The sequence below is a fragment of the Nicotiana sylvestris genome, chromosome 3 (assembly GCF_000393655.2).
Source record: "Nicotiana sylvestris chromosome 3, ASM39365v2, whole genome shotgun sequence".
Lineage (NCBI taxonomy): Eukaryota > Viridiplantae > Streptophyta > Magnoliopsida > Solanales > Solanaceae > Nicotiana > Nicotiana sylvestris.
In genome coordinates this window covers 103498214-103569995 of record NC_091059.1, presented here as the reverse complement: position 1 = coordinate 103569995, position 71782 = coordinate 103498214, and the positions used below count along the sequence as shown (strand labels likewise).

Sequence of the window (71782 nt, the reverse complement as noted above, 5' to 3'; positions counted from 1 at the left end):
GACCAACTATGTGACTGCAAAGGCATATATAGACCAACTATGTGACGGTAAGAGCATATATGAGCTAAAGTATTAACGAAGGGCAAATGTGTTCAATTTCATATAAAACAAGGGCATATTTAATCCTTTTCCGTTCTTTAAATGCTTGTTCCTGCATCAGATTTAGTGTCCGTTTGGATTGGCTTATTTTAAGTGTTTTTAAGCCAAAATAACTTTTAAGCTATTTTGTAGTGTTTGGATAGAGTAAAAAGTGTCTTTAAACCCTTGTTTTTAAGCTAAAATGACGAAAACAAGCCAAAAGTTAGAACTCCTAACTTATGACTTAAAAACTATTTTGACTTAAAAGACACTTAAAATAAGCCCATCCAAACGGGCTCTTAGACATTTAGAGTATAATTTTCTAACTAAAAAGTTAAAACGGACCCTTTCACCTCCTAGCGCCGGTCCTATTCTTAAGTTCCTTCCTCCACCACTTATCGTCGACGGTGGTAAGATAAAAGTTTCGCTTTAATTCAAACACTGATCTTATAATTTTTCTTTTCTAATGAAAAGAAAAACTAACTATTTTACTAGAAAAGTTTGGTGCCTATATATTCTCAAATGGATCTCTTTCTTCTAACCTCTTTTTTTCTTTTCTGCCAAGGGTATTTTAGTCCACCCGTTCACAGTTGTGAATTGGCTCTAAAATCTGCTAGTAATATTGACTTTTCACTAAATTGTTCCTCCGATTTCCTTTTTTTTTTTTTTTTTTTTTTTGCATACTATCTGGAGAAAACTATGAACCCCATTCAGATCTCTTCCTCCTTAAGCAAATATTGACTAGAATGCATTTGAATAATCAACACAAGAGGACTTCAGTTACTGACCAGATTTTGCTGTTGAAAATCTGGAGGAATGTGACGTTAATAAAAAAAAAGATTTTTTCCTTCGAAACTAATTTACCAAAATTGTCCAAATATTGTATATTATCCGTCCTAAATAAGTTTTTATTACAAATCATATACAATCCATGATTAATGTCTTAAATTAGGGGATTCAGTTACACCATTTTACTTTTTTTCTCCTTCCTCTTTCCTTATTTTTCTGCTGCCTTAATTGCTTGTAAAACAATCCAATTTCTAGCTGATTCTCTATATTTTTTGTACCAAACACAAACTACACATAATTTCTCTCTGCTAAACATAAGAAATCTGAAAGCAGTCGTACCATTCATCAAGTTTATACTCTTCTTCTTGTTATTAATTACGAGTATTATATTATTATTGTAATCCATCAATTGGTTCTGATCAAATAGATACAATTTAAAATATTTGTATGCTTTTATTATCTGAGACCACAAACAATTCTTTCTTTGGCTTTAAAATTTTTGAAATATTTTTTTTAATAGTTTACTGTAATACTTTTTATAAATATATGTACATTTTACTGAAGGAAGATGGAGGAATTGACGTCTTATTTTTTTTTTTATACTAGAACATAATTGACCGGAAAGTTTCAGATGAAAAGAAAAGCTCATGGAACAAGAAAATTGATCGGAAAGTTCCTGATATTTATTTAGTAAAAATAGAATATTATTTTACTTTTATTCTACCACTTTCTAATGAAATAAAAAAAAATCACACGATAAATGATATTTTAAGTGACAACAGCAACATATAAATTTGTATGGTACAATAACATATAGAATAAAACTAAATTTCGTACAAATTTGATACATCGACATCAATACATAAACTAAAAACAAATTCCATATAACTAATTATATAATATACAACTTATCAACAACTTTTATACATTATTTCTATCTAGTTAAATATAACTACAATATCATACAACTTAAATACAATTTTCATACAAATTGTATACAATATGCCTTTTGTATATATTTTGTATATATTTTGTGAGTGGTGTGTTCTTCTTCCTCTCTAAAATTCCAATCAGAACTTCCTCTCTTAATACAATTTTGATACATATTAACAACTTTATGTAAAAAGATAGTATTGATAACTTAAATACAAATTTTATACAACGATTCATACATTATACAACTATTTTTCAACTTTCATACAACATTCAAATAAAAAAAAATATATAACTACAACATAATACAATTTACATACAATTATAATATAACTTTACTACAATTTCGTAAGTATATTGTATGTCATGTGTTCTTCTTCTTCCTTTTCGAGTTTCAATCTGAACGTCAGCCAAAATCAAGTCTAATATTCACCAAACACCCTCAAAATTGAGATATAAACTCCAAACAATATTTCCAATTGTTTGCAACAACACCCAATTCAAACAAATAATAATTTTTGAAAACCCAGATTCGATTTCAAAGCTTCAAAGTTTTTTAATGGCTACCAATGGTGGAGAGTCAACACCTTCAGAATTTATTGATTGACAATTTCAATTGAACATCAATTGTGCAACATGAAAGGAAATTGCTACGTTAAAGCGATTAAAATCCATTGATTAATTCCATTAAAACTCTATACAACAAGAAAGTATAAAAAACGGAGAACATCAAATAAAAAAAAACTAAGGGAAAAAACAGAAAAGGAGAGTAGGTAGGTATATATATATATATATATATATATATATATATATATATATATATATATATATATAGAGAGAGAGAGAGAGAGAGAGAGAGCAAGTATAAAGAGATAAGGAAATAACTGATATTACTTATTCAATTCCTAATATAAAGTAATACTCATTTAAAATTTATTTGTATATAATTAGTAAATTGTATATGTCCATGTAATTAAATTGAAACTTGAGTAGGGAGAGTAATAAGGTTTCAAATAGTGTATAGGAAGGTAAAATAAGAAGAAACAATTAGGCTTAATTGGCACCACTTTTTAAATTTTGTCCCCGTTAATTCTATGGGCGAAAAATTGGATCTCTTTTTTTTTAACGAACAAATTAACGGGGGATATAATTTAAAGATTGGCTTTAAAAAAGAGTTAATACCCTAAAATCCCCCTAAACTATCACGTTTTTGTCACTTTCCTGCTTAAACTATTTGGTGTATCCAAAATCCTCCTGAACTATATTGTCCTTCATACTACAAACCCCTCGTTGCATTCCTAGAGGTGCATCTAGTACACGCTCTTAATTTTCTAAAAAAGTATCACTTGGCACTACAAATGGCTATTTAACTGTAAAAATTTACCCGCACCAGGTGTTTACACCTAATGTAGTTAAGTTAACCATAGAACACAATATAAGGTCTATTAGGAATCTTATTTTAAATAATTAAAAAAATAGAATTAAGTCATACTAACATAAAATAAAAAGAATCAGGGTTACGGTCAGTTCTTAGTTCTTATTTCTTTTATTCCTGTCTTCTTATGGCGTTCTTTTATTTCTGATCTGATCTACTTCCAAAGTTTTGCATCACCAAGAGGAGCACATTTAATGGTACGAGAACTTTCACTATATCCTTCACCAAAATAAGTTGTCCGCTTTAATGAACAACTTGAAATAAAGGATAGATGAGTCAACTGAAAATTGTATCCTCCATTTAAACCCTGATATTCAAAACTGCAAGATCATATTAACCTATTATATTATGTAGATTACTCTTCTTATTATGTATGCTAAATTTTCGCCTTGTTAAGAAGATCCATCATTAGTGGGGTAAAACCAGATCAATTCTGAAATAATATAATTGTGCAAAGCAAAGTTCTATTTCGTAAAGTTTTTTCTTTTGTTAATTTTCATATGTGTTCCACTGAGAGTATGCTAAAGTAAATGCTTCTTTGTTAAGTTTAAAATGTTTAATATTTTTTTCAAAGTTAAAATGTATATATAAATAATAATAGTTACCCTAGTAGAAGGAAAATTAACTTTTGTATTTCTAGAGGCCAATGACGGCACAGAAAGTGAACAAGAAATTAATGTCGTCATTTATTAACGTTACAGACCGGAGCTTTGCAAGACTCTATTAAGTATTTTTAATATTATTGTTTAAGATGATAGGAAAAATACATGTTAATTAACTATGATTAAATACTAATATTTGTTGTTAAATAATGTGACATGTGTTATTTGTTTATTGGATGCGTATAAACACCTTGTGCGGGCAATTTTTACCGCTAGTTAACCTAGCCTAAAATATCCATAAACTATCACTTTTTTGTCAGTTACCTACTTAAACTATATAGTGCACCCAAAATCCCCTAAATTATATTCCCCTATATATTGAAATCATATGTTGAATTCTTAGAGGTATGTCTGTCTAACTATATTAACTTATAGTTTGTACTAAATTTTTTATATAGTTTACTCATAATTTATTACTCTCGGATGATTGATTAATTCTAGAAATTTAATTTGGCCAAAATAGGATCTAATGTAATGTATTAACTTTAGGTTTAACTGTGATTGTGCTTTATACCAGACTCCAATTGAATAATTCTTTATTTATATTCATTTTGCAGCACATTAAAAAAAAGGCATATAGTGTTGCATTTATGAAAAAATCATCTTATATTACATAAACAAGATTACACAAAATAAAAGTTTGCAAATAAGAAACAAATCTGCCAACAACTACATTCTCTAATTCTATAATACACAAACGAGGTTTAAGAGATTCAATTTTATTCTTTATAACAAGGTGTTGGTTTAATAAAAAGATTTAAATAGGCGTTCTTTCAACAATAATTTTAAAAGACGTGAAAGAAGTTATTTCAAAGGAAACAAGAGAGGGAAATTTTTTTCGAGAGGCAACCCATAGGGAGAACTGAAAAAAAGGTAAAAAAAATAATATAAAAAAACGTAAAAAAAATAAGGAAGGATGATGGATATAAAGGAAATAAGGAGAATATTTAAAACAAAAACAAAGTTGAAAGAGGGTTAGACTAATTAGCCATTACATTCTGTCAGATGGGCCATTTTGATGGCTTTTTTTCAGCCGCCACGTTTTCCCAAGCGAGTGTGTACACACGTTATGTCAGGTTAGCAACGAAGGAGTATAGATATGAAGGGCAATATAGTTTCAGGAGAATTTGGAGATACCAAATAGTTTAAGTAGGAAACTGACAAAAACATGATAGTTAGGGGTTTTAGGGTATTAACTCTTTAAAAAAGGGCCATTTGTGCAAGGCCCCGGCTCAATCAACGATTCATGTACCACGTTACATGTAGTCGTTGCCTTGTTTCGTGTCTGGAGAAATTTCTCTTGATTTTCTTGCTCTTTTCCTTTTGGTTTCCTTTGGGGGTGTCAATTGATATTTGAAAACCGACTAAATCGTACCGTATCGAACCGATTTTAAGTTTCTTCTAAAGAAACCGTTGATTTTTATATAAATCTATAAATGTACCGATAATTAGGTTAGGTTTTTTATATTATAAAAATAAATCGAAAAAATATCGAACCGTACCGAATAAATTTTACATGGGAAAAATATATTTATATAGTAAGTTTAAAACTAATAAAGCATTAAATTGTTCATTGGGCCTTGAAATTATGAAAATTGTTACAAGCTAATAAATAATTAAACTCAAAATACTAATTCTTAAAACCTATTATGCTACTTATACTTAAACTAAGTTATTTCAAGTATCTTTATTAGCAAGACACAAAATATTCTAGCGATTATGAGTAGCAAATTGCAATTTATTGAATATGTTTCCTCTCATATAATTTAGATTTATATTTTTGAATATTTAATATAGACGTTATTCTTGAGTCCAAGTTTGGTTAATATCTTTCCTCTCGTGTGATTTATATTTTCTTTGTTTTACTTGGTTTATTTTACATTGCTGTCAAATAGTTGTGTATCTATACTCTAGCAATTTTTCATGTTTTTTTTAATTCATCACCCTTTAAACAGTAAAATTGTCTAGAGAGTTTTGCTAAGTCCTATAAAAGAACGTATGTTATTGCATTCTACTTTTACTGGTGAATTTTACATGACATTTCAAAAAATACCGAAAATTAACCGAACCATATCAATACCGAAGTAAAACCGACATGATTGGGACGGTTTCGAAAAGTCTAATTTTGATTATACATAATAGAATAATCGAAAAATTAGTATAATACAAATTTTATAAAATAACTGGCCGAACCAAACCATTGACAGTTTCCTCATCATTTTGCAAGGTCCATGGACCATTTCGACCATAGCGTGAAATTCTAATTGAACTTTTTTTAGTTTTGGTAATGCGGAAAAAAAATGTTACTATAAAATTAGACAGAGTCATTACAGAAAATAGAAGTGCCATACATAGCACTGAAGTTTTCAAGACTAGCCAAAGTATTACATAAACTAGCCGAAATATTTCCAGCAAAATTTGTTCCTCCCTTGTCCACCAAAAAGTATAAATAGTTAAATCATTTTCTAACAAATGTATTAACTCCGCGCAGTGAGCTTCGAATTCTAATTGAATTCATATGAACACAATTAGTAAACTGATGTACTTCAAATTCTTAAAGAACATAAAGCTGTTGCTACTACAGGTTGCATTTGCTTCAATACTTTGAAGAAGATTATTTTTTTCCCCAATTTTCTTTTTGAAAATATTTGTAAAAACTTTTTTTTCAACTAGACACTAAATCTTTTTGCAAAACCAATAAAAGACTTTTTTCGGCTTAGATGGCTCTTTTTAGGCCAAATGTGAATGCTTTGACTTATATGCGCTAAAATAAGCAAAATTCGTAGGATGCTTAAATGAGTACAAATTGAAAGCTATATTCGTGCTGACATCCACCGTCAGACCGAATTTCTCGTGTTTCCATACATTTATTTGTTTAATTAATACTAAAGTAACAATGGTTTCTTTTTCTTTTTTTTTCTGTTTTTAAAGGAAAAACTCAACGGTCAATTTATAGGCAAACGAAAGTTTCTGTGATTGAGATATCATCCTCTTTCCGCAATACTTTTAAACGGGATTAACTTTCGGCAAAGCTCGTCAATTGTGAACCAAAATATAAATTTTCAAGTAGTAATTGTTTTACATGTTTAAACCAGAGATAAATTTTCAAGTTCCTCTGGTTCCCATTGTTGGGGATGATTTCTGCTTCCCTTACCTTGTGAACCTAAATGTGAAGAAGAAAATTCTTGGAATTTCACATATAAATATCGATGTATTGGATGATATTGGGATTTCTCTTCTTCAAGGTAATGGAAAAGTTTGGCATCTCAGAAAGAAGAAAAGGATCATTTGTGATCCAGCTGGTTTACCCATCCTTACTCTGCGCGAAAAGGTACAACGCCTTCTATCTTTTTATTTTCACTACTACAATATTATTTTTTCTATATGAGTGGTAAATATTTTACAATAGTCCTAACTTGCAAATACTAATCCGAGGTCGTTTACACAAAAGTCAAACTTTGGTCAACTCTTATAACCTAACCTTCCAACAATGGAGACAAGTGTTCCAATTCACTTCAAAACTTTTCCGAACCAAACCAATCCCCGTCATAAAACAACAATCAAGCATACGAGAAATATCAAATAGGAAACAACCGGTCGAGTCGTTACATTAGTGGATACTAGTTACTCTTATTGGATGCTTGTGATAACGTGACATCGAGTTTTGGGCATTGTTAGACTATTTTCCTAAGTACCTGTTATCTTCCACAAGCACATATAGATATAGGCAGACAGAGGCGGACCTAGGATTTGAGCACGACGGGGGCGCCACTGTATGCTAATAACTAGCGATAAAATTCGACGTACAACTCTTTGAAAATTTAAGGATTATAATGAGTATCTTCCAAGTATAAGCAAAATGAAGTTCTAAAGAAAGAGAAAACACCGAACATAGAGGGATATTTCTTCTCAAAATGGGTGATACGGGAAGGGAAGATGTTTGGTTTTAAGCATGTTTCGAAATTTAAAGTTTCTAATTTTTTTCTTAAATAAAAAGTGGCAAGTGATCAAAAGGGTATTCAAACTTCAAAAATTATTAAAAAAACTTACTAAGGAAATCAAGATTAAAGGTTTGTTAATAGTCAAAGAACTGAAGAATAAACTTTAACCCTTAGTTCCCATTATTGAGTCAGAGTTGACAGATATATGCTACTTTGTCAAAGTAATTGTCGAAGAAGATTGTGGAAGAAATATTAGTATTTTTCTGTTTGTGCACCGATAAGTTGTAACTTGAGGCTTTTAGTTTTAAGGGAGGAATTTAAAAAAGAACAAAAGGACCATTATGTATTAGTACTAAACTATAATTTTAAAAAAGAGAGAGACCAAAGTAAAAAATAAAGCATATTACTATTAAGTATAAATTATATTGAATATAAAGAAGTAGAGTATTAATTATGTTATTGAAAGAAGTAAAACAGAAAGGAGGCGAAAAAGTTAAGGGAAGGGTTTTGAACCCAGGTCCATGGGATAAAGAAAGAATTTAAAGTGACCCATACAACCAGCTCTTCCATCCACCTTTTACCATTAGGGGGCACAAATAATATTTTTAAGGGTCACAGTAGTGTATATAGAGATATAAAAGATATATATATATATAGGGTTTTGCCGAGGTTAACGGGGTCCGTGACCCCTCAACCCACAATGTGGGTCCGCCTCTGTAGGCGGATGAGATGAAATCCTATGGCATTTTTACTCTAGTCGTACCTAGGTTTTCCATGATTTTTATTTGCTTCATTAACCATTAGGTCACACTTTATTAGGCCACACCTTGGAGTGAGGAGGGAGGAGCGGGTATATTCTTGTATTTATGATTTGTAAACATGATTTAGTATCAAATTAACTCAAGGAATGCATATTATGAACTGAAAATGAGGTGGTTCTTGAATATTTGACAGTCACTTTCATGGCATAATACTTGGATAGTTTATCGTGCCGGGAGTTCAGATAGGAATGATCTGCTCTACACTGTTAAAAGATCAAGCCCAATTCAAATGAAAATGCAACTTGATGTGTTCTTGGCTAGCAATATCAGTGGAGAGATGTGTGATTTCCATGTAAAGGGCGCTTACACCAATCAGTCTTTCAAAGTTTACAAAGGGGACACACTGATAGCTGAGGTACTTTTCTAAAATTTTAAGCTTCATTTCCCTGTTTGAGATTTTTTCTTTAGATTAAAGGGCAGCCCGGCTATGTGCGGGATCCGGGGAAAGGCCGGACCACAAGGGTCTGTTATACGCAACCTTACCCCTGCATTTATGCAAGAGGTTGTTTCCACTGCTCGAATCCATGACCTCTTGATCACATGACAACAACTTTACCAGTTATGCAAGGCTCTCTTGAGTAAAGAAGCTTATTCTTTACTTTAAATGTGCAGGTGAAAGAGAAATTCAAACTTGGAAGCTTCTTCAAAGGAAGAGAAAATTTTGACCTAAGAGTATATCCTGGTGTTGATTATGCGTTTATTGTCTCAATATTGATAATATATAATGAAATATACGGGGAATCATAGGAGTTTATGTCCCTAGACTTAGCAATTTGGCTGCTTCCTTGCTCCCTTTCTCTTAATGTACATATGTGTCAAAGAGACCCACTGGAATTTAGCCTTTTTTGATGACTATAAATATATAGATCAGTTTTTCCCTACATAATTTGGTTGAACTGGAAGTGTATCCAGTTGTAAGTTTCTTCTTTCTTCCTGATCATAAATTAGACTAGCTAGTCATTTTCATCTTCAAGCTCTCTTTCTTGGTAGAGTTAAGAAATAATGTAAATATTTGTATAAAAAAATCTGAGAATTTGGCTATATATTGTATTCACAACGATACAACAATGGAAACTAGCTAATATTGCACAACAATACACAGAAATTTGTCGCAGCAGAGTGAAAATATAAAAAGTCCAATCGAGAAGATAAAACATTTATGAACTATTTCCTATCAGATCGTAGATGTTTGCAGCAATAGCAATAATACTCGTCACAGCAGCTAGAACAATCATGACCACTGCGATTATCTTGTCTTTCCTTGAAGATAAACCATGAACATCTCTGCCGAACAGGAAATAAAATGTTCATGTTCAGCCTAAAACATACTAATAAAGAAAATCATTCAGATTTCTAAAGTTTGGGGGAAAAGAAAGATAAAGAAAGACCTTAGAGCAATTGCACCTGGGAATATGAAGGCAAGGCAAGCATTTGAAGTTGATCCCATAAACTGGTAAATGTACCATATTGACGGTATAGCAATGGCTACTAAATATGACAAGGCTAACAAGATCAATGTAAGGTACATGAATCGTTTCGTGTCAGTTGACAAATGCTCTTTCTTAGGGAATATGAGTTCGTCGATATTGGCCCTCAGAGAGAAGTTTAAGAGAGGAAACACCAGCATTAGGTGAAGCGCATAGCTCAAGCGAACCACATCATTTAGAATAGGACTGATTGCAACACTGCCAGAGGACATTCCAAAATTTACAAGTATATCTGCATTTATTGAATCTCCAAACAAAAGATATCCAAAAATGCCAATCGAAAAATATATGGCTGCACAAATTACTAGTGAAATTTTGACAGCAGTGGTCATAGCTCCAGGTTTCCCTAGCTCAATTCCAATAGGATGAACTGCATTCAAGTTTTTATTTCAGAAGTTTGTAAATTTAACATCTAGAGTATGATCAAGTATCTAATTAATGTTACCATTGAAGTGAAATGCAAAAGCTGTTACAATTACTGGGATGGCGGTGAAAAGATTAAAGAAGGATTTAGTACTATTCAACTCCGGTAGCATTCTTGGCCTTACTATTTGCCCTTTTGCGATTGCAATGAATGCCATGACAGTACATATACCGACAAATACAATCGCTAGGATAATCGCTACTGCTGAACTGAACCATAATGATTCTGCAATCACAAGCCATAGAAAAGCAAGCTACTAGTGAATCTTTTTACTTGTTTTAATAAAAAGCAAGTAAAATCTGATAGAAATTCAACAACAGAGGACAGGATCTACTAACCTACACGACGGTATAGGACTAGAGGAAGCACAACAAACAAGACAGTGAATAGGATCGATAGATAGCGAGAATTCCACCAGTGAATCCCAAACCATTCTTGAAGAATACCAAGATGTTCTCCTTTTCCAGAGAACACATCTCCTGATCATAGAAATTACAACAAAAAAGAAATATTAGGGCTTTGTAAAATCAATCACTATTCAGCTTTCAAGCATATCTACTGTCGTCATTGCATAAGATAATTATCATATGGTGACCACAAACAAAGGTTTGTTAAATGGACTTTGTGTTAAACTAAAATTGATACTTCTACTTTGCTAATGAGAAGCATTAACAAGAAAATTAAACTATGACTTGCTCTGTTCTGAAATCTAGACATTGCAAATGAGAAGCATTAACAAGAAAATTAAAGTAAACTTACCAATAATAATAAGGTACATGATCAAGCAACCAAGAGTAGTGATCATTACACAAATTTGTACTGCCAAAGAACCTGTCTTTCCAAAATTCTCTTTCATCAATCCAGCGTACGTCGTCGACTGGCCAGCATACGTGGCCCTCAACATGAAATTTACCGTTATCTCTACTAATATAGCAACCAGAACAATCAGCATAAATGCAGGAATAACACCTAAGACCTTCAGAGTTGCTGGGATTGACATAATTCCTGCTCCAATAATAGTTGTCGACACGTTGAACACTGCCCTCCAAATCATCCATTGGTTGTTCTCCCTTGTTGGAGAGTTTTGTTGCGAAAGCAATGGGACATCGGCGCTGGTACCTGTCCTGGACGGATCCATCCCGGAGATAAAATCTTGGTCGACGGAATATGCAATCAAAGAGAAGTGTTAAATGCCTCGGGAGACTTCAGTTCCGGACCTATGATGATTTGCTGTTAAAACAATTAGTAAAAAATATGACGGATTTGACAAATAAGCTAGTCTATGGCCGGAGGAAATGGTGAGTAGAATAGTTTAGACATATGAGAATTGGACAGGGAGGCGGCAAAAGCGACAGTTGAGAGGTATTCAAATGTTACAAGGAAACTAAGAAGGGACAAATGGCCTCACTAACAGCAATTAGTTTTGTGGCTCATGACAACTTATATGAGATTGATAGATTGTTTGGCAAGCCTGAAAAATCAACTTATATTGAAAACTGTTTTTTCCAAGAATGCTTTTGGAAAAAGTACTTTTAGAGAGAAACAGTTTGTATTTGGCTAATCACTCTAAAAAAATTCTTTTGATCAATAATTTGTGTTTGGCTAAGTTTTTCAAAAAGTATTTTTAAGTATCAAATTACAAAATAAGAACATAAATAGATACTTAATTGTTGATATTATAAGTAAATTAAATAATCTCAAAAATTTGTTATTAAAGATAATAATTAAATCTTTTGATTTTATTTAAGTAAAATATAAAAATAAAATTAAAAAGTACTTTAATTCTTTAATATGATTTAAATATATTAAAAATTATTCAACAAAAATTAAGAACATTCACTCCTAAAGTCACTATATATTAGAAAGCTATCCTAAAAATAAGAAGAAATACTTATATATTGATATCTTAAGTATTAGGTCTAAAATAAGTAAGGTTATTTTGGTATATACTCTATTTAATTAAGGGTATTATTGGTAAGAAGAAAAGTCAAAACCGCTTCTGCTTTTGTTTGTGGGAAGAAGCTACTTTTTTCTGCTTCTCAAAAATTGCTTCTGTTTCTTCCCAAAAGCACTTTTTTCCCGAAAAAAGCTTGGCCAAACACCTTAAGTTGAGGAAAAAAAGGTACTTTTGAGAAAAAAAATATTTTTGGCCTTTAGAGAAGCTTGGGCAAACAGACTATGAATGGAATTTTGATGGTCTGGACAGCCTTTTGAAGTTTAATTTAGGCCAATAATCAACAAACAACATGATCCATATGATGTAACAGCAATCACTATCACATGTATATTCAATCCATTTGGTTCATGAAACTATAAGAATTGGCCATTGTTATGCTCCACTTTTTATTTTATTATATGCTTCAGTGGTTTCCTTTTTAGCTTTTCAGATCTCTTCGGGTGTGTTTGGTATGAAGGAAAATATTTTTCGGAAAATGTTTTCCAATTTTCTCATGTTTGGTTGACTTAAATGTTTTTCCTTATGAACTCATTTTCTTCAAATTGGAGGAAAATATTTTCCTTATCAACAGAAGGGAAAACATTTTCCAAAACTCCTTCTCAACCTTTCCCACCCTCACCAACCCACCCCACCCCCTTGTTAGGATTTTGCCCTGAATTTCTCATGTATTAGGACACTCTTTCTGAAAGAATGGAAAAAGACTCCTAAAAGGATTAAACCTCCTTAATATGTCTTATACTTTTCTTGGAGGACAAGTTTGCACATCTATAAATTAAGGATCTCTACTTCTCACAAGAGCACAAAAAGATATCCACAATGTAGTCGTTAAAGAGTTTTGTTTAGAGGGAGATCTTCTCTCATAGTTTTTCTTCTTTTATATTAGTTTTATCATATGTAGATCAACTGACCAAACCATTATAAACTATTATGCTTAATTTAGTATGTTTTTCTTTTATCGTGTGATTTATCGTTCACCAAGCTTTGTATTGTTAGCTTCCGTATGGACCATGTTATTTCGATCCCAACAAGTGGTATCAGAGCCAATGGTTCGGAATCAACAGTTGAACGAGGTTGAAGATAGATTCAATGCGTGTTTAGATCAAGACGATGATAAAGATTTATTCAACATGCTACATGGGGAGATAAATTTACAATCACAATTGTATTCAAAACGCCTGCTGCTGCATCTTTATTGGAATAAAAACTCTTTCTAACCCATATTTTGGCCACTTTTAACCAATGCCAGTTTTAAGTCATGCCTACTTGCAACGCATGAGTTCCAGTGCCAGTTTTAACTCACGCTTCTTTTTAAGGCATGAGCTTCTTTTACCCCATGTTTATTCTTAACACGTGGGTTCCTTTTAACCCATACTTGAGCTTCTTTTAACCAATAGCAAGATTTTCAACATATACTGATTTTTAATCATGGCAAGCAGCAGTGAAGATTATGTGAAGATAGTGAATCAACTTTGTCAAGAAAATTCGGGCAAAAGGGAGATTGTTAGGATTTTGCCCTGAATTTCTCACCTATTAGGACTCTCTTTCTTGAAAGAATGGAAAAAGACTCCTAAAAGGATTAAACCTCCTTAATATGTCTTATACTTTTCTTGGAGGACAAGTTTGCACATCTATAAATTAAGGATCTCTACTTCTCACAAGAGCACAAAAAAATATCCACAATGTAGTCGTTAAAGAGTTTTGTTTAGGGGGAGATCTTCTCTCATAGTTTTTCTTCTTTTATATTAGTTTTATCATATGTAGATCAACTGACCAAACCATTATAAACTATTATGCTTAATTTAGTATGTTTTTCTTTTATCGTGTGATTTATCGTTCACCAAGCTTTGTATTGTTAGCTTCCGTATGGACCATGTTATTTCGATCCCAACAAGTGTTATCAGAGCCAATGGTTCGGAATCAACAGTTGAACGAGGTTGAAGATAGATTCAATGCGTGTTTAGATCAAGATGATGATAAAGATTTATTCAACATGCTACATGTGGAGATAAATTTACAATCACAATTGTATTCAAAACGCCTGCTGCTGCATCTTTATTGGAATAAAAACTCTTTCTAACCCATATTTTGGCCACTTTTAACCAATGCCAGTTTTAAGTCATGCCTACTTGCAACGCATGAGTTCCAATGCCAGTTTTAACTCATGCTTCGTTTTAAGGCATGAGCTTCTTTTACCCCATGTTTATTTTTAACACGTGAAATCCTTTTAACCCATACTTGAGCTTCTTTTAACCAATAGCAAACCTTTCAACCTATACTGATTTTTAATCATGCCAAGCAGCAGTGAAGATTATGTGAAGATAGTGAATTAACTCTGTCAAGAAAATTCGGGCAAAGGGGAGATTATTAGGATTTTGCCCTGAATTTCTCACCTATTAGGACTCTCTTTCTTGAAAGAATGGAAAAAGACTCCTAAAAGGATTAAACCTCCTTAATATGTCTTATACTTTTCTTGGAGCACAAGTTTGCACATCTATAAATTAAGGATCTCTACTTCTCACAAGAGCATAAAAAAATATCCACAATGTAGTCGTTAAAGAGTTTTGTTTAGGGGGAGATCTTCTCTCATAGTTTTTCTTCTTTTATATTAGTTTTATCATATGTAGATCAACTGACCAAACCATTATAAACTATTATGCGTAATTTAGTATGTTTTTCTTTTATCGTGTGATTTATCGTTCACCAAGCTTTGTATTGTTAGCTTCCGTATGGACCATGGTATTTCAATCCCAACAAGTGGTATCAGAGCCAATGGTTCAGAATCAACAATTGAACGAGGTTGAAGATAGATTCAATGCATGTTTAGATCAAGACGATGATAAAGATTTATTCAACATGCTACATGTGGAGATAAATTTACAATCACAATTGTATTCAAAACGCCTGCTGCTACATCTTTATTGGAATAAAAATTCTTTCTAACCCATATTATGGCCACTTTTAACCAATGCCAGTTTTAAGTCATGCCTATTTGCAACGCATGAGTTCCAGTGCCAGTTTTAACTCACGCTTCTTTTTAAGGCATGAGCTTCTTTTACCCCATGTTTATTCTTAACACGTGGGTTCCTTTTAACCCATACTTGAGCTTCTTTTAACCAATAGCAAGATTTTCAACCTATACTGATTTTTAATCATGGCAAGCAGCAGTGAAGATTATGTGAATATAGTGAATCAACTTTGTCAAGAAAATTCGGGCAAAGGGGAGATTGTTAGGATTTTGCCCTGAATTTCTTACCTATTAGGACTCTCTTTCTTGAAAGAATGAAAAAAGCCACCTAAAAGGATTAAATCTCCTTAATATGTCTTATCCTTTTCTTGGAGGACAAGTTTGCACATCTATAAATTAAGGATCTCTACTTCTCACAAGAGCACAAAAAAATATCCACAATGTAGTCGTTAAAGAGTTTTGTTTAGGGGGAGATTTTCTCTCATAGTTTTTCTTCTTTTATATTAGTTTTATCATATATTGATCAACTGACCAAACCATTATAAACTATTATGCTTAGTTTAGTATGTTTTTCTTTTATCGTGTGATTTATCGTTCACTAAGCTTTGTATTGTTAGCTTCCGTATGCACCATGTTATTTCGATCCTAACAATCTCTTCAAAAAAGGCTTCTTTTTTTTCGTTTTTCAGCACCACCCACCCCAACCCTCCCCCCCAAAAAAAATCTCCCCCGCGCTCAAAAAATTTTTTACTTTTTTTGTAATTTAATTTTTTTTTGTTTTACTATTAACCCCCCCCCCCCCCAAAAAAAAATTAAATATATTTTCAGTTTTAATTTTTTTATTTATCGGTTTAAAGGTTCAAAATTTACAAGTTTCAAAATTATGAGATCGAAGATTTATGTGTTTGGAAGTTTACGGGTTCAAAATTTCGCGATTTTGAAAGTTTAGCGGTAAAGTTTGTGAAATTTGTGAGTTCGAAAGGTTGTTAGTTTGAAAGTTTATGGCTTCATGTTTATTATATTTAAATTATTTATGAATACTTTTGAAAAGTCATTTTCCTTATTTTGCGTACCAAACACCGAAAAATAAATAAGATTACTACTTGTTTTCCAAGAAAATACACACCCTTCGAATCAAAAGAAACGTCTGGAACTAGCTACGGTGTGGAATAAAGAGCATGATTTGGTTTGACATGGATTGCTATTACTGAAATTTGAACTTTCAATATCGTTGTCGTGGAGGGAGACAATTGGATATCATTATAATAAATATTGAAAACAGTAACGAGGGATTGGTCCCATTAGTTAAAGAGAAAGTCATTCGTGTATCAAATTCGTTTTCACTGGGACAGGTCAGAAGCATTTTTATTCGTGAATTATCTAATACGTACTAGCTGGGTGGCCTGTTTTGACGTGACCAAGGAGCAGATTTTAATTTCCGTACGTATCAGATCAGCTTTGCTTAAATCCTAATTTATCTTGATCCAAAAATAAAATGGTACAATTAAATTTGTAACGTGATTTATAGCCATATAAATTATTTTGATCCAAAAATATAAAATAAACGAGAATAAAATTAAGAATATAAAAAAAACTTAAAGAAATACAAGCCTGTTGGTATGATGAGCTTCTCCGGAAGTAATAGTATAAATAATATTAAGAACAAACAAAAACAAGTAATTTTATAACTTGAGAGCAGAATAAAGTCTTTGTTTACAGATGATTTTTTTTTGTCCTATAATGAATCCTAATTCTTCTATTTATAGCTTTATTTAGGGAGACAAGATCCCCAAATCAAGCTTCTCTTGAATAAGAATAAAACCGTCATTGATGGTTGCATAACAGTTGGGTATTAATATAGAGATTCTTTGTAACAGCTGCTCATCGAATGTTGTCCGATGTCTTCCCTTCAAACCTTTGTTATCGGTTCCCCTGTTTTCAGAATTTACGTAGAACTGATCACATGCTTGTATCTGGTGCCAATTACTTGCTTAGTCCCCATACTTTTCGATGACAATACTCTAGTGTTACCGGGAAGTAGATAAAACTTATTTTCATAGTGGGTAAGTTTCTGAACAATTTCTAACACTTAAAAGGACGCACGTCTTCTCGCATTTAATGACCCGGACACATGTTATTTCGTATTTCGGCAAATATTTCCGCCAATTTTTTATGTAACCATGACCACGGTTCTTGCCGTCTATAAACTTCTCTACTACTCATCACTTTTACCCTTCACTTTTACAAATCCTTCTTCTTTGAATCTACTGCAAAATTCAACTCTCTCAGTAAAATCTTTCTTCTCAAATTTCTTACCATCATGTCTTCTAACACCAATGCCCTCGGAAACTCTAGTCTTCTCTTCAGTGGAGGCCCTAAGAAGAACAAAATAAAGAAGGTTGATGTTGAATCAGAACCTCCTACCCTTAATATAAGTATTCCTCCCAACTCGACTCTTAGTTGGATCTTCAAGTCCAAAAAGAACCTATTAATACCAAAAGCGACAGACACTAGTTTGTTAGCAGGTACCCTTCTTCCATACGTCTTGCCAGCATTCTCGATGTGAAGAGAGATTGCGATTGACATCGAAATCCTCGCTTCCAATGAGGTGGAAAGAGTTACCTTCTCCAAACCAGGGCTCATATTTGTTTACACATACTCTTTTACCTTGGGATAGAGTAAAGAAATTGACCCCACAATTTTGGAATTCTTACATTGATACCAAATCTGCTTTGTTCAAGTAGGTCATTCAATATGACGTACAGTGGCATGCCTCCGAAAATTGTGCTTTGAGACTGGAGAAACCCTAACTCTTGCACACATGATCAACCTCTACTATCCAAAAATCTTCTGTGGGGGTGTGCTAAAACTTATCAAATGTGGCCACCACGTCCTCCTTACCAGTATTGATGATGCCAATGATTGTGGCTGGATGGAATAGTTCGTTGTCATTGCTATCATGGATATTATCCTGACCATAACACCTGCTTTATCTGAATCGTGGGATCTTCTTCGTAAGTCTTCTGTTATCTTGTCCTTCCCATATTTTAAAAAGACCCTCCTCATTTGTTAACTTTGCATTTTCCTTATTCTAGCTACTCACTGGAACCACCACAGGTTCAGAACCTGACCCAATAGGTACAGAAAGTTTTAGATATTTCTGCACCAAAATCCCGAAGGCGGAAAAATATGACCCCCAGATTTGGGTGGAAAGCCAAAAATCATGGTAAGTGAAGGTTCTTCCTTTCTTCTTTCATCTTTCAGCATGACTCAGAATCAATTTATTAACTCTCTCTTTGCACCATACAGGACTTCCGAAGAGATCCGTTGTTTGCCCCACTATCGAGATTCTCAATGACTCAGATGAATCAACTCTTGCTTCCGCGAAGGCGCCTCCTCCCAGAGTCCCCAACCCAAAGAAAAGAAACCAAAGAAAAAATGTACCTCCTCGGTTGGGACTCAGGAGAAGAAACTGAAAGAAACACCAACCAGATCGGCCATAGTGGTCCTCGATGATGAAGGAACTGATGATGATGCGACTCCCCTTCAGAGAAGAAAAAGATCTTCATCAGCTCAACCAGATGCTCAGTCACATGAGCTTCGAACTCCACAATCGGAGAAGTTCAAGGATTCTTCAAGGAAATGAGGTTGGTCGAAAATGCTTCATCTCGTTCGAGTCCCCATTATTGCTTCAGGTCAAAGAAGATCAACCCTTGACCTTCCTCCGTTGTCAGCTTCTGAGCCTGTTGCAACCTCATCTCCTTCTACACCAGCTGCTATCACTCTACCAGCCCCATCCGAACAAATATAAGATGTTCCTTCTCTATAGTCACCTGACCATGGAAATCTGGGGAACACTTACCCGACACCCACTAAAAACCCTAATGGAAAATTCTCACAGTTTTAAATGAGTGTCACGTACTTTCAAGCCAGTAGAGCTTGCCAACTATCTGAAACCACTGACCACGAAAAAAGATTGGAGAAGAAAATGGACCATCTTACTGTTGAGTGTGTTAAACAACAACATGAACTTTTAGGTGTAGGTATCAATCTAACCTTCTTCTATCCTCTTTTCATTTATCATACTTTGTACTACTAACCTTTGCTTTAACCTTTCAGGCCAACCTTCTTACTTCTGAGGGCCTGCAAGGGTTGATTTTGGATAACCAGGACCTTACTACGATGTGAGATAAATTTTTGGCCGAATGAGATCAGTTTGTCGAGCGCCTCCTTGTTTCGGAAGCAAAAGCTGCCCAAATGGGCTATCGCGAGGCTCGGTTGCAGCAATCCGAGCAACACAGAATGACCCACAGCTAAGAAGCTGCTCAATTACATGAAGATCTTAAAGAGGCGGAGGCTAAGTGCACTGTGACTGTTGCTGCCGAGCGTGAGTCTGCTTTTATGGAGCAAGTCAATGACTTGGAGGCTATCTTGTGCTCCAAAATCGAAGAGGCCAATGTTGCCAGAAGAAGAGAACCAAAATGGAAGAAAGGTTAAAAAGAGTCATAGAGCAGAACCAACTTCATTCAACAACTAATGTTGAACTTGATTCTAGGATCAACATTGTTAAAGACAAAAATGATAAGCTCCAAACAAAAATTGGGAAACTCCGAGCTAAACTCTGACTATGGAGATTTTATCCTCCTCAAGAAAACCTACGTCATTTATCACATGAAGAGGAAAACCTTGGAGGAAGCCAAAGAAGGCATTGCAAATATCGATGAGTGCATTGCCAAAGCTCGTGAATTGGAGACAACTGCTCTTGAGAACGTCCCCGCTCGGCATGCTGCTTCTAACTCTTTGAATACTAACTCCGAGTACTCGAGAAAGAGGAAGTTGAATATGAAGAAGATAAGGATGAAGGCCTCGAACTGGAAGCGGAACAATCTTTTCCTGAAAAAGAAAACGAAGACTTTTCTCTCCCTTCGGGCTCTGGCAGCAAAAATGATTGATGTATATATTTTACTTTTCTTTTTTAACTTTTTTTAAAATTTCTTTATTGAGTTTGACATTTTTTGAAATGATGAAAAATATTTTTTGCTTAAATAATATGCAAGAAATATTCACTTTTTTATTTAACTGACAAAGTTTCGGGAATTCTTTTTACATGCCATAGTTTTGATCTCGGGCATTCATACTTTCGAAATCTACACTTTGACTATTAGGGTTGCATAAGAGAGGTCCCTAATGTTTACGTTGCACTTGAAGAGGACGTCTCCTATTTATTTTGTCACAAGCATTTGAAGGTTTAACTAACTTTCAAACGAGTAAAATAAATTAACTTATAATTCAGACAAGAAATAATATAAAAACAAAAGGACTTCGATTTATTCCTTATATCTTTAAAAGTAAATTTACATAAATATTCATTTGCTTAAGTAAATAAAGTTGCCAATTTGGAAGATTCCTAAAATTTACCCCCGGGCCCACGTGCCCGGATTTCATAAAGTTTTGTAAATAATTGTTACCCATAACCTCACGAACACTAATATATAATTTCTACTCAATTTCATAATCATTTTCATGATCTAATCCTATTTTTTCTAAAAACCTAGGTTTTCAAGAAAATACTAAAAATTAACAATTTCCATGTTAAGATCTATCCATTATCTAGGTATTAAACTCACATTTTATAGAATACACTTACCTCAAGATGCTAGGTGAAAATCTCTCTCTAAAAAGCTCCATAATCGGCCACAAGATGAGAGAAATGAACAAAAATAGGCCAAAGTCCCATTTTTATTAAAGTCACTGCCCAGGTTTGTCTTCTTCGCGACCGCGAAGGAAAAACTGTCCAAGCCCCTGAAACTCTTCTTCGAAATGCGACGGGTTCCTCGCGATCGCGAAGGCTAGAGCAGCTCAAGTGTCTGAACGTGACCCACCCTTCGCAAATACGAAGGGCAAAGACCCACAGACCCCTTGCCCCATAATCTCTTCTACGCGAACAAAACCAGGCTATCGCGAATGCGAAGGCCACAGGTCGTAAAGCTTCATGAACGCGGCCTCTTCCTTGCAAACACGAAGAGAAAAAGCGCCCAATCCCCAGTTCCTTCATCCCGAACGCGAGGGTCCTTCTGCGTTCGCGAAGAAGGAAGTTAGAACCAACACCTATCAATTTTGAACTTAGCTGAGGGCAGTCAAAAATGCATCCCCGCCCCTCGGGACCCCTTCTAAATGCACCAACAAGTCCATAACCATAATACAGACTTGCTCAAACTCTCGGAACACATAAAATAACTTCGAATTAGGAATCGCACCCCAAAACCAAATTGAATCAACTAATGAACTTCAAGCTTCTCAACTAGCTCCGTACGCGCCGAATCATACTTAGACTACTCGGAATGACATCAAATTTTGCGTACAAGTCATAAATTACCATACCCGATTCCAAAGCTCGGAATCCTAAACGGACCTCGATAACACCTAAGTCTATTCCAAACCAAATTTAAAGAACTAGAAAACATTCAATGAACCAACTTTCAATATTAAGCGCCGAAACGCTCCCGGATCACCCGAAACCCGATACGAACACACGCCCAAGTTCAAAATCATCATATAGACCTATTGGAATTATCAAATCCCGGTTCCTAGGTTATTTATTCAAAACGTTGACTCAAGTCAATCTTGGCCATCATAGGCCACTATTAAGGAGCTAAGTATTCCGATTTCAATTCGAACCTTTTCAAACCTAAACCAAGCATCCTCGCAAGTCATAAAATAGTAAAAGCATATACGGGGAGTCTTAATTAGGGGAATATGAATCTAAAAAGCAAAACGACTGGTCAAATCATTATAGTTCTCTCAAGATTTTGACAATTTCTATAACATGTTCATCATCCACATCATCAAGAGTTGAACTCCTCATCTACCGAGGATTTTGACCTTTGCGAACTGGAGTTGTTTCATTTTCTTCATTGTTGGTTTCACTAGTCCAATCATCACGTTGGAAAACATTCTCAAGTTCATTGTGTGCTCCAACATTATAGGAATTGTTGACATCGTTAGCTACCATACCTGATTTTTCTTTTGCTAAGAAAGGAATCAAATTTTTTAGTGAAAAATGAATGGATCAAAGCAATTACACAATTATCTATGTTCCATGGTGGGTGCCAAAACTGTTTACCCGTAAAACGGTACAATTGAATTTGTAAGTGTTTTATAGACACGTGAATTATCTTAGTCCAAAAATATGAAATAAACGAGAATGAAATTAAGAATGTAATAATAACTTAATGAAATACAAGCCTGTTGGTATGATGAGCTTCTCCGGAAGCAGTAGTATGAACAATATTAAGAACAAAAGAAAACAAGTAATTTTATAATTTGAGTGCAGAATATAGCCTTTGTTTACTAATGATTTTTTCCTATCCAACCATGGATCCTAATTCTTCTATTTATAGCTCTATTTAGGGAGACAAGATCCCCAAATCAAGCTCCTCTTGAATAAGAATAAAATCGTCATTGATGACTACATAACTATTGGATATCAATACAGAGATTCTTTGTAACGGCTGCTCATTGAATGTTGTCCGATGTCTTCCCCTTCAAATTTTTATTATCGGTTTCCCTGTCTTCGGAATTTACATAGTACCGATCACATGCTTGTATCCGATACCAACTATTTGCCGACTCACATTTTACCTGTCTTCAGCTCCACGCGTCACCTTCTCATTGTCCAAGTGTCGCTAACCAATTTTACCTCGTACATTATGTAATTGAAATATCCTTGTGGGCATATGCTCATGTGTATCTCAAAAGATGATACGAGGATCATTCTGGGGCCAAAACTAAGCGAAATTCCAAACCACTGTTCCAATTTATTCACGACGACATATTCTAAGAAATAATTTTCCCCCTTTATTAGTATGTGTTTCAAGGAATTTGAGAGTTGGAGAACTGGATCTTAATACATTTGATCATTTTTTGTTCTTGTCTACACTTTCCCCCTTTTTATCATCTTGCAAGCTTTAGAACATTTTTATATACTGATTGTGAAACTAAAAGGTTCATTCTTAGTTTTCAAAAGGTAGAATCATGAAGTAGACAAAAATCCTTACCTCCTCAATGGTCATGAAAAGAATGTAAATCCTAGTTTTCTTACAACTATGCTTGAAGAGTCTAGGTTTTTCCTGTGTGCATGTGACTCGGATACAAAGTAAGATATTCTGTGTGTGTTTGTCGTGCGTAATATAGCGCAACTGTATCTTGTCAAGCTTGTAATAGCCTTGAGTAATGGCTTGAAGAGACTGAACATGGTGAAAAATAGAACAATTATACAGTTCTTGTAGCCAATTATATTGCAGAATCTGTTCTTGTATCAGTTAGCACTATCTCATCTTCATAAATTAAAGGACCAGATTTGTTACAATCAGGATCGGAGTAGTTCTGTACATTACAATTTATGGCAACAACAAGATTGACCTGAGAGTTTAGCAATATTTCGTATCCACATAGATAATTAGACATCATTGAAACTAGCTAATATTACCAACAGTAAACACAAAGTTGTTGAGCTGAGCATGAAGTTATGTTTTGATGATTAACCAACCATAGCAGAGAACCAGGTTTAATTTCATATTCCAGGTTGGTGTGCTACTAGGTTAGTATGCAGATAAGAGATAAGAATGCCAAATGAACCAGGTTCATAGCTGACCGGTGGCAGAATGCTGATCAGATGCGGAAAGTCAGTATACCTATGCAGGTTAGAATCTTCAGAAGATCCTATGCGTGTCCTAAAAGGAATATGCAAATTGGATGAGTTCGGGGACAAAAAGGATTTTGTATTTATGGAAAGACTTGTGCGAAAAGAGAAGGTTGAAGAGTTAGAAACAAATAAGGAAACCAAATCTAAATAGGAGAGGTATTTCTTAACCAATTTTTTTAAGGTTTTGGAGCATTAGTTGAAGAAGATTTTCGGCCAACCTTGCAACTATAAGAAAAGACTTTTTGCCGCAGTTCAAGATGACGGCTAATGAGAGAAATCACAAAGAATACTTCTGACAATAGCAATCGCAACAGATACTTCTGAAGATTCAAGCTAATCAATTGAAGAACCAGTTCCCGAAGATAAAGTTGCTCAAATTCTTTAGTTGTTAGGTTGAGTCAAGTATTTTAAATTGTAACCTATTTGCTTTTTGATAAGTGTATTAGTAGGTTATCACCAAAACTTCATTTTTGTAAGCTTCCTAAACTAGAGTGTTTGAAAAGGGGTTGCTACAATTAAGTTGATTGTAGGGGTTAGGGTACTAAAGTTAGTCCCCTTGGTTATAGAGTTGTAACCTAAAAACTGCTTTTTGAAGTTTAGTGGAGATTTGAGAAAAATTCTACTAGGTAGATCATGGTTTTTACTGTCTTGAACAAGGAAGATTTTCACGTAAAATCTCTGTATTGATTAATTTTCGATAATTATTTCTGTCTATGTCTGTTTGGATAGATGAAAGAATCAGGTCCTTTACATTAAGAGATCTGTTTTTGACACATAAGAGATCTAAAAAGGTCATTTTCTTAATTTCAAAATTGTAAAGGACCATGATGTACCAATAGCACTACAAATACGGGGAGGGGGATGTGGCTTACAACACAATTGTGTTCTAGTTTGAGCAACTGAAAACAACACCTTTAGGTATTTATGTATATTATAGCTAGGGACTACATCAAACTAAAGGATGATTTAAGACTTGGCCTATTTTCCAAGGTACAGATAAAAGCTTTCTCAAACTTCTTCGTCTAAGATCCTCAACAATTTGAGCAAAGCAGTTGCTTCATATGGCTCTTGCATAAAAGAAGAAAAGCCCATAGACATACATACCCAAGTGTTCTTTCCCCTTTGCCTGGATGAGCAATGAGGAGCAAAACACCATGTAGGCATTGCAAAGAACAAGTTGGTTTCCATTCTCATTGATTTGCTGATTTTTCCAATGCACAATACAACTTCTTCTGATCATTATACATAATTAAACCACCTTACAGCATCAATCCACTAATTCTGAGTGCTTCACCAGCAAACTTGGTCATTTGTTGGCAATGTAAGTTGAAATATTAGAGTATATGGCAACTGAACTAGTCCCAATGGCAAATATGATCACCAATACAGCCAATATCTTTTCCCGAGTTGTAGATATGTTATGAGCATCTCTGCAAAAACAATTTTAGCAATAGTAAGTGGAAAAGTTGATTAAAGAAAAGGAAACAAAAAATAGTTTCTATTTTGCAAAAGATCTCTAATATTTCAAAGAGAACAAGTCGCTTTCGCTGTCTTTTTTCATTTAAGAATAGTTTCTTTCACATGAAACAATGATTGAAGTAAGTACATACCTAAGAACAATTGAGCTTGGGAATATGAACATGATGCACATGACTGTTGTCGTTCCCATGAACTGAAAGAAGTACCAAATATTCGGAATGGCTACAGCAGCTCCATAAATGAATGTAAGTAAAACAAAGGTAAGGGAAAAGAATCGTAATGTTTCTGTGGCCAACAGAGGTCTCTTAGGAAAGAATAGTTCGTCCACATTAACCCTCAGAGAATAATTCATCACAGGAAACACCAGCATGAGATGAATGGCATAACTCAATCGAACAGTATCGTTAAGTACTGTACCGATTAAAGAATCAGAGGCTTGATCAAAGTTGACCAGCATGTCGGCCATAATCGACTCCCCAAACAATAGGTAGCCAAAGAATCCCACAGCAAAATAAATGGCAACACATAATATTAAAGAAATGCGAACAGCCGATGTCATGTCAGATGGCCTTCCCATCTCTGCTCTTACCGGATGAACTGCAAAGGAAAATAACCACTTGAAGTGAACAGATAAAAATGTAAAAGGGCAAAAATAACAAAGAATGACAGATGTCACCTAAAAGATTAACTACTACCCTAACCTTCAACTTCATAGCTAAAATAGATATGTTTTCACAGATGTGTTACTATTGAAAAGGGTAGAAAGTGAAGATATTTTTATACACCAAAGAATGACTTACCATTAACATGACATCCGAAGGCAGTAGCAAAGACTGGAATGGTCGTGAAAAGATCAGAAAAGGAAACTCCATGTGAAAAATCTGGTACCCACCGTAACCTTTGTGTTTTCCCCTCCCACATTGCATGTATTGCCATCATCGAGCATATGACTACAAACAGTACTGCTAGGAAGATTGATATTGCCGATGCATGTCTCAGTGAATCTGGACGTTAAAAACCATAAAATTTAGAATCCATTATATGCAGATGTTCTAGATATATTAATTATATTAAATTATGCTACTCCCGTTTGACAAATGCCCTAAGACTATGTTTTCCATCCATAACATGCTGGTTATTTGGTCAAATGTCTAGTGATAAACAAAATCTCTATCTGTATCATTCTAATGGAGTAGCAACTCTACCTACTCTCAGTTTTGTTCTTTCTCAGGCACAGAATCAGCTGAAAAGCACTTACAACTGTACTTTATGAAGCTACTTATGGAATTAGATATCAACCTGATTAGAAAATCACATCAAGTATACTTTAGGCTTATGCACTTCCATGCGTACTTTATGAAGCTAATGGAAACAGAGAAATGCATTCTAAGGTAGAAAAATCGGCAGATAGAACTTTTACTTAGTGAAACTACTTATGCAATTATTCAACCAACCTATGCGTTTAACACAGAGCAACGGAAGCATGACAAAAAGCACAACAAAGAGAAGTGAAAATGCCCGGGAAGTCCACCAGTGGATGCCAAACCATTCCTGTAGAGTACCCAAGTGCACTGATCCATCAGAATTATTTCCTGAGAGCACATCCCCTGTGAAAAAGACAAATAACATTAGTGATAGATACTCCAGCAAGCAACTCCTGGTTTGTACACAAAGTAAAATTCGACAAGTGACAGGTTCTCCTGCTTTCTTTGTAAAGACCAAATAGCAATAGGTACATAGTAGTACTGTTCCCCCTCCCCCCCCCCCCCTCGTTTTTGGGTCTACAATTTAGATGGAGGCCCTATCACCCCAGATTTTCACATTTTACTTCTACAATATTACATCAGTCACAGTTTCGTTAAGAAATACAGGGAACAAAAAGGGTAAATCAACCAACTCAGTTCTACAAATGAACCAATAATCATCGGTATTCAAGGAGGTGAATATAACATTATGTATTTCAAAAGATCTCCTTTTCAATTTACAAACGGACTAAAAGTAGCAAATTCCTTCATCAACCAAATAAGAATAGTAGAACGTGATTTACTCCTCAATATGAAAGCCTATATTTCACCTCACAGAGGAGCATTTGACAAACAAGAAATAATTAACAACTCAGTGTAGTAAGCACCGAGTTTGAATTGAGAAAAAAAGGATTAGTGTAGTTGCTTACCAATAATAATCAAATAAATAATCAAGGCACCAAGATTAGTAATCATGACACAAATCTGAAGAGCAACAGAACCAAACTTCCCAAAAGACTCAGCCATAAGCCCACCATAAGAATCCGACTCGCCCGAATGAGTATATTTCAACAGGAAATCTACAGTCACCTCAACAAAATATCCAACTAACAGAATAACAAAAAAGCTGGGAATTACACCCAGAACTTTAAAAGTAGCAGGGATTGACATAATCCCAGCACCAACCATGCCTGTTGATATATTAAATATTGCACCAGAAATTGATCCTCCCTCTGACCTTTCATCCTCAAAACACTGGTTCTGGTCCACAGGTAAAAGTGGAGCAAGAGACCCAGAATCTTGTTTCTCTGTTATCATCTTTGTTTAGCAGCTTCGGCTTGTGGGATGCTAGGGGAAAAAACAAGACTTTAAATAGCTTCTCTAATTTAGAATGGTGTGAAAGGTGACAAGAATTTAATCATAAGAAAATGTGAGGACCCATAATTAAAGAAAGCCATAAGAAAATGTGAGGACCCATAATTAAAGAAAGCCCTTTGAATCAAGAAACAATTATAGATTGGTAGGCAAACAAAGACAGAAGTTTCGAAATACCAATTGGCGGATTCACAAGAAAGTTTTGGAATATAGGAAAAGTAATGGAGTGGGGTGGGGGGTGGGTGGGTATAGGGAAGCTATCTTATCCTCTTCTTCTTAATTACCCCTAAATTCAAGAAGACCGCTTTGAAAGACAAAATAGGTGAGGCTGTCGCCGAAAATTTAGTGCATTTGGAGTGGCTTACGTCCACCGTGAGTTGAATGTCGAACCTGACACCATTTTTTCCTTCCTGTCATTTTTGACACAGATGTTGAAAATCAGAGTTGGATTTACCACGTAAGGAAAAGTATTAAATTTACACGATTGTCCCTATAAAGTTTTCATTATTCATAAAATAACAGAGAAGGGTAATCCCCTGAAATTTGTATTGGGTTTACTTTACCCACTTTACCACAAATAAAGTTTCGTAATGTCCCGGTAAAACATTAGGCCATGTATGCTCCTTTTTAGAAAGAAAAAAAAAATCATGTAAAATTGAAGAAAAACTTAGAATATTTAAGGACGTGTTTGATTTCATTAAGATTAAGATGTTTAGATTTGGATACACATCTAATTAATGCAAGATATCATATCTAAATTTAAACACTAAACAACTAAGACTTCTTGTTTTAATTTCTCAAATCTGAATGTGTAGACAATAAATTTGGTTCGAGAAAATAAAATTAAGACCGAAAAATATCGCAATAATTGTAGTATTTTATTTCGAATATTTGAGTGTTACAATCTCTATGAATCCTCTAATTCTACTTTTCAATAGTAAATAAATTCAAGGGCCTTTGAGCTTGATCTTGAATATGTATTTGTTGCCTCGAACGATGATCTTGTTCTTGAGCTTGAGCTTGATTGCTTGAACTTGACCTTGATTTGTTCTTCGTTCTTGAACTTGCACTTGATTTCTTGAACTTGAACTTGAAGCTTGAAACTTGTGGAGGAATTTGCAGCGTTTGATCCACGAGCTCTTTCTTGCTTCTTGTTATAACTTCTGGTGTCTTTTCTGAGTTATGAAGACCCCTATTTATAGTTGTGGAAGGGAAGAGTTGTGATAAGAACAAACTCTTTCCGACCAATCAAATTGAAGTGTGACATGGCTGCATTTGATTGGCCAGAACATGTCACTTGCACATGTGACGCGATTTCATTGGCCTTTTAGCGTGGCTGGACATGCCTTGTCATTTTGACACGTGGGATGGTCCTATTGGCTCTTCCGCTTGACTTGGCGCGCCACGTCATTTGACACGTGGCACCAAACTGAGCCTCCAGGAAGATGACATCTTGGGCTTAATGAAGTGGGCTCATCACTTTAGCCCAATTAAATAGGCTAGCCCAATGGATTAAGACTTATTTATTTAATCCATATATATTGGACTTATATAACTAATTCAATTATATTAGCCCAATAATATTTATTTGGACTAGCATATTAAAATATAGTCCATATTATTTTATCAATTTAAATTCGATAAAATTTTAATGCTTACAAATGCCTCCTACTTCAAGACGTGTCACATTTGTTTGACTAGGCTTGAAGTCATATTGAAGCAACATCCTTTCTTCATTTATCTCTTTTCACGTAAAACTTGGCCAGTTTGTTTTAAAATAACAATAATAATTCCAAAGCTTGAAACATTAAAGTTTCCAAACTTCAGTAAAAAACACTAGAGTTTCCAAAGTAACGATGATTGTTTTGATTATTCTATTTTGGACTTTTGCATTCTTCAAAAACAGATTTTTTCTTTATATTGTCATATGCTTACAAACGTCCATCACATGCAAATAGAGAAATAAAAATTCAGCCCAGCCCATAAAATATGCAAGTTAATTAAGATGTGTTTGCCACGTAGCAAATTCTGAACAACTTGTATCACTATGCCCCCACTATCCAAATATCTTTAGGAGAGAAAAGATTGCAATTCGAGTCCATGTTGACAACAACTTACTATCTCTGCATTGGCATCCAGTCCCAATTAGAAGAATAATTCTTACAATCTGAATCCCTTTTGGAGTTCGATTACAACCATTCCACATCGACAAAGCCACTTAACATGCTGCCTTGAGAAATCTGTATAAAGGGTGCGTACTCACCAACTTGTGAGCATCAGTTCGCAGTATTTGCAAGCCACTTGAGTTTATTTTTGTGGACTTGGAAGCATTAACGCGAAGGTAATTTCTTTTTTTTTCTCGTGCTTTCTTTTTTGTTGTCTTTTTTTTTTTCCTTTTTTTTGTAGGTCAAGCGAGAAAGATATGTTCTTGTTCAACAAGATGATCCATGCATGAAGAAGATAGTCTTGGGGTGTGAGGGGATGGGTACTCATCCCTGCCCAAATATCGGAGGGATTACTTTCATGGCCCGACTACCGGAGAGATTACTCTCAAAATGGCCCGATTCTTGGAGAGATTACTCTCAATGTGGCCCAATTCTTGGAGAGATTGCTCTCAAAATGGCCCGATTTTTGGAGAGATTACTCTCAATGTGGCCCAATTCTTGGAGAGATTACTCTCAAAATGGCCCTATTCTTGGAGAGATTACTCTCAATGTGGCCCAATTCTTGGAGAGATTACTCTCAAAATGGCCCGACTACCGAAGAGATTACTCTCAATGTGGCCCAATTCTTGGAGAGATTACTCTCAAAATGGCCCGATTCTTGGAGAGCATTCCATCCATTTAGACCTTTGTACCCATTCTAATATGCTTGATTTGGACTTTGACGACCCCTCTTTTCTTTCTCTTTTTTTAGCACGAAGAGATGACAAATTTCAGGGACTATACCTCACCTTCCTCAAAACTTAGATATCTCATCATCGAGACTGAAGATGGCATAGAACAAACCAAGCTTTTGGTTCACACCTCACAAGCTGGCCGATATGCAGCTTCATGGCCTCCTCTAAGGAACTCCCTTCATGTAGAGAACTGGACCTCGGAACACAAATCGATTTTTAATCCATTATCCAAGATGTGGTCTCTCTAAGCGCCAATCTATCTCCATGTAATTATTGCTAGCACTCTTCCAAACTTAGGAAGTCGCATAATTCAAGGCGAAGTACATTGGGAAAACACAATAATCGAGGGCGAGTATCGTCATATCCCAGGATATTGGGAATAGGCTGAAGACGTACTTGGTGGAAGCCAACAAACTCTGAGTACAACAAAGATTTACGATGCTGTCTATGCCTCACTTTTCACTTATAATCGAAACTCGAACATTTTGCAAGCATTTTGTGAGGCTTGGTGCCCCAAGACGAACACACTTCTTACATCAGTTGGGGAGTTATCTATATCTCTTTGGGACTTACATATCCTTGGGGGTTTGCCCATTGCGGGTTATCCGTACGAAGAAGTGGTACCTGAGACAAGAGAACTCATCGGTTTGAATGAAAAACAAGTCAGATTTATTCCTCAATCTTGCGAGTATTTATTTGCCGCATTTCATCATCTTAAGGAGGGTACGGGTGCTACCCAAAAGGTCTCCTTCAGCAAGTGGACAAGTTTTTGGTATAAAAAAACTTTAATATATAGACTTGCCCCGTTGCGAAAGGAAAAGAAATCTACACGCCTAAAGTCGACACATAATCCTAACGGAGTTATTCCCGAGACGACGAGGTGGTCGAGTGATCAAGAAACTATATTCTCTAAGCTTAGGGTGAGGTCTGACAAGAAAGATGAGACATATGTAGCGGCATTCTTATCAATTTGGCTATGTGCCTTTGTGTTCCCCAAGGTATAAAACTCCATTTGTCCTGAGACTTTTAAGATGGCAAGCATGATGGCAGGCGGGCGAAAGATTAGCCTTGCAATCCCAGTTTTAGCGAGTATTTATCATGGTTTGAATAAGATTTCGCGTTCTTCCCAACACGATTAGGTCAAAGTTTCTTTTCCCATTCATTATGTTTATGGCTGGCTTGCACATTACTTCAAAACCCACTATCCACTTGCTAAGGGTCCGTCTATCCCTTTGATGGTGGCATACTCAGGAGAAGGGGCTGCAAGGTACTTTGACGAGAAGGATGGAAGAAAACGCATCCACAATGGGAAGGATATAATTTGGACACCAACAATGTTAACCAATTCCCGTTCTTATTATTACGTGGATAACGATGCCCCTCAAGAGTTGGAATCAAATTACTTCATAAGCTTACATTTTAATTACCTTCCTTTGAGATATGGTAATTCATTTATCATCGAGCCATATAGCCCGCATCGGTTTGGTCGTCAATTTGGATTTTACCAGAACATCCCCGACTTTTTGGAGAATGATATCCGTAACACCTCTCTAGATGAAGGAATCAGATTTTGGTGGATTTGCACACTGTATCGATCTATGTCACGTGCGATTTTCCCCCCAGCGGGAGATCCTATGGAGAAACCTTTCTCCACTAATTATATGTCTTGGTGGGAGAAAGCGCATGAGAAGTTTCTCGAGAATAACATACAAGCTTTGGTAGACAATGTTGGGCTAAACTCTACAACTCCTTTAGGAGGTGAAGATCAAGGTGTTGGAAAGACGCTCTCAAAAGTTAAAAAAATATCAACTCCAATCCCAAAAGTAGTTACGCAACCTAAAAAAAGGAAGCTTAAATCCTCAAAGGCAGCTTTGAAAGAAGTGGTGTGCACTTCAACAGCTATAGAGAAACACCCTCTAGTTCTTCCATTTAACACGCGTGTTCCTCAAGACACTAGGCAGAGTACTAATGAAGATCAAAATTGGAAAAGGAAATGGCCTAACCCAGTAGAGATCGTAGAGGTTCAAAGTGTTGATAGTCCCTCAAGAACGCATACAGCTTGTAACAAAGAGGTAAAATACAATCGCCTCGCTCATTCCCCCTTTTTTTTAGGAGTAGCTTCACTATAAATTACTTACTTTCTTTGCCTTTTCTGTATGTAGTTAAACACTATTGGGCATCCGATGGTATCCCCATGTGACAAGCCGCAAGTGAGCGATGAATCTATTGGAGGGCCTATGTGTAATGTGAAGTCATCGTCAAAGGCGTCATCTCTTCCTCATGACGAATCCCTAAAAAGACAAACTCCAAATGAGATAACTCGCATTTCACCAATGACAAATACAGCGGTATCTATATTTGAAGGAAAAAGCATTGTTTTCAATCGCAAGAAGGAATTCATTTTGGGACTTTGGGAGGATATTTGCAATAGGCTCTCCAAAACTCGTCCGGAATTGCTCTCATCTTATAGGGAGCAAATCATTGAGATTTTCGAGGATATGAAGAAGACGAATATTCTGGATTTTTCTCCATTAGAAGATTTACTAAATTCTCTTTTTGAACTTGCCGCATCATATGACTAAGAGCGATCCAATATGGCTGATAAGAGGAGTGAAGATGAGAAGCTAGAGCTGATTTCCAAAGCTAAAGAGCGTCTCAAATCATTCAAACTTGAAGCAAGTGAGAAAGTCAAGAAAGTTTCCTCTAGTGAAAAGAAATTGAAGAGAGTCGTGAAGAAGTTGCAGACGTTACAACAAGAGAGGGAGAACCTCGAAGGTGTTATAGAAGCGACTCAAAAAGAGGTTGAATAGATTCAGGAAAAAATTTCAACTGTCGAGTCTGAGGTCTTTTCATATGACAACGTAAATTTGTTGACTGTTGATGATTCGGCCATTTTGGAGGAGAAGAAGAAGAACTTGGAGACTGGCTGTCAAGAATTGTCAACTACAAATTTTGTTTAGATTAGGCTGTTAGCACTATCTCCCCTTTTATCTTTATATTAGGTTGACCTAGTGGATATTTATTTCATCTTAGATAAGATTGCTTCTCGTTTGCTTTACATTACCCGACATTTATCTTAGTTGCATAATTTTTTACTTTACGCACTTGTAACGAAAGATTCATATCTTGTCGTGGGAGAGTCCAAATAATGAACCATTTGATTTTTCAAAAAATAGATTTCAATATCTAAAATATATCCAAAATTCAGAATCAAGCACCTTCAGAATCGCCCCAGATAATATTTTGGATCCAGCTTTAGATCCCACCACGTTGAATATTTCAGATTTGCGCAGTCTCACCAAAAAATTCATATCTCGGTGTAAAAAATCGAAATTGTAAACCGTTTGATTTCAAGAAAATTAAACTTCAAGATCTAGAGCATACCCAAAATTTTAAATCAAACAACTTCAGAATCGCCCCAAATAATATTTTGAAACCAACTTTATATTGCACCTTGCTATCAATTCCAGATTTGTACAGTCTCACTAAAAAAATCATATCTTGGCGTAGGAATATTGAAATTACGAACCGTTTGATTTTTTGAAAACTAGACTTCAAAATCTAGAACATATCCAAAATTCTCAATCAAATAACTTCAGAATCGTCCCAGATAATATTTTGAAGTCAACTTTAGGTTCCACCACGTTGAAAATTTCAGATTTGCGCGACTTCGCCAAAAGTTTTGTATCTTGAAGTAGGAATGTCGAAATTATGAACCGTTTGATCTAATGGAAACGTAACTTCCAAATATATAACATATCCAAAATTTAAAATTTAATGCCTTACGGATACATTCAGATAATATTTTGAAATTAACACTAAATTCTGATACACCGACAATTTCAGATTTACGCGACTTCGCCAAATATTTTGTATCTTGATATGGAAGCCTCGAGATCGGAAGACGTATTACTTCACATAAATAGAAATTTAAGAGCCATACTCTCACAAATATCTTGGGTTCAAATCTCACTGAATTTGAAACATTGCGCCAAACAATCATTTCCTTATACTTGTGTTTCCTTTTGACGCCTCACTTCTCTTCCCCCCTTTTTTTTAGGCAGAGGGCGGACTTGGAGACCAACAAACTTGAAGGTTTGGCGAACCTGAAGACATAGAGAATCACTGGACTTCAATGCAAATACTTGACATCCTTCTAAAATCGGCCCATTGAAGATATCAATTTACCAAGGAGGGTTGCCCCCTTTAAATCAAATAAGATCAAAGTTCAACAGGAGAATGACATTTCAGCTTGATTTTGCATTCCTCCATACTTCACTCGAACTACAATTAGGGCAATATGTATCTTTTGAACTTATGCGACTGAACTTAGAATGAAACTCTAAGCTGCCTACGTACCCCGGTGAAGAGGATCAAGTCATACCGTAGTTCAGACTGGGTGATTTTTTTTTATGTCCTAACTTATTCCTAGGCCGCCTCTTTCGAAGTTTTCAACCTAGCGGACTCTTTTTTTTACGTCCTAATTTTTTCCTAGGCCTCCTCTTTCGAGATTTCCAACCTAGCGGATTTTTTTTCGGGGGGGGGGGTTTTAGGGGGCCGTACACAGTTTAGACTCATGCGGGCCAGGAGTGTAGCAACATGCAGTTTAGGCTCGTGCGTCAAGGAGCGTCATGACTTGCAGTTTAGGCTCGTACGTCGAGGAGCGTCATGACTTGCAGTTTAGGCTCGTACGTCGAGGAGCGTCATGACTTGCAATTTAGGCTCGTACGTCGAGGAGCATTATGACTTGCAACTTCATGGATAATACTTTTTCAAAAACTTGTCGTTGATATGGTCGATTCTCATACCATCTGCATCAACCATCTTGTAATCCCCACTTGAATAAGCTTCTTGTACGACATATGGCCCATCCCATTTTGAAGTGAACTTCCCTACAGATTTATGGGAAGTAATTATGGGTCTTCGTACGACAAGGACTTGATCTCCTACTTGAAAGGATCTTAGACAAACTCTTTTATTGAAGGCGCGAGACAATCGAGCTTGATAACATTCAAGACTCTGTTGAGCTTCCAATCTCTTTCATCAAGAGCTTCCAACTCTGCTAATCGAAGTCGAGCATTTTCTTCATCAGTGATCCCTTCTTGAATAGCCAGTCGTAACGAAGGTATTTGACGCTTAAGTGGCAAGACGGCTTCGACTCCATAAACGAGTGAATTATGAGTCGCCTGTGTTGGCGTGCGATGAGTCATTCTATATGCCCATAGAGCTTCTTCCATACGGTCATTCCAATCTCGTTTGGATTTGGAGACAACTTTCTTTAACAAGTTGCATAGAGTCTTGTTGAATGCCTCAGCTAGACCATTGGCGGCAGCATTGTACATCGAAGAGTTACGTTGCTTGAAGCCAAAGAGATCACAAATCCTGTTCATCACCCTATTATCGAATGGCTTTCCATTATCCGTTATTATGTAACGAGGAATGCCAAAGCGATAAAAAATGTTTACTCGGATGAAACTTGCAACATTTTCCTTTTTTACATCCCTTAAGAGCAATAACTTCAGCCCATTTTGAGAAGTAGTCAGTTGCAGCCAAGATGTATAGGTGCCCACCAGAGGACTTTGGAAGTGGTCCAACAACATCCAATCCCCAAGCGTCAAATGGCCAGGATGCAACAGTCGGGTGAAACACTTCAGGAGGTTGATGAATAAAATTCGCATGGAATTGACAAGCCTTGCATCTTCGAGCGTAGTCCAAGCAATCTTTTACCATCGTTGGCCAATAATATCCCATCCTTTTTATATGGAAGTGGAGCTTTGGTCCGGACTGGTGTGACCCACATACCCCAGAATGTGCCTCTTGCAAATCTTGGAGAGCTTCTTCTTCTTCTAGACATCGCAAGAGTACTCCCTCGAACGACCTTCTGTATAGAGTATCCTTATAGTAAAGGAAGCGAGGTGCACGATGACGGATTTCAGTCCTTCTCCTCGGATTTTCTGGAAGTATCCCATAACATAAGTAGTCGATAATGGGTTGTCGCCATTCTTCTTTCTCAACTTCAGAAACAATAACAAGATGCTTGAGTTTGTTATCTTCACCTTCGACCTCATTTGGCGGCAGTACTACCCATTTTTGGCAGACGATAACTTGCGCTTGGTCAGGTAGGGCTAATGATGAAGCTAGAGCAGCTAAAGCATCAGCCTTCTTATTTTCTTTCCTTGGTACATACTGAATAGTCACATCGCTGAGCCACCCCATCAACTTTTTTGCGTAATCATGATATGGGCGTAGTTCAGGCTTCTTGACCTCGTAACTACCCAAAAGTTGATTGACCACTAACTGGAAGTCACCAAAGACTTGCAAATGCAATTTCTTCATATCAATGGCCATTTCAAGCTTAAGTATTAATGCTTGATATTCAGCAACATTGTTGGAACAGAGTTATGTCAAGGTGAAGGAGTAGGGCAAGACTTCACCTTGAGGAGTGACAAATACTACGCCAGCCCCGACTCTCCCACGATGCGCAGCACCATCAAAGTACATCTTATATGGAGGTTTAACTTCAACGACCATTGCGTCCTCATCAAGTAGTTCATCAGTTAGCTCCCAATCATCAGGTATCGAATGATCTGCCAAGAAGTCTGCCAATGCTTGTCCTTTTACAGCCTTGTGAGGGATGTACAAAATCTCGAATTGTCAAAATTGGAGGTACCATCTCGCTAGTCGACCACTAAGAATAGGTTTTGACATCACGAACTTAATGGGATTTGCTTTAGAAACAAGACGGACAACATGAGCGTGAAAGTAGTGCTTCAACTTTTGAATTGAGAAGACTAGCGCCAAACACAACTTTTCAATTGGCGAATAGTTCAACTCGTTAGGTGTCATCATCTTGCTCAAGTAGTAAAGAGAGTTTTCTTTTCCCTCACTATTTTCTTGGGCCAACAGTGCTCCAACAGACCTTTCCTGCGCCGCAATGTATAGTATCAATGGCTTTCCTGGTATAGGAGCTGCTAAAACTGGAGGCTTCATCAAGTAGGTTTTGATACTTTTGAAAGCATTGCTACAAGTTTGATCCCACTTGAAAGGAAAGCCTTTCTTCATGAGGTGACTAAATGGTTGGCACCTCCCAGCCAGGTTTGATATGAATCTTCTAAGGTATGCTAGCTTTCCTTGCAGACTTTTCAATTCGTGGATATCGTGAGGCTCGGGCATTTTCAAAATGGCATCCACTTTGGCTTGATCAATTTCGATCCCTCGATGTCGAACAATGAAACCAAGGAACTTTCCAGAAGTAACTCCAAAGGCACATTTCAATGGATTCATACTAAGTTGGTACCTCCGGAGCAATTCAAATACCATCCTCAAGTCTTTCATGTGGTCGCCCTTCTCTCTTGATTTCACCACCAAGTCGTCAACATAGCATTCGACATTCTTGTGGAGACGATCGTCGAAAATATTCTGCATAGCCCTTTGGTAAGAGCACCAGTATTCTTCAAGCCAAAAGGCATTACCTTATAGCAATAAATACCCTTGGTGGTGCAAAACACAGTAAGCTCTTCATCTTTTGGTGCCATGCAAATTTGGTTATAGCCCGACGAACCGTCCATGAAAGACATTGCCTCGTAACCAGTAGTAGCATCGATCACTCTGGAATAGGAAGTGGGAATTCATCTTTGGGACATGCATTATTGAGGTCCCTGAAGTCAACGCATACTCAAATCTGGCCATTCTTCTTCCTTACAAGGACAATACTTGAAACCCATGTTGGGTATTTAACTTCCCGAATAAATCCAGCTTCAATGAGTTTGTTAACTTCAGTTTCAATCAGGGGAACCAAGTCCGGCCAAAAACGCCTTTGAGCTTGTTTAACAGGGCGAGCACCATTTTTGACTGCAAGGCGATGGACTGCTACTTTCGCGTCCAAGCCAGGCATCTCTTTGTAACTCCAAGCAAAGACATCCCTGAATTCTTTGAGTAACTCAATATAAGTGCTCTCTTCATCAGCTTCTAGTAAAGCACTTAGGTAGGTGGGTCTTGGTTCCTCATCGGTGCCAAGGTACTTCTTTTAAGGCATCAACTGTCGTCTTCACTCCTTCTTCAAGTTCAGGTAGAGCATCTTTCGCATCTTCATCTTCTTGAGGGTCCCCATCATTGAAGGATATGTGATAACACGGCGAAACATCCTCCAATTCCGCATTATCTCCCATCGAACATGAAACACCATTCTCACCTTGTACAGTGACATGATACTAAGAACCTACACTTTCTTCATCTTCGTCACGTTCCTTAGTGTAGACCACAGTGTATGGCTTCACCTTCAGTACTTCTTTACATGAAACCACCAGTTTTGTTTGTCGCCTCATTCTGGAAGGAACTAAACTTTGGAAATCCTTAGAGATCTCCTGAATTTTGGGTGAAGCGGATATTCTTGTATTTCAATGATTTCTCTGGAATTTATTCCCCTTCTTTAATGGACCCAATCTCTCAAATACAGAAGTTCTCACAGTTGATTTTCCAAGCCGATCAAAGACAGAAGGCCTGTTAGAAGCGGCAGATTCGTCTTCTACATTGATATAATTGCTACTCGCCCTTCTTATTGAGATGCGCACTAGTGACAGTTGCTTGTATCCCAAACCTTCATGTGGTTGTCTCGTTGCAGCTTCTGATGGGAGCTTCCCTAACGTTGATGGCTCATTGGGATTGTATCCAGCTTTTGCAAATAGCTTGTAAGCGTTAGGATCGAAACCTTCATCTGTTTGCTTTGTAGGGAGTGCCACATTTTGCAAATAATTTTGGGCTACAAACCCTGCAAGTGGCTTTGAGGACAACTTTACTACCTCAATTCGTTTTACCGGAAGAGTTAACTCCCTTAGCGTCTTGGTTTGGGGATTATGTGATCCGCCCTCATCTTTATTCCTTTTAGGGAAATATTGGAGCGCGAGACATACTTTCTTTCCATAAGACGCAATACCCCATTTATGAGATTTATTCACGTTGGCGGGTACCTCCTCAGTAATAGTTTTGTCTTTACCAATAGTCACATCAGCTCTTTTAGTTATGGGTTCGTCATTCTTGCTTTTCGTACCATCATCAACTTTCAGCTCCTTCACAATGCAGTTCTTCAAGTAGAACTTTGCATCGGCAAAGTGTGACTCAGCCTCGGTGAATGGCTCATCATCAGCAACTACCGTCTTCTCGACTTTACCCTCGTAGTATTTTAAATATTGATGGTAGGTAGATGGAACTACTTTATTCTCATGTATCCAAGGCCTCCCAAGCAAAACATTGTATGAAGTCTTCGCGTCGATCACATTTAGCCATGCACTTGATTGCATATCTTAAATAGCGATTCCCATCCTGATCGCGCCTATGGCTCTTTGCCCCCCTTGGTTGAATCCTTGGATCATCACATGACTTTCTGAGAGTTCGTTCATGGGAATATCAAGTTCTTTCACATTGTGAATTGGCAAAATATTCACTGAGGATCCTCCATCAACCAAAATCCGATTTACCCTTTCATCGCGCATATAGCCAACCATGTACAATGGGCGGTTATGAGGAGTGTCACCTAGCAAAAGATCGTCATTTGTGAACGTGACCTTTTCCTCATAAGCATTAATTTTTTGAGGAGTGGACTCGATGGGCTTTTCCGAAGATGGTGCCAATGGTAGGTCATCACTCTTTTCTTCCCCTTTGTTAGCATGGCAACAAGAGGCATCAATGCCCTCATGGGAAATCTTCGTGCAGAACCAACTTGGTAAAAACTCCTCCAAGGTCGCTAGATTTCGTGGCTTTTGAGAATGGTGCATCTCTACTTTTGCTTTCTTTAAATGCCTGACTGGATTCTTTTTCGTTGGTCTTTTTACCATCATCTTTCTTGTTGGTTGTTCTATTGATTCTTTTCATGGGCTCCTTTTGTGGTGCCTACAATGAGTCACCAATGTCCAACCTTCATCTTCATCAGGTTGATTGACTTCAGCTTTGTCGCTCTCCAATAATTCTTCATCTTTACTTTCTTTAAAACCACATAAGTGATCCGGACTGAATGAGCCAAATGTGATAGAGACTTGGTTTGCGCTTGCTTTCTCATCTTCAAGCACGATCTTCTTTTCGTGAGCCAAATCCATGACTTTATCCTTGAAGACAAAGCACTTCTCCAGAGGATGGCTTACAAGTCGGTGATATTTGCAGTAGTTCGGGTCATTTGTTTTCCCAACTTCATTTGGTCGCTTCATCTCCGGAAGCTCAATGAGATTTAACTCGAGGAGTTCTTCGAAAATGGCTGGCACATCAGAATCCAGGAATGGGTACTCTTTTTCCTGCATTTCTTTTAGAGTCAACTTTCCAGTTGGCTTGTCTTGAAAAGAAGTGGATTTCATACTCTACTTCTTGCTCATCTTCGTCGTGAACTTCATAGGTGATATATTGATATTCATAGCTTCTTTGCTTTCCTACTTGGGTACGAACTTGCCCCACTTCCTGACTTCTTGCTTGTCATTCACTTTGCGAGGTTCATAGATGGGTAGCCTTTCATTTCCAGCAGAGGCCATGCTCAATTCCATGTCATGGGCACGAGTTGCAAGTTCTTCAAATGTGCTAGGCTTGATACCTTGAAAGATGTAGCGCAATCCCCAATGCATGCCTTGGATGCACATCTATATGCCTAAAGCTTTACTAAGCCTGTCTTTGCAGTTGAGGCTTGCATTCCTCCAACGATTGATAAAGTCGATAACTGGTTCCCCCTTTCGTTGACGAGTATTTGTAAGCTCTATCATACTCACCATACGTCTTGTGCTATAAAAGCGATTGAGGAACTCTTGCTCTAGTTGATCCCAGTTGTCGATAGATCCATCCTCGAGGTCCGTGTACTAGCCAAAAGCATTTCCTTTTAGCGAGCGGACAAATTTCTTGATGAGGTAATCTCCATAAGTCCTAGCATTGTTGCACGTCTCCACGAAGTGCGCAATATGTTGCTTTGGGTTACCTTTACCATCAAACTATTGAAACTTCGGAGGTTGATAGCCAGCAGGCATCTTCAACATATCGACCCTTGCAATGTACGACTTTGCATATGTAAGGGAGGATTTGGCAGCAACTTCATATTTGTTCTTAATGGTTCCTTTGATGAACTCCTTCAGTTGATCGATTGAAATCATCCCTTCAGATGAGACAGGGATAACCTTAGTGGATGCTGCTTGTCTTGGGAGAGAGTCACTATCTAGAACTTCTGGGAGCTTGCCGAGTGCATGGTTAGATTCTTCTTCCATCAAAATTCCCACCCTGTCTGTTAGCTTGTCAATTCTAGCCTCTTGATTTTGCATGCATTTGGTCAAGCCAGCGATTGCTTCCGTCAAGTTTGCCAACTGCTCCTCCATAGATGAAGTGTTTGTCACCATGACTTGCATGATTGTCGTGGATGACGGAGAGTAGCATGGATTTTCACACAGATTGATCCTTGACTGGATCACGCTATGTGGTGTAAGTGGGGAGGATCCATCGCTTGAAGAATCATCATCTTCTTTCACAGCAGAGTGCTTGGAGCCGAAGAGGTCAATCAGAGCAAGAGTTTTCTTGATCTTTTCAGCAACATCGCTTCCTCCTTCAGATTCGTTTGTGGAAGATCTTGCTCCTTTTGAGGATGAAGATCCGAAAATAGGGGTTGATGCGGACAGCACTTGGGGTGCTTGTTGTCCTAAAAAGCTTGCTTTGCTCCTCGTAACTGGTCTGAAGCTTCCAAAGGTGACATCGAGGATGCTTTCCACATCAGCATAGAACCTGGAGTTAGCAGCCTTGGTGGATGTTGATGTGAAGTTGATTTTCTTCGAAGCCATTTCAATGTTCTTGAACTTTGGTGATTGAAAAGTTGAGATGAGAGGTAATGATTGTCCCACTGGGCGTGCCAGAATTTGTAGACAATAAATTTGGTTTGAGAAAATAAAATCAAGACCGAAAAATATCGCAACAATCGTAGTATTTGATTTCAAATAATATGAGTGTACAATCTCTATGAATCCTCTGATTCTACTTTTCAATAGTAAATAAATTCAAGGGCCTTTGAGCTTGATCTTGAATATGTATTTGTTGCCTCGAACGATGATCTTGTTCTTGAGCTTGAGCTTGATTGCTTGAACTTGACCTTGATTTGTTCTTCGTTCTTGAACTTGCACTTGATTTCTTGAACTTTAACTTGAAGCCTAAAACTTGTGGAGGAATTTGCAGCGTTTGATCCACGAGCTCTTTCTTGCTTCTTGTTATAACTTCTGGTGTCTTTTCTGAGTTATGAAGACCCCTATTTATAGTTGTGGAAGGGAAGAGTTGTGATAAGAACAAACTCTTTCCGACCAATCAAATTGAAGTGTGACATGGCTGCATTTGATTGGCCAGAACATGTCATTTGCACACGTGGCGCGATTTCATTGGCCTTTTAGCGTGGCCGGACATGCCTTGTCATTTTGACACGTGGCATGGTCCTATTGGCTCTTCCGCTTGACTTAGAGCGTCACGTCATTTGACACGTGGCACCAAACTGGGCCTCCAGGAAGATGACATCTTGGGCTTAATGAAGTGGGCTCATCACTTTAGCCCAATTAAATAGGCTAGCCCAATGGATTAAGACTTATTTATTTAATCGATATATATTGGACTTATATAACTAATTCAATTATATTAGCCCAATAATATTTATTTGGACTAGCATATTAAAATACAGTCCATATTATTTTATCGATTTAAATTCGATAAAATTTAGTGCTTACAATATCTTTAATTAAAAATAAATGAACACATAATTCAAAATAAATATGTACAGTATAAAATGTTTGTCAATATATTTGAAAAAATATTAATTTACATGGTGGTGTATAAATTATTTTTTCTGATTCAAGAATCATACTCCAAGAACTAGCAACAATATGATGTGTGGTGATTGTCAGTGACATCGGTAAATATATAGTTAGTAGTGATTGTGGTTGATAAAGGAGGTTATTGATGATGGTTGTGTAATGATATCATTGGTGGTGGTTGCGTCATGGTGGACAGAGTAAATGCGTATGATGTCTAATAGAGGTGTAATTGTAACATGAAGATCAACAATGGTAGTGATTTATTATGGTAACTAGAGGCAAAAATGATTGTGGTGGAGACTGATGATTGTTTGACTCAAAAGATATCGAAGCCTTTTTGGACAAATCAATCAAAGAAGATGAAGGGGTAAATCTTAGTCAGACATAATTAATTCTAGATCAAAGAGCTAGTAGTATGAATCACATATAAGATAAAAGAAATGTAAATGATATTATTGAGATTCAATATTATATCTCCCATCGATCGAGGGGAGATAGCTTTACATATTCTTCTCTAGGTTATTTTCTTCCTATCAAGAATACAAGAAGAGAGCTCCAGAGAGAGAAAAAAGAGAGAGCAGCCCCCTTTGATCGAAGGTTTTCCCTTACTATATATAGTCAAGGCACCCTTGCTCTTTGCTTGGTCCGACGCTCGCCTACTCCAATGTGTCTTGGTCGTCCCTTTAGGTGCTTCCTTCTAACTTGACGGATGTCGAGCAAAAGTGTGCAAAGCGGACTATGTTATCTTTCACTGCCCGGTCTCTTAGGCGGGACTTTGATCAGTTCGGTCTGACGATCAGATTTTGACCAATACAGTTAGTCCTTTCGTTTGTCAAGGTCGTCCTCTATCGGGCTCGACAGACGGATCATGATCGCTATGAAGTCGAGCGAAATCTGACTTCTGATTTCTTATTCCTTAGCTATATTACTTGGGTTTTTAGGCGGGGTGGTGGCGTTCTTTCGATACCCATGGACCATTACGGCGGTTTCGAATCTAAAACGTCGTTTGGCATCAAAACGTCATTTCGTGGTTACCACCATTATGACACGTGTTCCTGGGGAACTGAAATGTTTCGTGCCCTATCAGAATTTTTTGGCGACTCTTTGGTTTCGTGCTCGGGGGATTTATATCTCTTATAAATAGAGGGAGCTTATCATTCGATTGACACACTTCTTTACCTTTAGCTTGAGAGAGTTCTGCAGATATATCTTCCCTCTGACACTGAGAGTTTTCGTTTGCCTTTAATTAACCAAAAGTCTCCATCTTTTCTTCCCATTGTCTTTTTTGCCGCCTCATCCGTACAAAATGGCTGGTGATTTCTCTCACGCCGATCTTTCCGCCACATTTCCAGCACCGGAAAGTGCTGCTCATGCCACCAAAGGGGTAGATGTGATGGATGATGAGGAGGTCCCGTCGATGGTTGAGATCCTACCTCACCCTGGGAGAGAGTTGACCGACTTTAGTACTCGCGCCGGGGTGGAACAGGAACTTGTCCATTCCATTATGAGAGAGAGGGACATTGTAGAGTTGAAAGAAAGGTGGGGAATCCCCAATTACATTGATATGCGGCCGCCGGTGGGGAACGACATAGTTCATTTCGACCGCCCCTGGTACTGCGTGTTCTACGCCTACCCCTTTCTTATTGGGTATACACTTACTCTTCCTTTGTTGGTGGTGGAATTTTGCCGTTTTTACGAGGTATGCGCCACTCAACTTTTGCCGTATTTGTACAAGTTATTCCTTATGCTTAAGTTCGCAGAACTCGCCGGTTGTGAGGTCACTTTGGGCCATATGCTCAGCATCTTCGCCCCTCAACTTATTCGCGGCATGATGATACACATGCGTCCTCAGGGGTCGAAAAGTCTGGTGGTGAAAATGGATGACAGGACTAACCGTCGTTTCTACGAGAACTATTTTTACGTGCGGACTGAGCACATTGTGGCGAACCCAATGGGATTCCTTGAGAAGTGGAACTTTGCGCGTAAGGTTTTGTATATTTTAGTCGGTGATATGCCCGACCATTTTTTGTTATGGTACTAAACTTTATCATGTCTTTGCAGCTGAGAAATTGCCCCCTCCGCCTGTCGAAGGTATTCGCGAATAGGTGAGTGCCATCCTTCCCTATACAGTGGGGGTTCACATATGGTCTACCTTTGATGAAAGGTTCAGACACACGCCTCTTACAAGTGAGATGACGTTTCTGTTTTCTATTCTTCCTCTCTTTTTACTTAGCTCTTACGTGTCATTTGTTGATGTTAGGGAGAGTGCGGAGAGTAAGGGCTCCTTCGTTAGCTTTTCGTCAGCCGGCCTCATTTACTCACCTTGTCGCGGTACCCATCGCTTGACCTTCATCGAGGGCTGCTTCAGTTGAGTCTACAGCCTTGGTTACTCCTGCGAGGTCCACTTCTCATGTCGAAGTCCCAGCCCGCATTGCTCGCCCGACATGTGAATCTTCGTCTACTGGGGAAGAGGAGGGGCTATCGAAGAGACGGTGAGTGGAGTTTGAGACTGCGCCCCCAGTAGTGATTCATCTAGAAGACTCTCCTACGATGGGCTCTAGAGAGGGGGTTGTCGTGGCTCCCCCCATAGAGACGGAACCGGTTGTTGCCTCGGCTCGCTCAGAGATTCCCAACATTGTCGGTGGTCAGTAACCTGTCGTAGCGGAAGATCGGACTTCTGGGGCCGCCGTTATAATTTTGGACGTACCCTCATCCTCTACAATTGGTCGTGCTTCCTCTTTGGCTGCCGAAAGAGGGAAAGGCGTGATGGTCGACGATTACGAATCTGAATCGGACCTCAATCCTGATGAGGTTAGGATGTTTGAGGAGGGCCTTACTCACTCGGTGGTTCGTGCGAGAGGCTCGACTCGTATTCTTGAGATCCCTTTAGATACCAATCTTTTGGGGGACATGGAGGATCTGGTGCCGCAGTTCAGCATGTTATGCTCTGCAATCGAGAATGCGGCCCTTCGGTCCATTCTTATTGTTGATTTGATGGATGAGGTAGCCGTTATGGGCTTAAGGGTATATTGTGCCCACTTTCGTTTTTCCCTAGCCTTTCTTGATGATACGATTCTAACCCGTCTTTACATTTTTCAGACGTATATGGTGGAAGTGGAAAGCATTCGCAGGGCCAACATTCGGGCCAAGATTTTCTTGAAGATATTGGAGAAATATCATCGCTACCGCAACAAGTGCCGTGAGATGCATGAGCGGCTGAAGGCTAACCCCGACAATCGAGTTGGTGAGGAGTTGGAGAAAAGGGACTAGGAGTTGATGCAAGCTATTCGCAGCAGGAGTGTGCTTGAGGAGCAACTTTGAATGAAGGACGGGAAGCTCGAGTTGGGCAAGGGAGTCACCGCAGAATGCGAGCATCTGCAGGAAAGATTGAGGTCAATGCAGTCGGAGATGGATCAGAACCTGATCAAGGTCGAGGCATTGAGCGTGGAATGGATCGGGAAATTGACCGCGCTGGAGAACAAGGTCACTGGGTTGGAGAGCATCGAGAGTGCTTGGTCTGCGACTTCAGCAAAAGGTAGCGGCGGCGGCCCTGGAGAACACCATCCGCATTCTCCAGTCCGAACAGGTGTCGGAAAGAGCGATGACTACCCTCAAGGAGGCACGGCTCGAGGAGAGTATCAACGAGATTGATCAAGAGGCAAAGATTCTGGGAGATCGGGTCGCAGCATTGGAGGCAGAAAATGGGTGACTGTTGGCTCAGATTGAATATTCCTCCACCGTCGTTCCCCACCATATGCACGGGCTTTGGGTTTATGCTGAAGTCCAATGGGATATATATAAGAGTTTGTGGGATATGGGTACTGTGACTGAGGCTGCATATGAAGAAACTTGAGTGAAAGCGCGGGAGGCTCGCGTTAATTGTGGGTATGATGCGACGACGCCTGAAGCTAATGGGGGTGCGGATGATAATGAGGGAGGACTTCTTGGAGATGGTGATGGTGATGGTGGTGATGACACCGAATGAAGAATGTGGTCTTAGCCTATTCTTACTTTCAGTTTTTTTATAGTTGTTCGTCGTCTGTTGTCGTTGTTTCTTTCCCCTTTCCTTTTCATTCTTCTTTGTTTTTTTTTATTATTAGCTTGGGCCGTATGTAAGCAGCGATTGTCCGTGCAATGACTTTGTATAAAGAAGAGCTTTTCGTTATTTGCCTTGTACTTTGCCTTTATTTTCACTGTTTATAGCTTTGGTGCGAGATAGATTCCTTTATGGCGAGTCCCAATTTTTCTTTCCCTTTATACTTCTTGACGGATTTTGGCCATAGATATACTTCGGGTTTCCTCTTTGGAGATGGCCCTTGGACTCAAAAGGTATAATTTCGAACTAATCAAAATAGTGACCCGTCATCATTCGATCGAGGTCGAACTCTTTCCGTTGGTGAAGGCCCTTGGCCTTAGGGTGTTATTTCGAACTTACCAAAATAGTAACCCGTCGTCGTACGATCGAGGTCGAACTCTTCTCTTTTTGGCAAAGGCCCATGGCCTTAAAAGGTGTTATTTCGAACTTATCGAAATAGTAACTCGTCGTCGTTCGATCGAGGTCGAACTCTTCTTATTGTTGAAGGCCCTTGGCCTTAGGGTGTTATTTCGAACTTATCAAATAACAACTCGTCGTCGTTCAATCGAGGTCGAACTCTTCTTGTTGGAGAAGGCCCTTGGCCTTAGAGGGTGTTATTTCGAACTTATCGAAATAGTAGCCCATCGTCGTTCGATCGAGGTCGAACTCTTCTCTTTTTGGCGAAATCCCTTAGCCTTAAAGGGTGCTATTTCGAACTTATCGAAATAGTAACTTGTCGTCGTTCGACCGAGATCGAAATCTTCTTGTTGGCGAAGGCTCTTGGCCTTAGGGTGTTATTTCGAATTCATCGAAATAACAACTCATGGTCGTTCGATCGAGATCGAACTCTTCTCTTTTTGGCGAAGGCCCTTTCCTTAAAGGGTGCTATTTCGAACTTATCAAAATAGTAACCCGTCGTCGTTCGATCAAGGTAGAACTTTTCTTGTTGACGAAAGCCCTTGGCCTTAAAGGGCGTTATTTCGAACTTATCGAAATAGTAACCCGTCGTCGTTCGATCGAGGTCGAACTCTTCTTGTTGGCGAAGGCCCTTGGCCTTAAAGGGTGTTATTTCGAACTTATCGAAATAACAACTCGGTGGCGTTCGATCGAGGCCGAAATCTTCTCTTTTTGGTGAAGGCCCTTGGCCTTAAAGGGTGTTATTTCGAACTTATCGAAATAGTATCCCGTCATTGTTCGATCGAGGTCGAACTCTTCTCTTTTGGCGAAGTCCCTTTGGCCTTAAAGGGTGCTATTTCGAACTTATCGAAATAGTAACCCATCGTCGTTCGATCGAGCTCGAACTCTTCTTGTTGGCGAAGGCCCATGTCCTTAAAGGGTGTTATTTCGAACTTATCAAAATAACAACTCATCGCCGTTCGATCGAGGTCTAACTCTTCTCTTTTTGGCGAAGGCCGTTAGCCTTAAAGGGTGTTATTCCGACCTTATCGAAATAGTAGCTCGTCGTCATTCGATCGAGGTCGAACTCTTCTTGTTGGCGAAGGCCCTTGGCCTTAAAGTGTGTTATTTCGAACTTATCGAAATAACAACTCTTCGTCGTTCGATCGAGGTCGAACTCTTCTCTTTTTGGCAAAGGCCCATGGCCTTAAAAGGTGTTATTTCGAACTTATCGAAATAGTAACTCGTCGTCATTCGATCGAGGTCGAACTCTTCTTATTGTTGAAGGCCCTTGGCCTTAGGGTGTTATTTCGAACTTATCGAATAACAACTCGTCGTCGTTCAATCGAGGTTGAACTCTTCTTGTTGGAGAAGGCCCTTGGTCTTAGAGGGTGTTATTTCGAACTTATCGAAATAGTAGCCCATCGTCGTTCGATCGAGGTCGAACTCTTCTCTTTTTGGCGAAATCCCTTAGCCTTAAAGGGTGCTATTTCGAACTTATCGAAATAGTAACTCGTCGTCGTTCGACCGAGATCGAAATCTTCTTGTTGGCGAAGGCTCTTGGCCTTAGGGTGTTATTTCGAATTCATCGAAATAACAACTCATGGTCGTTCCATCGAGATCGAACTCTTCTCTTTTTGGCGAAGGCCCTTTCCTTAAAGGGTGCTATTTCGAACTTATCAAAATAGTAACCCGTCGTCGTTCGATCAAGGTAGAACTTTTCTTGTTGACAAAAGCCCTTGGCCTTAAAGGGCGTTATTTCGAACTTATCGAAATAGTAACCCGTCGTCGTTCGATCGAGGTCGAACTCTTCTTGTTGGCGAAGGCCCTTGGCCTTAAAGGGTGTTATTTCGAACTTATCGAAATAACAACTCGTCGGCATTCGATCGTGGCCGAAATCTTCTCTTTTTGGTAAAGGCCCTTGGCCTTAAAGGGTGTTATTTCGAACTTATCGAAATAGTATCCCGTCGTTGTTCGATCGAGGTCGAACTCTTCTCTTTTGGCGAAGTCCCTTTGGCCTTAAAGGGTGCTATTTCGAACTTATCGAAATAGTAACCCATCGTCGTTCGATCGAGCTCGAACTCTTCTTGTTGGCGAAGCCCATGTCTTTAAAGGGTGTTATTTCGAACTTATCAAAATAACAACTCATCGTCGTTCGATCGAGGTCTAACTCTTCTCTTTTTGGCGAAGGCCGTTAGCCTTAAAGGGTGTTATTCCGACCTTATCGAAATAGTAGCTCGTCGTCATTCGATCGAGGTCGAACTCTTCTTGTTGGCGAAGGCCCTTGACCTTAAAGTGTGTTATTTCGAACTTATCGAAATAACAACTCTTCGTCGTTTGATCGAGGTCGAACTCTTCTTTTTTTGGCAAAGGCCCGTGGCCTTAAAAGGTGTTATTTCGAACTTATCGAAATAGTAACTCATCGTCGTTCGATCGAGGTCGAACTCTTCTTATTGTTGAAGGCCCTTGGCCTTAGGGTGTTATTTCGAACTTATCGAATAACAACTCGTCGTCGTTCAATCGAGGTCGAACTCTTCTTGTTGGAGAAGGCCCTTGGCCTTAGAGGGTGTTATTTCGAACTTATCGAAATAGTAGCCCATCGTCGTTCGATCGAGGTCGAACTCTTCTCTTTTTGGCGAAATCCCATAGCCTTAAAGGGTGCTATTTCGAACTTATCGAAATAGTAACTCGTCGTCGTTCGACCGAGATCGAAATCTTCTTGTTGGCGAAGGCTCTTGGCCTTAGGGTGTTATTTCGAATTCATCGAAATAACAACTCATGGTCGTTCGATTGAGATCGAACTCTTCTCTTTTTGGCGAAGGCCCTTTCCTTAAAGGGTGCTATTTCGAACTTATCAAAATAGTAACCCGTCGTCGTTCGATCAAGGTAGAACTTTTCTTGTTGACGAAAGCCCTTGGCCTTAAAGGGCGTTATTTCGAACTTATCGAAATAGTAACCCGTCGTCGTTCGATCGAGGTCGAACTCTTCTTGTTGGCAAAGGCCCTTGACCTTAAAGGGTGTTATTTCGAACTTATCGAAATAACAACTCGTCGGCGTTCGATCGAGGCCAAAATCTTCTCTTTTTGGTGAAGGCCCTTGGCCTTAAAGGGTGTTATTTCGAACTTATCGAAATAGTATCCCGTCGTTGTTCGATCGAGGTCGAACTCTTCTCTTTTGGCGAAGTCCCTTTGGCCTTAAAGGGTGCTATTTCGAACTTATCGAAATAGTAACCCATCGTCGTTCGATCGAGCTCGAACTCTTCTTGTTGGCGAAGGCCCTTATCCTTAAAGGGTGTTATTTCGAACTTATCAAAATAACAACTCATCGCCGTTCGATCGAGGTCTAACTCTTCTCTTTTTGGCGAAGGCCGTTAGCCTTAAAGGGTGTTATTCCGACCTTATCGAAATAGTAGCTCGTCGTCGTTCGATCGAGGCCAAAATCTTCTCTTTTTGGTGAAGGCCCTTGGCCTTAAAGGGTGTTATTTCGAACTTATCGAAATAGTATCCCGTCGTTGTTTGATCTAGGTCGAACTCTTCTTGTTGGCAAAGGCCTTTGGCCTTAAAGGGTGTTATTTCAAACTTATTGAAATAACAACTCGTTGTCATTCGATCGAGGTTGAACTCTTCTCTTTTTGGCGAAGGCCCTTGACCTTAAATGGTGTTATTTCGAACTTATTGAAATAGTAACCCTTCGTCGTTCGATCGAGGTCAAACTCTTCTTGTTGGCGAAGGTCCTTGGCCTTAGGGTGTTATTTCGAATTTATCAAAATAACAACTCGTCGTCATTCGATCGAGGTCGAACTCTTCTTGTTGGCAAAGGCCCTTGGCCTTAGAGGGTGTTATTTTGAACTTATCGAAATAGTAGCCCATCGTCGCTCGATCGAGGTCGAACTCTTTTCTTTTTGGCGAAGGTCCTTGGCCTTAAAGGGTGCTATTTCGAACTTATCGAAATAACAAATCGTCGTCGTTCGATCGAGGTCGAACTCTTCTCTTTTTGGCGAAGGCCCTTGGGCTTGAAGGGTGTTATTTCGAACTTATCGAAATAGTAACCCGTCGTTGTTCGATCGAGGTCAAACTCTTTAAGAGTCGCCACCTAATGATCCACTAGTGTGGTTCCCGGCCAGGATATGGTTGTGACTTTAAGTGTAAATAACATGAAGGCGAGTGAGACTTCAAATAAGAGGGGATTTGCACATAAGGGTTACAAATAGATGAAATTAAAAAAAAAAAAAGCTGAATTTTGAGAAAATAGTTGGAAATTTGAAAGTAAACAATGAGATAAACATGTAAAGGAAAGGGGGTCCTAGGTTTATAAATAATATGGATCACCCCACACAACATCCTGTAATCACTCCTCAATGAGGGGCTACACGAGATGTTATCGCGTGGTCATCATATCCATATCTACCCTTTTCCACCCCGTTAAGGTATTAAAGCGCGGAATAGTCTCGTTTACTTATTGCATGCTATTACCCGCCCCAATCTTATCAGCCTCGGAGGTACTTGGGACTACTAATCCTAAAAGGGAGGAAAAGTTGGCTTATTTGTGGTTTCAAAGGTAAAACAATGCTAGGGCGACAACCAAAAACACGTATAACAAGTATGGGGAGGCACATAAACAAATAAGGCTCAAACAAACCTCCTTAAATCAAAAAAAGCATATAGTTTAGCATGTCTTGCACGTACTGATTAAGGTTGGATTAAACTTAAAGGGTTGAGGCAGACTGATTTATTACATATTTCAGATAAGAAATCCGAATGAGGCCTGCCTGTTGATTGTAATTAACAAAAATCTGATTCAGTTTACAAGTTTGCTTTATGGCTTGCCTAAGTGTTAGACGAAACCTATAGGCATGATATCTACTGGTCTCAAAAAAGATGTATGCTGATTTTAGGAAAAAAGAAATTGTCAGTCAATCATGAAAGGCGAGTTTTGGTAAAAGAGCATAAGTTCCGCAGACATTAGGCATCATTGTTACTGATTTTAGACTTATAAACAAGTAAAACGATTCAGGTTTGGTTGATAATTCCTATAGGCATGCTTTCTAGGTGTTGTTGATTTTAAACGTTTTTATGGACGTAGTAAAAGTGCAGAAAACCCTATAGGCATGTCATCTAAATGTTGTACTTCATTAAACCTATGAACACATTTACCTAGTGACAGATGTATATGCAAGCCCTTCCAAGAGTGAGTGCAAGTGCAGAAGGGGAATTTTGAAAGGGGAAAGGAGAAGGAAATAACTTAAAACCAGTGCACATAGGGGTATATGGGAGTGGGGAATTTGTAGGAAGAGCAGGCAAAGGGGCATACCCAGCAATGAGACATACTGGCATACCCTCCAGCCTACTTAGAGGTTAAGACCTCAGGGGTTCAAAACTCAGTTCATGGACAACAATTCTTATTGCCATGCCCTAAGTCTCGACTTACAAACACATATGGGTAATGGGATAGGGAGCAAGTGTTCACAAAAAGAGGCAAACAATAGCACATAGGCATATTAAGTTAGATGCTAAACTTTACAGAAAACAATAAAGTAGACGTGGATAAAAAGACTGTAAGTAAACACATTGGGGTGATGCTGAAAATTAAGTTAGGACATACCAGTTTCAAAGGGACAAGTAAAGAAGAAAGCAGTAGTCTTGTAAAAGCCAAAGTGCAGACAAGAGGCAAGAACACTCTAAGTATGAATTCAGAAGAGGTTGTGAGCTTGTGAAGTCTGAAGTCTGTAGTGGTGAAAAGGGGTCATGCCTTTTAAAGTGTAGAAAGCAAGCAGAAATAAGGTAAGAAAATAGTTTGAAGACTGATTGTCAATCAATTACACAAGGTTTCCCTTAATTAAGGGATTCAGATTCAAACGGGTAAAACCAATTAAGGAAAGAAGGTAGTCAAACACTTTGTGCCAAGTAGTAAATTAGAGGCAAATACATAAAGGTTATTTAAGAACAGGGTCTTGACAGTACACGGTTTGTGCCAATAAGGCAAGGGAATCAGTTAACAGCCAGAAAATCAGAGATCAAAAATTTGGTATGAATGAACCAAGTCAGAAAGATGGAAACGATTTTAACTTAAGGAAAATCAGTAACAATCAATTAGACCTATTAAAAAGGAACTCTGAATCAATCACTAGTTTGAAAACCTCTTTGAAGAAAGAATTATCACACATATAAAAAGCATACAGACACGTTTAAACATGAAGAACTTTGTCATGCCCTTGCAAAATCAGTAGAAAGCTCAGTGTAGGAGAGTTTTAGAAAAAGTTCAGAATTGTACGAAAACAAAGATGTCCAAACTCAGTTCGGACTCAAAATCAGTCATGAAAGAGTTAAGGGTTCTAAAAAGATAAAACCCTAGTTCACATAATCAAACCTCGGCAGAATCCCCAAATTCTAGGGTTTCCACCTTGAATCAAATAGAGAGATAAGGAGGCAATTAGTCGAAACAGGCTTAGGGATTTCTTTCAGAAACTCATGAGAAAGCACGCAAACACAGTAGAAGATTCAAAGCAAACAGAGTGAAGAAACTAATTCGAATCATGATGAGAGAACAACTGATAGTAGAAGCAACATTAGAAGAAAACATGCTTAAACAGGTCTTTAGAAGAAATTTTAAACAAGGTAAAATAGTAAGAACATTTAAGAACATGGTAGAAGGAAGCAATAGGCGAAGCATATCAGATCGTAGTGGAAGAAAATAGCAGAGCATAGTGAAAAGCATACAGGCACATAGTGTAGAAACACAGTAGAAGAACATGCGTGGCAAAAGAAGAACATAAGAATATAGTAGAGACAAACATACACAAAGTAAAAGGAAAAGAAAAGTCAGAGAAACACCTTAAGCATTTTCAGAAAACCCTAAATCAGAAAAAAGTAATTTTGAAAGTAATTTTTGAAAGAAAAGTTGGGGAAATTGTTTGAAAACTCAAGTAGAGCATAGATACATAACAAATCTAAAAAGATCGGAGAAAATTTCAAAGAGTTAGGGTTTCAGAAGAGCCCTAGAAATGAGAAAAGCTTGGGAAAAGGTCCGATCTGAGTCAGAGAGATCAGAACCAGGCTCGAAACACTATTGTACGCCGGAGCAAGGGCGGAGATGGCCGCAGAACCTTGAATCGGTGGAGATCTGAGCGAAAACCTTCGAGGTCAGACCTCAAATCTTTAAGTATCAAGTGTATAAGAGCAAAGGGAGGTGAGTTTAAGACTCCCATGTCCTGAGAGGCCATGGATTCCAGTGGTTTCAAGGTTTGAAGACGGTGAGAAAGGTTAGGGTTAAGGAATGTTCGGGAGAGTCTGAGAGAGGAGAGGATTTCAGAGGCGGCGGGTTAGGGAAAAATGATTTTAGGGTTGGGTGTTTGTGAATTAAAAAAGGAAAGGAATGATTGATCAAAAATGATCAACGGCCTGGATCAAAAGGGGAGGCCGGGCAGGTTAGATTAGTTGGGTCAGGGGCAGGTTAAATTGAAATTAGGCCGGTCAATTTGGGATTTGAAATTGGGTTAATTGGGGGGTTGATTTAGGCTATAATTTAAATGAAATAGGGCTAGCATTTAAATAACCACTTTCTTCCTTTTATTTTATAAAAAATAGTAAAATGATTTCCAAAAATAAATTAAATGTACTAACTTAATTAATAATATATAAATATTTTAAAAATACTGGAACCAATTTCATAAGTATAAAATGCAATTAAATCTTAAAATAAGCTAAAATTGCAATTATATGCAATTTAGCCTTAAAAATACTAAATAAATTTGTAAAAATGTGTAAAAATTACCTTAGCTATATTTTGGTATAAATATGAGAATAAAATACATTAAGCACTAAAATGATAATTTGAGAAATAATTATTGGTTTTTGTACTGTTAAAATAGGGCAATAAGTTGATTTAAAAATCTTTAAAAATTAGGAAAAATACTAAAATACTTGGGCATACTTATATATGCATATATATGCTATTTTGAAAGTATTTTACATATATAAAATATACAAGAAAAAATTGGGTATTAACACTCTTCTTCTTGGCGAAGGCCCTTGGCCTTAGAGGGTGTTATTTCGAACTTATCGAAATAGTAACCCGTCGTCGTTCGATCGAGGTCGAACTCTCCTCTTTTTGAAAAAGGACAAGGCCTTAAAGGGTGTTATTTTAAACTTATCGAAATAGTAACTCATCGTCGTTCGATCGAGGTCGAACTCTTCTTGTTGGCGAAGGCCCTTGGCCTTAGGGTGTTATTTCGAACTTATCGAAATAACAACTCGTCTTCGTTCGATCGAGGTCGAACTCTTCTCTTTTTGGCGAAGGCCCTTGGTCTTAAAGGGTGCTATTTCGAACTTATCGAATAATAACATGTCGTCGTTCGATCGAGGTCGAACTCTTCTTGTTAGCGAAGGCCCTTGACCTTAAAGGGTGTTATTTCAAACTTATCAAAATAGTAACCCATCGTTGTTCGATCGAGGTAGAACTTTTCTTGTTGGTGAAGGCCCTTGGCCTTAAAGGGTGTTATTTCGAACTTATCAAAATAACAACTCTTCGTCGTTCGATCGAGGTTGAACTCTTCTCTTTTTGGCGAGAGCCCTTGGACTTAAAGGGTGTTATTTTGAACTTATCGAAATAGTAACTCGTCATCATTCGATCGAGGTCGATTTTTTCTTCTTGTTGGCGAAGTCCCTTGGCCTTAGGGTGTTATTTCGAACTTATCGAAATAACAACTTGTCATCGTTCGATCGAGGTCGAACTCTTCTTGTTGGTGAAGGCCCTTGGCCTTAGAGGGTGTTATTTCGAACTTATCGAAGTAGTAGCACGTTGTCGTTCGATCGAGGTCGAACTCTTCTTGTTGGCAAAGGCCCTTGGCCTTAGAGGGTGTTATTTTGAACTTATCCAAATAGTAGCATGTCGTCGTTCGATCGAGGTCGAACTCTTCTTGTTGGCGAAGGCCGTTGGCCTTAGAGGGTGTTATTTCGAACTTATCGAAATAACAACTCGTTGTCGTTCGATCGAGGTCGAACTCTTCTTGTTGGCGAAGGCCCTTGGCCTTAAAGGGTGTTATTTCAAACTTATCGAAACAGTAACCCATCGTCTTTCGATCAAGGTCGAACTCTTCTTGTTGGCGAAGGCCCTTGGCCTTAGATGGTGTTATTTCGAACTTATCAAAATAACAACTCGTTATTGTTCGATCGAGGTCGAACTCTTCTTGTTAGCGAAGGCCCTTGGCCTTAGAGGGTGTTATTTCGAACTTATCGAAATAACAACTCGTCGTCAATCCCAGTTTTTGGAGAGCCAGATATATTCTAGGAGAGTCCCAATCCGTTTGACATTGCTCGCAATGGAGGGTGCAACGTCGGAGAATGTGAAACGTTGCTGTTTCGCTTAGGTTCGTTCTGCGCACATATTATAGTTTCCTTGTCTGACTCTCGTCTTCCAGCTTAGAGGTATCACCGGCGGGCGGTATTACAGTTGTTTTGCAGTAGTTTTTCGTCCTTTAACTGAGGTGTTTCTTTATTCGTTCGCCTGCGCGGCCTTTGTGTCCCTACTTGAGCAGAGAGCCGAAGGTGAGTTAGAATGATACTTTCCTTGCCCCCGTCCGGTGGTCCGAAGGAGGAGAACATGTTGGTAACGTTGTTCATCTCGTTTGGCATATCGATGGTTGATGGGGCGAAAGATATCTGAGTTTGGTAATTTTGCTCGGCTCACCTCCCCCTAATGCACTGCGCCTTTGTCTCACGTGGGTTGGGTTTTTTCTTCGCGCTCCTTTTAGTGGGTGATCGTATTTCTTGTCTTTGATCTGGGAGAGACTAGGAAATTTCACTAAGAAATCCCCACAGACGGAGCCAAATTGTTTGACTCAAAAGATATCGAAACTTTTTTGGACAAATCAATCAAAGAAGATGAAGGGGTAAATCTTAGTCAGACATAATTAATTCCAGATCAAAGAGCTAGTAGTATGAATCGCATATATGATAAAAGAAATGTAAACGATCTTATTGAGATTCAATATTGTATCTCTCATCGATCGATGGGGAGATAGCTTTACATCTTCTTCTCTAGGTTATTTTCTTCCTATCAAGAATACAAGAACAGAGCTCCAGAGAGAGAAAAAAGAGGGAGCAACCCCCTCTGATCGAAGGTTTTCCCTTACTATATTATAGTCAAGGCACCCTTGCTCTTTGCTTGGTCCAACGCTCGCCTCCTCCAATGTGTCTTGGTCGTCCCTTTAGGCGCTGCTCCTTCCGACTCGACGGATGTCAAGAAAAGGGTGCAAAGCGGACTATGTTATCTTTCACTACCCGGTCTCTTAGGCGGGACGTTGATCAGTTCGGTCGTGATGGTCAGATTTTGACCAATACAATGATGATGGGAGGTGGTTAGTGGCAGTTGTGGACAGTGGCGGAGGCAGGATCTCCACGAAGGGGGTTCAAAAATTTTTTTTTTGTATCTAGTGGGAATTGAACTCATGACCTTATGTAGATTTTGAACCCCATTGACCACTAAACTACACTTTTAGATTATGTTAAGGGGGTTCAAAACTTAATATATAGAGGTAAAATATAGATTTTGCCTTATATATATAGTGTATTTTTTCGGCGAAGGGGGTTCACCCCCCTAAATCCGCCCCTGGTTGTGGAGGCTAATTATGATGGCGGGTTGTGAAGGTGGCTGGTGTGAAGGTTGAGATGGTTGGTTGTAGCCGTAATGGTGAAAAATCTTTTATAAAAATCTTTTTCGTAAAAAATATGTTCCTTATCATAAGAATAGTGAATTAGAAATTAAATATTGATTTGTCTGAAAATTTCTACTTTCAACTAGAAGAAATTTCATTTTCTTCGAACAGGTAAATCCGAAAAGAGAGATCGACTTAATACCAAACATCATTAGGGGTCATTTGGTAGATGTATTAGAGAAATAATATATTTATTAGCTTTGATATTATTAATCCCTTGTTTGATAATATTTTTAACATATATTTGTTATATTTTCAACATATATTTGTTATGCATCATATTCAATACTATTCTTATACCTAGCAAACCATTATATTAATAATATCATAGTTTTTAATACATGAATAAATATGTATACAGATAAAATTATCCTTTCAAAACCTTTTCCAAAATCTTTTTCCATGTCTTTCAGATGTAGATTCTTGAAAATGATGGATGCTTAAACGCGACGCAGTTCATGAATGGAACAGACATTACCAGAAAAAATAGGAAGTTAACTGATTTACTGGTTTTTTTGGCTGACAATATTGTACTTAGATTTGGAGTTTGTGGATGACTTAGAACCACATGCATACAGTCAAATGGGATGCGCCATGTCCTTTTGATACCTCTGGTTATTGGTACGGGCACGAGATTGTTAGATTTTTTGTGTAATTAATATTTATTATATAGCTTACCTCCAGTATAAATATTAAGTGCATATGTAATTATATATAGTTGCTATGACAGTTTTTCAATTTTTCTTTTTAGTCGAATTTTACCATATTTCTGTCTGTTAGTTGGAGTGAAGAGTGAAGACTAACATTTGTTTTTTTGCTTTCATGCTCTATATTTATATAGTATGGATCACGTCATTTCCAATTTATCAAGATAGACAATTTTTTCCTCAAATAGTTTAAATGAGAATACCAAGTTTTTTTGGTTTTTCGTTTTTAAGAAAGAATAATTAAAGCTTTGCAAAGAAAATATACAAAGTTAAAAAATGTGGAAGGTATTTTTGTAAGCAAATAATTTTTAACAAAAATTATGCAATGCATATTATTTTTAATACACCAACTAACCTCAATATAATTAATCCTAGCATTCCTATTCTTATAAACAGTCAGACCTCTCTATAACAATATCTCTATATAATAATCATTCATTATAAAAATCAAGTTTCTATGGAACTGAGTTTTATATTATATTATAATATGTCTTTCGTCACAGCACTTCATTATAGCGGTCAAAAAATATCGGAACAAACGAGGCTGTTATGGAGAGATTTGAGTGTACCCTACCAAACAACGTAACCCCTTAGTGTCTAAAAATTGCACTATGTAGATTTAGAAATTGATCGAAGTGAAAATCAAACAATCTCAAATTATTGATAAAGATGCCATTATGTCGAAAACAGTAGAGTAGCAGTCTTGTCAAGAAGTTCCCCATCGCTTAATTTTATCAACTATACCTACCGATCTACCATATATACTCCCACAAACCTTATCCTTACCTGTTGCCTCCCATATTAAGTTAGATTCTTATCACTTATCTACGCAAGGAATAGTACTAATTAAAAGTTATCGGCCTTAAAGTTTGATCCATGCTACATGGCTCCGATCCATGTGTTTCAAATATCACAATTCCTTTCCTTTGTGTCTTTTCCTTTCCTTTTCCTTTTCCTTTTCCTTTTGTTGTTTAAAGTAATCAACAATTTCTCGCGGAAAGTTTAACTTAATTACGCAGTGTGTACAGATTAACTTATCTGCCAATATATTAACTAATTATATAGAGGAAACAGTAAGTATATGAGTATATGAGTAGTATATGAGTATTAAGTATTTGATTCAAATATACTGAATATATATCTAAAACTTAGTGATTGCAGAATTTATCCTTTTGTTTAATTCTCACTCCGATTATCTTTCTCATCTAAGCGGTCGACGCAAATATATTCGATCTAAAAGTCCGGAATCGAATCCCACAAAGAATTAAGGTTTAGCTATAATTGTTCAGTATTGCTAAGAAATACAAGTTCAAATAATTTCCTAGTTATAAAGATTGTAATTTTTTTATTTTAAACTAATTAATTAACAAATACATAAAGTAGTAAATTATCGACTAATAAGACTAAGGAGGTCTAGAGTTATGATTTCTCCAATTGTCGGAATTATCCCCGCTACATTTTCTACAATTTTGCCTAAGTATTCTCTACCGATCGTGAGTACTTCGGGTGTCGTAATTCTCTTCCAAGCAACTACAACAATTTACTAGACATATTCTTCCGAACTACCTAGCTGGCACTAATTCACCGCTCACTAAGATCGCACAAGGTTTCGTTATTCCTAATTACATCTTTAAACCCTCCGTATTAATTCCTCAGATATGTTAGGAGTGATGTTGTTCTACTACTACCTAAATATGTACCCTTTTCCAAGCAATACACACTAAATAGGTACAGTCAATTGATGGCTATTCAATCAACAACAAGAAACACGTAGTTGAACAAGTAGAGAAATTCAACGGCTCAATTATTGATCACGCTCAACTGTGTCTATTAAAAGACTAAGCGGGCGTTGCAAATATAATCCGGGGTATTATGCCCCGAGTCGAATCTCATAGGGAATTAACGTATCAAGAGAAGCCTTTAAAGTACTAAATTCTTATGAGTCGACCTTCTCCAACTTTGTAAATAACAAGTGGTGTTATGGTCACTACTCCAACTAACAGAATCGATAAAACGAAGATTAACTACTACGCAGTTGTAGACAATTGGAATAAAGGTCTAAGGTAATGATTTCCCCCGTTGTTGAATTCCTTAGTCGTATGTTTCTTATAGTTATAAATTAGTTGTCTCTATCGATCATGAACTCTCCAGCTATCATAACTCTCTCTCAAGTAATTATGATAATTTACTAGACGCACTCTCTCAAGCTACACTAGCTAGATTCACATTACAATTCACTTAGATTGCACCCGAGGTATCGTTATCTCTACTCCAACCTCTAAACCCTCGGTTATGACTCTTGCCTATACTCCGGGAGTGATGTTGTTCAAACAATTACCTAAATATGCACTCTCTCTCAAGAAGATACATAATAAATAGGAACGGCTAATTGAGGATCCTTTCAACTAACCAAAATTAAAACATAGTTGAACAAATAGAGATTAACAACCAATTCAAACTATATTAATATAACAACAAGTTCATCCACAACGGGTTCACCCAAAACCTTAGATTAAAAGAGTTAGCTACTCATAACAATGATGTTCATCACAATAATTAAATTCATTACAAATCATAAAAATAAAAGGACGAAGAGAAGAACTTGATGTAGAATACTCCTCCTTGCCTCTTGCCTTTCCTTTTCTTGATCTCAACTATCAAAAGCTGCACACCCACTCTTCCAAATTTGCCCCCCCAGACTTCCAAATTTACCCCTAGGAATTATTTTTCGGAACTGGGCTAGCGCGGCCGCGCTAATAGCTGCGCTAGTAGCCTTACCATTCTGCCTCGACCATCTGGGCTAGCGCGGTCGCGCTAGTGGACGCACTAATGGCCGTGCTAGTCCAGGCCTTCATTTGGTCGATTCTTTTTCTCGTCCTCTCGCTTACTCAGCTCATAAGGGTCTTTCTTGCTTCAATGCAGCTCCAATCACATCTTTAAGGCCTTATATAAACTCCTCATTCCTGCAACACAATTTAGAGCTCATTTTTCATCATTTGATTATATTAGGGCATTGAAACATAATCAAGCTGGGGAAAAACAATCGTCAAATGACATAAATCTAGCCTAATATCAACACCCCACATTTAAATCTTTGCTAGTCCTCGAGCAATCCATCACCTTTTATGAAGGTTCCTTCACTAAGCATTCTTCCCTAACGCATCACACCACGAACAGATCACATGAGTTACACCTAGTAGTGAACAATCTTAGCCTCAAAAGTTGACTCTCACGTGCTGTGCAATATTCATACTTTCTCAAGCTACTCTACACAGAAGTCAAGACGTGTCTTTCCTTCATGAATCACATGCCCTCACCTTCACACAAAGAGAGTAGTTCCACATATAATGATATTTAGAACAATTAGGAACTTAGATAGATGAACTTCACTTACTCTCAAAAAGAACATTCACATGTCACAAAGATGCATCATAAGCTTGCCCGTAGTGTACTACTCTACTAATTGAGCCACTCAGTCTAAGATCAATAGGACTTCACTTGGTTGTAATGTAGGTTAATGGACGGGTAGGATATATTTGGTGTAGTGACTAACCTCCCTAAGAACTTTTTAATACAATTACATTAACATTCAAAACCATACTTCTGTCAACCAAACATTTCACCACCGTTCTTTTATTTACCACAACCCCATCCATTAGGTGAAATTATAGCAAACCACCACTTCTCAACCACTATATTATTCTCTTTTTTTATGGTGGTGCTTCATTTCTTATGCGACAAAATTCTACACCTTTTTCGATTTCCGTGGTTCCACTCAAAAACCAAACCCCACCCCACACCTTTGCCTTTGCATAATTCTCAATACCATTCAAGTGCTTATGTGAGGAAAGAGGGTTCAAATAGAAGGCTATTCAAACAATTGGGTAAGGTTTGCAATGTGGTTGCCAAAGAAATAGGCTTATAGGCTCAACGGGGTTAACTAAGATGTATTGCAGTTAGGTGGGTTTACTTTATAAGTCTGGCTCAACAAGGAATTGCCTATATCACTTCTAAGACTGAATGAAGCTACTATTTCGCTTTACAAACACACAGGGCAAGTTCTAGGCATCAAATGTGAATCATGGAATACAGTAAAACTCACACATATGGCACATGACTCATTCAAGATTGGCTTATCAAGACACTCTCTTCTGAGTATTCAAGTCAGTGATGAATATACAATTTAAGGCACTTTAGCAAGAATCAACTACTGAGAATAAGCGTTACACTCTAGTGTCTATTGTGTTCAGGTGTAATAACGCTAGAGGCTTTTCTTTTCGAATTCAGCTTGTAAGCCCATTAATCCTAATTTAAAAACTAAAAAAACAAAATGAATACAAAACTACCTATACCCGGTTCAAGTTAAACCCTTGGAAAAGAACCGTGTCCCAAAGAAAAACCAAGGGGAAGTTACTACACTACCTAAAAAAAGGAAAATAATAAAAAAATCTTTTTTAATTTTAAATTATTTTTTTAATATGCTCGACTTAGTCCAAGCTACTTACCTATTTTAAACTAATCAACTCCTACTTAATCATCAAAGCAATCAAAGCTAAACCACCAAAACAATCAAAACAAAACAAAACCAACCAAAATCAACTAGTCAAAGGTTACAATTACATATATACAATGAAGTATCCCCACCCCACACTTATAATGAAGACATGTCCCCATGACTTTAAAAATTAAAGAGTAGTGAGGTAGAGGTACTTTCCTGATGGCTCACTCCTGGTCGAAGATGGTGCCTGGGTTCACGTTGCACGTGCGACCCAGAGTTCTCAACCAGCCCAAGAACTTCTTTTCAGAATTCACATGTCTGTCAGCCACGGCCTCAATATGGGTACCTAAATCTGTGACTTAAGTACGTAACCCAGCCATCTCTTGTTCCAAATTGGTCATGCGGGGTGCTCCTGCGTGGCTGTGAATATATGGATGCCCTAGATGGCACTGTAGCTGCTACAGGGTGCTCCGGGGACTGGGGTTCGGTCCTTATATTCTCCTCTTTTTCATCCTCATCGTCTAAGTCATCAGAGCTACCACTACTCTCTTCCTCTGCTGCTGCTGGCTCCTTTCCCGTGGTTACTTTGTCCGCTCGGAACTTGCGGTCCTTTTTCACGAGCCCATCTGCAGTTAGATTTTCGGGCACTCGAGCATACCTGCAAAGTTGAGTTATTAAAGAAGGGAAGAAGAATCCATACCTTTTTATTTGGCTGCGGATGAACATCTCGTCATGTATTACTTTAGCGACATCGAAGTTGTACCCATTGACGAAGCACTAAATCAAAGCAGCTCTGGGCCCATTTATCTCTGTAGTATTGTGGGATGGAATCAAATGGTTGTTGATCAGATACAGCCAATATTTCGCTTCAAAAGTGAGCGCGGAGGAATGAAACTTCTCACCATATTGCATCCAAACCACATCTTTCCCCGGTGCACATATTGTTGCAAAGAATCTTTGCCATTTTTCCTATATGGGGTTACGGCCATACTCATAGAAGTCGTCATAATCAATGACAGGAGGGGGTAGCTAGTACGCCGTCCTTATCGCCTCAACAGAGGCATTCACCGCTTTCCGTCGTATTGTGACGATTCCATTGTCATTTTCAGGTGCATTGGCATAAAATTCCCTCACAACCATTATATTACCCTCACCGGGCTCATTTATGAATGTTTGTAGCCCACGTCTCATCAACTCGTCGTACATGTGAGGGCAATGTCGTTGGAGCGATCGGACGTCAATACCCCTCTCAGGAATTGGCTTTTTAGAAGCCTTCTCAGCAAAGTGGTCCTGGGCTTTAGCCGAGACAAATTTGGTATTATTGAAAGAGCGTTCAGTGGCAGCCCCGCATGTCCTGGATGAGCTTGCTTGTCTACTAGAAGATGGACCGGCTGTGCGTTATTTCTTCATTGGAGCCATTGTACCTGAAGAACAATAACAAATAAGTACTTACCAACACCAAAAATTGTGACGCACTGAGATTACTCGGACTTCACACGCATACGTGGTCACAATTACCTAACGACACTCACTGAGGCCTTTTTACAAACACTTTGTGGGCATTAGACACTCACAACTTATTCCAAGCAATATACAACATAAACCCACCACCAATTCTTCCAAAGGTCCCAATTCAAGTAAAACAACACTCTACAATTCGCACCCCCACAAATACTACAATAATTATTACCAAATCTACTACTAACAAACAAATAAAGAAATAACCATATAAAATAAAGCACACTTAAACACACAAAAATCTGCAGAGATTATGTGAAAACAAAGAAAGAAAATTGAAATAAGAATAACATACCTATAGTGAGAGCAAGGAGTAGATAAGAGGGTTAAAGGGGAATGTTGTTGGAGACTTAAATGAAGATGAAATTTTTTTGGAAGAAGGGAGTGGAAGAAGAAAAGATTTTGAGTTGTGAGAGATTGGGGAGGGTTTTGTGAATTGTTTTAGGGCGTATGTTTTGGTGTGTGGGGGGGTTTGTTAGATGTGGGTTATTAGATGGGGGGGGGGGGAATTTGGACTGAAGAAAGAAAAGAAAAAATAATAATAATTGAATGATACAAAAAAATAAGAACAAGTGTAAATTTACGTTTTAAAAAAAAAGCGTCCCTGAGTAGCGCGTTCAGATACGCGATCGCGCTAGTCTAGCATGTCCAAGGCAGAGAGTTTTGCCAATTTAGCGCATTCACTAGCGCGGCCATTAGCGCGATCGCGCTAGTAGTGCGGCCAGTAGCGCGTTCACTAGCGCGGTCCAGTCAGAAAGTTTTGGCAATTTAGCGCGGCCACTAGCGCGATCGCGCTAGTAGTGCGACCGCTCTAGGAGGCTTCAAATTTTTTTTACACTTTTCACCTGATTTTTCCATTTTTCGATTGCCTTATTACCCGCCCATTGTCACCTGCATTGGTTAGCATTTTCAAAAACTCACAATTAACCACTACTACTACCGTCGGGTTGCCTCCCGACCAGCGCCTTAGTTAACGTCGTGGCACGACGTAGATCAATTACATTTAAGGCTCGCTCGATCTTTGTGGTTCAACGAGAAGTACGACGGACAACTCTTTCAGTTCATCCATCCCCACATACAGTTTGAGTCGTTGTCCACTAACCTTGAAGGTGTTAGTGCTATCTTCACTGGTTATATCCACAGCCTCTGATGGGAACACTTTGGTCACCCTGAACGGCCCAGACTATCGGGACTTAAGCTTACTAGGGAACAATCTCAACCTCGAATTGTACAATAATACCTTGTCTTCGGGTTTGAAATTTCTGTCCACAATGTGTTTTTCATGCAGCCTCTTCATTCTTTCCTTGTAAAATCTCGTGCTTTCAAAGGCATGATATCTGAATTCCTCCAACTCATGCAACTTTGTCAGCCGATTTTCTCCAGCCTCATCAGGGTTCATGTTCAATTGCTTTAGTGCCCACCAAGCTCGATGTTCTAGCTCCACAAGCAAGTGACAGGCCTTCCCAAATACCAACTTGTACGGTGACATACCGATAGGTGTTTTGAATGCAGTCCTATAGGCCCAGAGCGCATCGTCAAGCTTTTTCGCCCAATCAGTTCTTGTGGCGTTTATAGTTTTAGTGAGCACACTCTTGATCTCATGGTTTAAGACCTCTACCTGTCCGCTTGTTTGAGGGTGATACGGGGTTTCCACCTTGTGGTGCACGTCATATTTGGCTAGTAACTTCTCAAAGACATGGTTGCAAAAGTGCGTGCCTCTGTCACTAATGATGGCTCTCGGAATCCCGAATCAGGTGAATATATTCTTCTTCAAGAATCGCACCACCACCCTCGAATCATTGGTAGGGAATGCTGCAGCTTCCACCCATTTGGATACATAATCTACTGCAACAAGTATATACTTATTGCCGTAAGAACTGACGAAGGGACCCATGAAATCAATTCTCCAGACATCGAACACCTCAACTTGCTGAATTGGATTTATGGGCATCTCATGTCTATGGGATATGTTTCCCGTTCTTTGGCATTCGTTGCAACCCTTTACCCATTGGTGAGCATCCTTAAAGATTGTTGACCAGTAGAACCCGGCCTCTAACACCTTCGCTGCTGTCCGAACTCCTCCAAAATGTCCTCCATAAGGTGACGCGTGACAAGCCTGCAAAACAGAACATTGTTCTATCTCGAGGATGCATCTCCGGATCATGTTGTCAATACAAATTTTAAACAAATGCAATTCATCCCAGTAGTAGTTTCGGCAGTCACGATAAAATTGTTTCTTTTGAACATAGGAGAGTTTATATGGTTCAATGCCGCAGGCCAAATAGTTTGCAATATCAGCATACCATGGCACATCGTCCACACTTGTGGCTAGCAGTTGCTCGTCTAGAAAGGTTTCCAGAATATCCTCAGACTTAATTGCATTTTCAACAGCTTCAAGGCGTGACAAATGATCAGTGACTTGGTTCTCCGTGCCCTTACAGTCACGAATCTCCAAGTCAAACTCTTGCAGAAGCAGCACCCAACGAATTAGGTGCGGCGTGGACTCTTTTTTATCAATTAAATACCAAATGGATGTGTGATCTGTGTGCATGATCACCTTCTACCCAATCAAGTAAGACCTGAACTTATCAAAGGCGAACATGACAGCCAACATTTCTTTTTCAGTTACCGTGTAATTTAGCTAAGCACCATTCAATATCCTACTTGCGTAGTAAATAGGGTGCATTACCTTATTCTTGCATTGTCCCAACACGGCTCCCATAGCGTAGTCACTAGCATCACACATGAGTTCAAACGGTTGCTCCCAGTCGGGAGCAATTATAATTGGTGTTGTGACTAGCCGCTTCTTTAGTTCCTCAAAAGCCACCCTGCAATCATCAGAAAACACAAATGGATTATCCTTTTCGAGCAACTTACAGAGGGGATTGGCGATCTTGGTAAAATCCTTGATGAATCGCCGGTAGAAGCCGGCGTGTCCCAGGAAGCTACGAATAGCCTTGACTGATGTGGGAGGTGGAAGTTTTTCTATCACGTCGTCTTTGGCTCTGTCCACCTCATTACCTTTACTCGACACTAAGTGCCCAAGATGATTCCTTCTTGTACCATGAAGTGGCACTTCTCCCAATTCAACACTAGATTCGTCTCGATGTACCTCGTCAATACACGGTTTAAATTTGCTAGGCATTCATCGAACGAATTTCCCACCACTGAAAAATCATCCATGAAGACCTCCATAATGTCTTCTACCATGTCTGTGAAAATGGCCATCATGCACTATTGGAATGTTGCAGGTGCATTACAAAGACCAAATGGCATTCTCCTGAAGGCAAACACTCCATAAGGGCAAGTAAATGAAGTCTTTTCCCTATCTTTCGAGGCAATAGAAATCTGGTTGTACCCCGAATATCCATCCAGAAAATAGAAGTGTGACCTCTCTGCCAATCTATCTAACATCTGATCAATGAAAGGAAGTGGGAAATGATCCTTCCGGGTGGCTAGATTTAGCTTTCTATAATCCATGCAGATTCTCCAGCCTGTGACGGTTATTGTAGAGATCAATTCGTTGTTATCATTCTTAACTATCGTCATGCCACCCTTTTAGGTACACATTGAACTGGGCTAACCCAGCTACTATCAAAAATTGGGAAAATGATTCCCGCATCTAACCATTTGATCACTTCTTTCTTCACCACCTCCTTCATATTGGGGTTCAGCCTTCTTTGGTGTTCCCTGGAAGGTTTGTGTCCCTCTTCCAGTAAAGGTTTGTGCATACAGTATGCAGGGCTGATCCCCTTTATGTCTGCCATGGTCCACCCAATGGTAGTCTTGTATTCCTTAAGTACCTGCAAGAGTTGTTAAGCCTGCACATCTAACAAACTAGATGAGATAATGACAGGTAATGTGGAGTCAGGTCTAAGAAACTCATACCTGAGATGGGCTGGCAATGGCTTTAACTCCAGCTTTGGTGGTTCTTCGATTGATGGCTTGGCTGGAGGAGTTTCTCTGTTTTCCAGGTGCAAGGGCTCAAATTCAAGAGTTCTATCCCAGAACCCTCTACCCTCTAATGCCATCACCCATCCAGCCAGTTCTTCTCCCTTTACCTCATCTAAATTCATTAAACACACAGCGAGGGGGTCTTCAATAGTTAGCAGTTCATCATCGGTCTCTACGATTACATCCACGACATCAATAAGAGAGCGATTGGCGAATTTACTTGGTCGCCTCATAGATTTCTGCACGTTGAATGTTATCTCTTCATCGTTCAACCTCATCTTTAACTCCCTAGTTTCACAATCAATTAAAGCTCTACCCGTGTCCAGGAACGGTCTTCCCAAAATTATGGGAATCTCTTCATCTACTTTACAGTCTAAGATTACAAAATTTGCAGGGAACACAAATTTCCCTACCTGAATCAACACATCATCCAGAATACCAGAGGATCGCTTTACCGTCCTGTCAGCCAGTTGCAATAATATAGAGGTGTGTCTCGCTCTTCCAATACACAGTCTCTTATAAATTGCCAGGGGCATAAGATTAATGCTGGCCCCTAGATCACACAGTGCTTTAGCAAAGGCAAAATCACTAATAGTGCATGGGATTGTAAAGCTCCCTGGGTCAGACAGCTTTTCCTCAATTGGTCTAGTCACCACTGCACTACAGGTCTGAGTAAGAGTAACTGTGGCCAAGTCTTGGAAATCAAATTTTCGGGACATTAAGTCCTTCATCATTTTTGCATACCCATGCATCTCTTTCAAAGCATCAATCAAGGGAATATTTACCTGGATTTGTTTTAGCATCTCCAAAAACTTCTTGTATTGCTCCTCTTATTGGTACTTAGCTAGCCTCTGAGGAAAGGGTGCAAGAGGTCTCTTCTTTCCAATCATTTGGCTTCGATATTTATCAGCTGCCACATCAACCACTGGTTCCTATGCTATCTCAGTTTCTTTCTCGGTCTCCATTTGAATGCTACTTTCTTCCTGGGCAGGCTGGACTGTCACCTCTGTCAATTTCGTTGATTCGTCCAACTCAATGGGCACTGATATGAGTGTCTCAGCCTCCCTGGCTTCTCAAGCCCTTTCTTGCTCGACATCCAAATTTCTGTCATTCTGTAGGCTCACCGCCATCATCTGCTTTGGGACTTGATCTTTTGGATTTACCTGGGTATCTGCAGGTAGTGTTCCATGATGGCGATTGTTCAGAGACATCGAAATTTGGCCCATCTACATTTCAATATTTTTGATCGATGAATCATGTGCATCTACTCTCTCGCTAATCTTTGCATTAGACCCAATAACTTGTTGCATCATTGCTTCCAGTCTAGCAAACCCATCTTCCTACCTTCCACTATACTGCTGATGAGGAGGGTGATACCCCTGTTGTTGATTCTGATTACTGTATCCCTGTGGCCTTGGATAAGGTGCTATATGTTGGGGGGTCTCATATCTCCCACATTCCCACTGTTGAACTGTGATTGGGATGGCTTGTACTGTTGATTCTACTGGCCCCAACTCTGACTACCCTGTCTCTGGCCCCCATAATTAGTCACATAGTTCATATCTTTAGGGTAATGCTGATGATCGTGTTCTGCTTTCCACTGGTTACCAATTGGCTGACTAATGCAAGATGTGCACAAGCCCCCATTAGTAGTTTCTACAATATGTACATGCTGTTTTTGCCCTAACTCTTCCACTTTTTTGGTGAGTATGCTCATCTGTGTCAATAAGGTGGCATATTTTCAGCCATTGAATTGGATGGATCTAAAGGCACTGAGTGCACCACTGGAGTGATTGGTGCATTTCTGGTTATCCATCCTGAATTCTGTGCCATCTTGTCAAGCAGACCATGACCTTCTTTCCATGTTTTACTCAAAAATGCTCCACCGGCTGAAGCATCAACAATGTTCTTCACACTATCTGACAATC

General features: G+C 38.3%; 4 protein-coding genes across 5 annotated transcripts; 1 reads left to right on the top strand and 3 right to left on the bottom strand.

The window, feature by feature from the left end:
* Positions 1 to 6871: 6871 nt before the first annotated feature.
* Positions 6872 to 9625, top strand: LOC104215413 (protein LURP-one-related 10-like). Its single transcript, XM_009765196.2, has 3 exons — positions 6872 to 7228; positions 8793 to 9014; positions 9272 to 9625. Exons 1-3 carry the CDS (start codon positions 6980 to 6982, stop codon positions 9404 to 9406), a joined length of 606 nt encoding a protein of 201 aa, XP_009763498.1. The 5' UTR covers positions 6872 to 6979; the 3' UTR covers positions 9407 to 9625.
* Positions 9626 to 9684: 59 nt separating this feature from the next.
* On the bottom strand, positions 9685 to 11990 carry LOC104215411 (amino acid transporter AVT6C-like). Of its 2 annotated transcripts, none has more exons than XM_009765194.2 (5): positions 11330 to 11990; positions 10909 to 11049; positions 10592 to 10795; positions 10048 to 10516; positions 9685 to 9943 (listed from the first exon to the last, which is right to left on the bottom strand). In XM_009765194.2, exons 1-5 carry the CDS (start codon positions 11706 to 11708, stop codon positions 9817 to 9819), a joined length of 1320 nt encoding a protein of 439 aa, XP_009763496.1. In that variant the 5' UTR covers positions 11709 to 11990; the 3' UTR covers positions 9685 to 9816. The 2 variants fall into 2 exon arrangements, with proteins under 2 accessions (XP_009763496.1, XP_009763497.1); XM_009765195.2 differs by having other exon boundaries at positions 9820 to 9943; positions 10064 to 10516.
* A 12988-nt stretch (positions 11991 to 24978) lies between these two features.
* LOC104215410 (amino acid transporter AVT6C-like) lies at positions 24979 to 28688 on the bottom strand. The gene is made up of 5 exons (XM_070170915.1): positions 27849 to 28688; positions 27130 to 27282; positions 26476 to 26679; positions 25807 to 26272; positions 24979 to 25626 (listed from the first exon to the last, which is right to left on the bottom strand). The coding sequence occupies exons 1-5, from the start codon at positions 28234 to 28236 to the stop codon at positions 25503 to 25505; spliced, it is 1335 nt and encodes a 444-aa protein (XP_070027016.1). The 5' UTR covers positions 28237 to 28688; the 3' UTR covers positions 24979 to 25502.
* A 36723-nt stretch (positions 28689 to 65411) lies between these two features.
* Positions 65412 to 71571, bottom strand: LOC138887773 (uncharacterized). The gene is made up of 9 exons (XM_070169557.1): positions 71379 to 71571; positions 69935 to 70509; positions 69485 to 69703; positions 69013 to 69134; positions 68590 to 68728; positions 68426 to 68479; positions 67690 to 68334; positions 67141 to 67584; positions 65412 to 65672 (listed from the first exon to the last, which is right to left on the bottom strand). The coding sequence occupies exons 1-9, from the start codon at positions 71569 to 71571 to the stop codon at positions 65412 to 65414; spliced, it is 2652 nt and encodes an 883-aa protein (XP_070025658.1).
* Positions 71572 to 71782: the final 211 nt, after the last annotated feature.

Excerpts from the sequence above, each read along its gene's own strand:
- LOC104215413 (XM_009765196.2), top strand. The coding sequence starts at position 6,980 with ATGTTTAAACCAGAGATAAATTTTCAAGTTCCTCTGGTTCCCATTGTT. Across the intron at positions 7,229-8,792 it reads TCCTTACTCTGCGCGAAAAG|TCACTTTCATGGCATAATAC; the intron begins GTACAACGCCTT and ends AATATTTGACAG. Across the intron at positions 9,015-9,271 it reads GGGACACACTGATAGCTGAG|GTGAAAGAGAAATTCAAACT; the intron begins GTACTTTTCTAA and ends TTAAATGTGCAG.
- LOC104215411 (XM_009765194.2), bottom strand. The coding sequence starts at position 11,708 with ATGGATCCGTCCAGGACAGGTACCAGCGCCGATGTCCCATTGCTTTCG. Across the intron at positions 10,796-10,908 it reads AGTCCTATACCGTCGTGTAG|AATCATTATGGTTCAGTTCA; the intron begins GTTAGTAGATCC and ends TTGTGATTGCAG. Across the intron at positions 9,944-10,047 it reads CCAGGTGCAATTGCTCTAAG|AGATGTTCATGGTTTATCTT; the intron begins GTCTTTCTTTAT and ends CCTGTTCGGCAG.
- LOC104215410 (XM_070170915.1), bottom strand. The coding sequence starts at position 28,236 with ATGATAACAGAGAAACAAGATTCTGGGTCTCTTGCTCCACTTTTACCT. Across the intron at positions 26,680-27,129 it reads GCTCTGTGTTAAACGCATAG|ATTCACTGAGACATGCATCG; the intron begins GTTGGTTGAATA and ends TTTAACGTCCAG. Across the intron at positions 25,627-25,806 it reads CCAAGCTCAATTGTTCTTAG|AGATGCTCATAACATATCTA; the intron begins GTATGTACTTAC and ends TTGTTTTTGCAG.
- LOC138887773 (XM_070169557.1), bottom strand. The coding sequence starts at position 71,571 with ATGAGCATACTCACCAAAAAAGTGGAAGAGTTAGGGCAAAAACAGCAT. Across the intron at positions 68,480-68,589 it reads TGGGACAATGCAAGAATAAG|GTCTTACTTGATTGGGTAGA; the intron begins GTAATGCACCCT and ends TGATAAGTTCAG. Across the intron at positions 68,335-68,425 it reads ACAGATCACACATCCATTTG|GGCACGGAGAACCAAGTCAC; the intron begins GTATTTAATTGA and ends CGTGACTGTAAG.